At 37.7% G+C, this 72089-nt stretch overlaps 3 protein-coding genes and 1 pseudogene across 4 annotated transcripts; 3 read left to right on the top strand and 1 right to left on the bottom strand.

Annotated features, from left to right (window-relative positions):
- Positions 1-20333: 20333 nt before the first annotated feature.
- On the top strand, positions 20334-22776 carry gar1 (GAR1 homolog, ribonucleoprotein). 2 transcript variants are annotated; one of them, XM_051649255.1, is made up of 7 exons: positions 20334-20413; positions 20770-20983; positions 21150-21304; positions 21444-21503; positions 21723-21837; positions 22005-22142; positions 22282-22776. In XM_051649255.1, the coding sequence occupies exons 2-7, from the start codon at positions 20785-20787 to the stop codon at positions 22290-22292; spliced, it is 678 nt and encodes a 225-aa protein (XP_051505215.1). In that variant the 5' UTR covers positions 20334-20413; positions 20770-20784; the 3' UTR covers positions 22293-22776. The 2 variants fall into 2 exon arrangements, with proteins under 2 accessions (XP_051505215.1, XP_051505214.1); XM_051649254.1 differs by having other exon boundaries at positions 20343-20666.
- A 530-nt stretch (positions 22777-23306) lies between these two features.
- adh5 (alcohol dehydrogenase 5) lies at positions 23307-34761 on the top strand. Its single transcript, XM_051649253.1, has 9 exons — positions 23307-23377; positions 25580-25681; positions 26231-26372; positions 26488-26575; positions 27417-27636; positions 27778-28038; positions 28277-28412; positions 34302-34440; positions 34557-34761. Exons 1-9 carry the CDS (start codon positions 23360-23362, stop codon positions 34579-34581), a joined length of 1131 nt encoding a protein of 376 aa, XP_051505213.1. The 5' UTR covers positions 23307-23359; the 3' UTR covers positions 34582-34761.
- Positions 34762-36613: 1852 nt separating this feature from the next.
- LOC127412683 (eukaryotic translation initiation factor 4E-1A) lies at positions 36614-40274 on the top strand. The gene is made up of 8 exons (XM_051649256.1): positions 36614-36659; positions 37964-38067; positions 38178-38273; positions 38448-38511; positions 38700-38813; positions 38911-39050; positions 39311-39443; positions 39538-40274. Exons 1-7 carry the CDS (start codon positions 36642-36644, stop codon positions 39423-39425), a joined length of 651 nt encoding a protein of 216 aa, XP_051505216.1. The 5' UTR covers positions 36614-36641; the 3' UTR covers positions 39426-39443; positions 39538-40274.
- A 432-nt stretch (positions 40275-40706) lies between these two features.
- Positions 40707-49306, bottom strand: LOC127412680 (alpha-1A adrenergic receptor-like; annotated as a pseudogene).
- Between the last annotated feature and the right edge of the window lie 22783 nt (positions 49307-72089).

Here is a 72089-nt window from a genome sequence, read left to right as displayed (position 1 = left end):
CCATATGGCACTTAAACTCCTCAGGAGACAGGCTACATGCTAGCTGTTGGTCCAGCTTGGAGATATCGCAATTGAGTTTATGCAGCTTAGCAGTATTAAGCTTATATAACTGGGCAGAGTATGAAATAATTTGTCCCCATACAAACGCCTTAAGTGTTTCCCACAAAAAAGAGCAGGAAGTCTCGCTGTTCTGGTTAGTTGCCATAAACTCAGTAAAAGTATTATCCAATAATAACAGAGAGTTAAATCTCCAAGGCAGTGAATACCGGGGTCGAGCAGACAGCTGGATGTCCACACTAAGGGGGGCATGATCAGAGATAGCAATAGTATGATACTTAACTGATGAAACTTTAGGAATAAAACTATTATCTATTAAAAAAAATAGTCAGTACGTGAATATGACTGATGTGCTGAGGAAAAGAAAGATAAAGCCCTGGCCTGAGCATTATAAAACCTCCATGGATCTACACACCCATTGCAAGCCATGAAATCTGATTTTGCCCTGGACATAGAAGATGGAGTTAGAACACAAGGGTTTGACTGGTCCAAAGCAGGATCGATTACACAATTAAGATCAGAAGCAAAAATCAACTTATGAGTATTCAAGGAGGGGAGAGTTTCAAATAGCCTATTTATGAAATTGGGATCATCAAAATTAGGTGCATAGACCTTCACTAACAGCGCGGGGTTCAGCAATAGCATTCCTATTATAATCAAATATCTGCTGTTCTTATCCGCAATGACCTTGGTGAGGGAAAATTGAACTCTTTTATTAATTAACACAGCCACCCCTCTGGACATAGAATTAAAGTTAGAATGAAAAGCCTCACCTACCCATGAAGCCCAGAGCTTCAAGTGATCTTCATTTCTCAAATGGGTTTCCTGTAGAAAGACAATATCACTGTTAAGAAATTTCAGGTTGGAAAAAATCTTCGACCTCTTAACCGGATTGCCCATACCCTTAACATTCCAACTCAAAAAGCAAATGGAGGATCCCCTGGTACTATTACTAGAGCTACTAAGTGGAGCAGTCATATAAAAAATAAATAAAAAAAAACACCCACAAGGGACCCTCCCACCCCAGGGCACACATTACATAACACACTCAAACATCGCCCAAAAAAGCACACAAACATTGCCCACCCCCCTGCACATTTAAGGTCCACATCCCCGAACACTGTGAACCGCTGTGCAGACTCCAACAGGAGACAACTCGAATAAGCAATATTCATGATAAAGGAAATACCACCTATCAGTGGAGCCCCTGCAGACAGTAACAAGTAATATACATAGTATGTATCCTCAAATATAGTCTCCGATCCACCCAGCCACACTGTATCCCACAGTCATTACGGATCCTTATCTAATCTACTCACCAGTTAAAATAGATTATGACCAGTGTTTCCTGTCTATGGTGAGCCATATTCCAAAATCAACAGCAAAAGAAAAATAAAACAAGAAAGAAAAATGCCCAACATATTATCCCAGCTTGCCAACCGAGAGCTTGTGAGTTGCATAAGCCACCGACATATTCATGTTCATGAATTCAGTCCTTCAACACACGATAATAGAGACTTGACATATGCTTGTGCCTCATCCGGCTGACTGAACTGCTTCTCAACACCGTCGTACGTGACACGCAAACGAGCTGAGTGCCGAAATCCAAACTGGACACCCGGAATCCCTCGCAGCTGATGGCGCACTTCCAAAAATGCCGCTCGGGCACGAGCCACCTTAGAGGTAAGGTCCGGGAAAAAAGATATATTCGCATCCCCGAACTTGAATTGCCTCAAATTCCTTGCCCACAGCAGAATGTCCACACAATCCCAATGGTAGTGGAGCTTAGCAATAATGATGCGTGGATGATCGTGGGGTTTGGGTTTAGGCTGCAGCATACGGTGCGATCTGTCAACCAGGATATCTTTGTCAAGGTGCAGGGCATCCCTGAGTAACTTAGACACCGCAGAAGTAGAGGCAAGTGTATTATTACAGCGGGACCTCACTTCAAGATCTTCACATTTGATGCTTCACCTCCGCATTAAGAGAATCCACTCTTTCTTGTATGGCTACAACATCGTCAGTACAGGTCGATAATGACTGTTCAATGTCCTTAATCGTACTTTACATGGCCGACATGTCAGCCGGCACCGTAGCCATAGTATTGGTGAATTTGACTTTCACCGCCTGCGCTCACTCTTTATGGTAGATAAATCATCCCCCAGCATATCATGCAGCTCGGAACGAAATATCTCCACGATGTCCTTATGTATTGATGATAAAATTTCAGCTTTAGATGCCGCGTTGTCGGCCAGTTGCTCCGCCTGAATGTCGGGGTCACTCAACGTGAGCAAGGCACGTTCCCAACAATTAAGTAACACGTATAGACTGGGTGGATAACGTAAATAAATGAAATAATTAATGAAATCGACGAACTCTGCAGGAGTGACCAGAAACGCAACCTACTCCATAGCTCACCAAACCAGAAGTCCAGCAAACCAGTTTAGGCCAGTTTTAGCTGTTGTGTTTTTAAACTGGGAGCTTGGAATAGCATAGTAATTCATGTTGGTCTAAGATGGCCTTTTTAACAGGATGTTTGGCAGATAATTTCACTAGCAAATCTAAAAGGGAGGGTTTGATTCCCACAGAACACACATACTGATAAAATGTACACACTGAATGCACTGTATTTAATTTGACTTTGGGTAAAATCATCTACCGAATGTAAACGTTTCTGTAGGGTATGCTTCTTTTGTTTATTTAGTGTTGCTTAGGATTTTGTACATCGGAGTGACTGAAATTATGCATTGTCATCCTCTTTTTCCTCCAACCAAGCTTGCATTAAAGGAGGTATTATATTTCAAATGACATTTCAAGTGCCAGTCCGTTTGCTCTCTCTTCCTTTCCTCCTACCACACATTAGTGATCGCCCTAATGTGGTCATGAATCTTATATCCTAGGGCATTCATAGATTTGCTGAGTCTTTGTTTGGAACACAAATTTAAAATTAAGAAGCTGTCACTGGGACTGATGAATGACAAACCTATATATATGATTAACCAGACCATTAGGCATAATATAATGTTAATATGTCATTGGCATGTGTGGGGAGAACATTTGTCTGAGAGGCACAATGAACAGAAAAAAAAGTGTCTCAAGACTTTATGTGCAAGATCTGGCCCAAAATGTTAGTCTCCAGAATACAGAATGTGCAAACGTGGAAATAACAAAGAACAAGAATATTCTCAAACATGTTAACAGTAAAGTGACTTCTTCTCTTTTCTAAGAACCAACAGAGTTAAATTCTCTTTAAGATGTTCGCACATGGTAATTTCTCCTTTTTTTTCTGCTGACCATATCAATTAGAATACCAATGCTAATAATCACATCATAGAGCAAATGAGCTAGTCATCAGACACTTTTATCCGCATTGTCCCGGCCAAACGTAGGGTGACCATATTCTGGTTTTCCAAAAATAGGACACCTGTGGGGGGGGGGGGGGATAATAGGGTTCAAAACAATGCAAACTTTAATACAGTGAAAAAGACACTCTATTAGCATAACATAAATATATATAAATAAATAAAAATTTCCAACATTCTTTTGAATGTCCATGTACTAAAATAAAATATTTGATGCCATGAGTGTACCTTCATTTACTATTACTATTATTTTGAATGGCCATGGAAAATGAAGCAATGTGATAACAATTTTACCTGGTCGCAAAAAGTAGTCCGTTAAGTTATCTGATGAACTTTCACCTTTTGCTGACCCTTTATGCATCGCAGAGCTAATGTGTGCTTCTAAATCACTTGCAACTTTATTAGCAACTGACACATAAGTGCCAGCTTTACATGTCATACATTCTGCTTCCCACGGATCTCGACCTGGATGAAAGCACGGGAATGTTTTTTTCTGTAAATTTTCACTTTCGTTTGTGCATTGTTTCCACTCAGCTGTCATTTGTTGCTACTGTCAAGCAACTGTTTGATGCCGAACACAACAGCGCTTCAGTGTTCGCAGAGAGATTGACAGCCAGGAATTTGGCCAATAGTTGCTGCAAGCCTCTTATAATCGACCAGTTGGTGTGCGAGAAGGCGGGACTTACAAAAAGGGGTTAAAGCAATGCAAATATGCGCACACACACAATTAAATATTAGACCAGATGCACATCATAATGCAACTAAAGCCAAATCCCGGACATTTTCACAAATTTAGAAATCCCAGCCGGACGCTTTTTTAAGGTCCGAAAAGAGGACATGTCCAGGAAAAAGAGGACGTATGGGACCCTATTCAAACGCAAACACACCCCCGCATGAACACATACGCACACAAGCCAACTATCTCATGTTCATCTCAGCCCTTTCATCTCTCTCAACCACTACCCCTTCTTTTACAAGCACACATTATATACTGCTGGAGCTAACACGATAGAAAGCGCTGCTCCCCTTCCAAAAGCTAAAATCTTCCACGCTTCATGCTCGCAGGCAGTTCAAACGCTCTCCTAACTCATTAAAGCTGATTTGGGATTATTTACATGCCGCTGGGAAGCACAGTAAACACGATTAGGTTGGACAAATACCAGGGTCAATATTTCGCAGACGTTCCAATTAATTAAACATACCATGCTATTTGATGCTACCACTATCTGCAGACAGATAGGCAGGGCATAATTGGCAAGACAAAGAAACAAGGACCCCTACTGTTGTGTACTGACATGACTGTCACAGTAAAGACTACCCACTACACCAGTACGTGCTAGCTTGAATGAACTGAAATGTCCTACAAAACTGAAGGGGAAAGTGAAAGATAAGGAGAAAGTGTGTGAAAGAGGGAAAAAAATAAAGAAACATAATGAAAAAAGTGAGCAAAGATAAAAGCTAGATGCATGAAAGCAGGATACGTTAAATGATATTGAGGGAAAAACATTCCTAAGCCATGAACATACTCACGCATATCCACATGTACTAAAAGTCTGAGCAAGAAAAGATACTTTGCAGCTTTTCACCTTATTGCAGAGCCTCTTCTTGTCCATCGCTAAAATTAGCTGGTGTTGACGAGTGCCCTTTGCATGGTGATAAAACAGATGAATATGCAAAGGGACTGCACAGGGAAAAAACAAGATGCAAAGGAAGGAGGGGGAGATGTCGAAGTGCACTGCAGAAGTGAAGGAGAACATGTGTTTTTGAAGGCATATGTGTCTGACAGTTTAAATGTGTGTTTGCCGTGTGTCTGTTTGCATGTGACAGAGTTTTATTAGCGGCGCTTGCTATTGCTCAACGTATAGGGATTTGATAAATCCTTAATCATATGTATGTAAAATTCCAGTTGAGTAACTCATCCTGCACCTGTTTGTGCTGCGGACATGAATGATACCTCAAATTGTGTAGCTTGTTTAGGTAGGGTGACCGTATTCTGGTTTTCCAAAAAGAGGAATAAAATATTTGATGCCATGAGTGTACCTTCATTTACTATTACTATTATTTTGAATGGCCATGGAAAATGAAGCAATGTGATAACAATTTTACCTGGTCGCAAAAAGTAGTCCGTTAATTTACCTCATGAACTTTCACCTTTTTCTGACCCTTTATGCTTCACAGAGCTAATGTGTGCTTCTAAATCACTTGCACCTTTATTAGCAACTGACACATAAGTGGCAGCTTTACATGTCATACATTCTGCTTCCCACGGATCTCGACCTGGACGAAAGCATGGGAATTATTTGTGCAAATCTTCTGTAAATTTTCACTTTCGTTTGGGCATTGTTTCCACTCAGATGTCATTTGCTGCTACTGTCAAGCAACTGTTTGATGCCGAACACAACAGTGCTTTGCGCGTTCGTGGAGAGATTGACAGCCAGGAACTTGGCCAATAGTTGCTACAAGCCTCTTATAATCGACCAATTGGTGTGCGAGAAGGCAGGACTTACAAAATGCAAGGGGTTAAAGCAATGCAAATATGCGTGAAGTGAGCACACACAATGAAGTATTAGACCAGCTGCACATCATAATGCAACTAAAGCTGAATCCCGGACATTTTCGCAAATTTAGAAATCCAGGCTGGACGCTTTTTTAAGGTCCGAAATAGAGGACATGTCCGGGAAAAAGAGGACGTATGGTCACCCTAGTTTAGGAGAGGCGAGATTGCTTTTCTAAGCAATCAGACTTATGATTTTTGCATGGCAGACGATAAACCAGCAAACATAAATCAACAAATCCAATAGATTTACATTGAAAGAAGGACATGAGCCATATAGAGACAATAGTATAATTTAATCTTGAGGGTGGGCTCTTCTAAGTTGGGCAAGTAGACAACTGCCTAGAAAACACTCAGAACACCCTAGCAACCACCTACTGTAGCAACAGCATAGCAAAACACACACAAAAAAATAAAAATCCATAGCAACACCCTGGCAGCCACCTACAAGGTAACATCATGTGGGGAGTTTTGCATGGGTAAGTACCCACATTTTCTTCACATTATGTAAAAAAAAAAACATTTTCCCCCGTTATTATGAGGTCTCATAGAATCACGTTACTAAAGCTATATTTTTGTTAAATTATTTTACCTTCCTCATTGTACGTACTGCGGCAGTTTCCTGGTGAAATGAAGGAGTTAGAACAACAATGATTTTCATTCACTTTCATACTAAACACGAGTAAACGGCAGATTATCTTTTCATAAAACTTTACTTTTCACCCTGTTCCTCATACAATGCTATCTTATGACATGTAAAACACTTTTACTATAGCACATGACTTGTAAGGCGATACAATTTAACGTTTGCCTACATAACCAACTACATACTGTATACAAGCTTGTTCGGGCATGATGAAATTGCGGCATAGCTCAACTAATGCGAAGGGCACGAGTCCCGAAGAGCTTGTGAGTCGACACTTAAGCCGAAAATGTAATATAAGCACAAAAAAATGACGTGGTTACTTCAGCAATTGCATTTTTCTCACCTCACATTTGCCTTTATGATACTATCAGTTAGGTTTAAGGTTTAGGGTAGGGAGATATGTTTTGTTTATTTAAACATTGATAGAGCATTAACCTTAAAAATCTAATCTGTTTGCGAGAACATTTAACTCACTTTTAGCGCCACACAGTGAACATTTCACCTGGAACTGCCGAAATACATGTAATATCGTTTTACATATATGTCACCACAGTCACATAATTTTCATGAGACCAGGCTTTCAAAAGATCCCAGTAACATGTGTCCATCTTAAAGGAAGAAGAACGAACATTAGAGTGTCAAACATGACTAGAATGAGGTATAGGCAGCACAAGGGAGGAGACACTGCAATGAAAGATAACAACAGGCAGAATTCTGAAAAGGAGTAAGGGAGAGGAGAGGACAGAGAGAATAGGATGAGGGTGTTTAACATAGAACTAGATGAGGAGAGCTGCTGCGGTTTTAGTGTGGGTGGAAGTGTCGGTGCTTAAATGCCTCCCATCTTCTCCCTCACATCTCTTTCTCTCTCTCTCTCTCAGTTCAGTTCAATTCAGTTTTATTGGCATGACAATTGGAGTATAGTATTGCAAAAGCATTTTAAGGTTATGTAAATACAAACTGTTTTACATAAGATAATAATAAAATAATAAATACAACAATTAGTAGACTGAAAAAAGGAAAAATTAAACATTTAAATACTAAGAATGATTAAATAGAATAAAAAGATATATAGTATATGCAAAATAGGATAATATATACAATATTAATTAAATGTATACAGTGAATTAGTCATGTCTATCAGTGTGAATGCAGACACATATTTAGCAGCTAGTGCAGCTGTGCTGTCATCCTTTCCAAGTATATAAGGGATTCTCTCTGTATCACTGAGTACAAGGAATGATGGTTTCATTGTTTCAAATTTGGGGAAAAACATTTCTCTTACAGTGTGGTACTTGGGACAAATGAGAAGAAAGTGTTTCTCATCCTCTAATTGCTTTAGGTCGCAGTGTCTGCATATTCTCTGCTCTCTCTGTGTCCAGGCTTTCTTATGTCTTCCTTTCTCTATTTCTAGATCATGATCACTTAATCTGTATTTTGAGAGGAGTTTTCTCTCTTTAAATTGTTTAACTGATAAGTAGTTTGCCAATTTTCTGGTTCTATTTAAGGCCAGATAACATTGGAGTTTTTTTTTTCTTTTTTTTTTTTTGGAGGTCAAATTGAGTTTTCAGTGTTTTATCATGAGTATCTTTTAGATTTATCTCAATGTCTTAATAAAGATTTTAGAGTTGTACCTGGAGTCAGTCACAGGTTTAGTTTCATTAACTAGTTTAAGAGCCAGTGTATTTAGAGGATGAGGCACTGGTGGGACCTCATTGGTGAGGAGGGCTTTATATTTTATAGACTCTGGATCAGACTGATGAAAGTGATGCCAGAACTGAACAGATCTCTTCTGTATTTCAGTGTTTAGGGGATATAAGCCTAATTCAGTCCTGCAGCTGGTATTGGAAGTGCCTCTATGTACCCCAAAAATATTCTTTGCAAATTCCAACTGAATTCCAACTGTTTTATTCCAATTTTGAAAATTTAAGGCCGGTCCCCAAATTTCACTTCCATATAATAGATTTGCTTTTATGATTGAGTTTTATAATTTATTCCATGTTTTAATTGGTAATTACATATGGCCGAATCGTGATTTAATTGCATTACTCAATGCTTTTACAGCCAGACCGAAACCCTCAGATGCACTGATCTCAATGCCCAGATAACTTTAGCTGGTTATTTTTTAGTTTTGTTTCCCTGAGATCTGGCCTTCCTCTGGAATACCATGACTCTGGGTTTGTCCAGGTTGACTGTAAGGGCCCACTCCTGACAGTACTCCTCCAGCAGGGACAAGCTCTGCTGAAGACCCTCTGCTGTGGGACACAGCAGGATTAAATCATCTGCATACAGCAGACATTTGATCTCAGTGTCAAGTAGAGCGAGTGTCAAGACTGCTCCAGAGCTGCTGCAAAATCATTTATGATGTTAGATAGAGTTGGACTCAGACTGCATCCCTGTCTCACTCCACATCCCTGCTGGAAGAATACTGTTCTGTGATTTCTCATTTTGATTGCACATTTACTGTTTGCATACAGGGATTGTATAATATCAAATGTTTTTTTTCCACCAATGCCAATTTGAAAAAGTTTGTAAAATAAACCATCTTGCCAAATTGAGTCAAATGCTTTTTTTAAATCTTTAAAACATGCAAACATTTTTCTTTGTTTGTCATTGATGCTTTTGTTAATTAGAGTATGAAGAGTATAAATGTGGTCGGATGTGTGCTGTTTTGGTAAAAAGCCAATTTGTGATTTGTTTAGGATGCTGTGTTTTGAAATGAATGTGACTGTGGCTATTTATTATACTGCAGAATAACTTCCCTAGGGCACTGCCCACGCAAATGGCATGGTAAATATTTTGGGTCAAATGTATCTCCTTTTTTTAAATATAGGGGTGATCAGTCCTTCAGACCAGATCTCAGGGAAGTTACCAGACCAAAAAACCAGATTGAATATTTTGACTAAAGCTTTGATTATATTGGGGATGCTGAGTTTAAGCATTTCGTTGCTAATGTTGTCTTGTCCACATGCTTTCTTTAATTTAAGATTTTTTATATGTTCTATTATTTCTGACATTGTTATGAAGGTATCCAATGGATTTTGATCATTTGTAATTGTTTTCTTTAAATCTTCTAGTTTTTGCTTTATTTTTCTTGAAGGCTAGTTGAGGTCAGTGGGTTAATTTTTTTGATAAAGATTTTTGAAATAAGATTTCCAAATTGAGCCGCTCTTAAATGACATTTCTGATTTGGGGATTTCAAATTTCTTATAGAGAAAAAAAGTGTTTTGGTGTATTGATTCATTAATTTAATCAATATTGGATTTAAAATATGTTTCTCTTTTGTTGCATATAAGTCTTTTGTAATTCTTCAGACAGTTTGAGTAAGAATCCCTTATTGTCTTATTGTCTGGTTCATTATATTTTTTTGTTAGTTATTAGTTCTTTCTGAAACATTTACATTCATTATCAAACCACACATCTTTTTTATTCATTTATTTTCATTTTTTATATGTTTCATATTTGTTTTGTTTTTAATGTTAGACAAATAAGCCAATGTTTCAAATATATGATTAAGGTTGTTTGTTGCTAAATGTATTCCATTAATGTATGGGGTGAAATCAGTGGACATAAAATCATCCAGCATTTTTAATATAATAGAATTGTTCATGTTTTCTTTGAATTGTTCAAAGTTGAATTGGTTCCATTTGAGTTTGGGTTTCAAAGTTAACAGATACAAGGAGAGGATTGTTGGTCTTTTCACATGGTTGTTTCAAGTAAAGCATTGTTTGACAGTGATCAGAAAGGGGGAGTTGTGGTCTGACTGCAAAAGCACTAATAAAGTTTGGATCAATATCTGTTATTGAATAATTGACCACACCGGCTCCTGATCTGGAGCAATACCTGAATCTACCAAGAGAATCACCCCTGGTTCTGCCATTAATGATGTTCTACCCCAAACCTTTACAGAGATTTAACATTTGCTTTCCATTTGTGTTCACTAAACTATCATAACTGTTTCTTGGTGTGATAATTGATGGGGATTGAAACATGGTGTCACCGAGTATGTGACCGTTATTGACAATATTTACATAATCAATTTCCCTCCTAGTTCTTGCATTTAAATAGTTTCCTCTGGACTGGAAGTGTAAGATATCAGTCTGTAACTTTAGAAAGCATTCCTCTAAGTAATAGGGAGAATCATGAGGTGGAATATAAACAGCACAGAGGTCAAGTTTACTCTGTGGTAGGACTACATTTATTTCAAGCCAAAAAAAAAAAAAATAAAAATAAATAAATTTCAGTTTTGTCTGTTTTAATCAAGTGGTTTAGATAGTCTTTATGCCACATAATTATTCCACCTGGATCATCGCCGCATTTTATTTGAGATTTTTTTAATGAGGGAACAATAATTTCTCTGTATCCTTTTGGACAATGTAAAGTCTCATTACTGCGACACCATGTCTCATGAAAGATAGAGATGTCAATGTCTGTTAAACTACTTAGTACATGGTCTACAGTCTTTTTACCAAAAGTAGAAGAGTGCAGACCCTGTATATTCCAACAACTGATTTTAAATGATTTCATGGATATGTTTGTCTATAATGTGTGTGTGTGTGTGTATATATATATACACACACACACACACATGTGTATAAGTTATGCAGATTAATTCATTACTTTTGAGCAGATGATGTTCAGTAGATGTCTTATCTGGTTGAGTTCAGGAGCTGCAGGGTTTTGTGGTTGTTGAACTTCTGCTGCAGAGTTCTTGTGTTGAGATGAAGGTCCTGTGGCCGGTCTGGACTGTGGTGGAGGGTGGAGGGTTCTTGATGGCTGAGAGCTTCTGTTGTCAGTTGAATTTCTGCTGTTGCTTCGTGCATTCCCAGGGGCTGTGCTTTTTAGCACTTCTGGCAAAAACTTTTGCTCCTTGTTTGTTTAGGTGGACGTGGTCATACAAGATGAGGCCGTATATCTTCATGATGGGCGAGATGGACGTTTGGAAGAAGTGCACAGTTTCTGGAGAGTTCCACATTATTTCCATATTATTTCTCTCTCCCTCTCTCTCTCTCTCTCTCTCTTACTCACACACACACACCTGAAGTATACATATTTATAATGAACAGTTTACTATACATAAAGTGGTTTATATGCACAGTTATGTACCTCATTGCACAAACTACATCAAATAAACTATAAACCCAAAATGATGAATGTTCCAATTTGGTGTTAGTTGATGTATTCAGATCAAATGTAGCTTCAGCATTTTAATATTTATGAGTGTCTGGGTTTACTTGAAAATTACACCCAGGTGTTTCAGAGCAGGGATGAAACAAAACTCAGGAAGGTGGACCTCTGCTGTAGACTCAAATCTAGCAAGCAACTCTGGAACTTAACTGTCTTCCTAAATGTTAGTCATTTCAGTGCAAACCTATCATGCTAGTTACTTGACATTTAGCAGATGACTCTATCCAAAGTGGCTTACACTACACTAATTACAAGTAAAGTGCCTTGCTTAAGGGCTTTGCAATGATAGAGCAAGTCTATGATCTCAGCATCTCTCCAGTTCACGGGTCACATGTATCTGATTAATACCTCAACCTTTGTGTTATCAGCCCAGATTAGCATTAGTCTACCACCACCCACTATGAAGTGTTTCAAAGTTCCTTGGTCCAGTTCATCCAACGATACCACCTGAGAACACTCTGACCAGTCTGATACCTGGAAACAAATGCATAGGGGAGCAAGCACTCACCCACCACTTATTAAAGAGAATATGAACCTTAATAATACACATTACCTTCTCTGATTTTGTAAAAAGGATTGTGTGGATGAACAGTAAGGGCAGAGATAGCATGGAAAAGCCTCTCTGCTCTAATGACAGTGCTATTTGTATGTATAGGTGCTTTCAGGGTGTAATCTTGGTCATCACTGTAGCACTGAATGGAATTGAGAAAGCAAAGCGAGATAGAATGTGTAAAACTGTACTATGTATATCAAAGGGAACCAATTACAATACATTACTTGATTTACTAACATCAAAGTACAAGAAAAATAGATTTCTCTGCTTATAGCCAGGGCTTGAGTTGAGGGGGGATGCAAGGGGATGCCCACCCCCCTTGTTGCAAGAAATACCAAAAAGCATCCCCCTTGTAAAACCACAATCTCCTATTACCATCCCCTTTAGATCAGTTGTGTCATGTATTGCTTAGAACTAATCATGCAAGTAAAATATTTAATATTTAATTTTAATACGTTTGATAAATAACAGACTTTAAATAAGGGTGATTAGCTGGTCAGAATTAGATTTCGACATGTGTGAGGTTGCCAGATTTCTATAGGTGAAATCCCCCAATCAGATCTCGACACTGGATATATGATGCCAGGGTGACACTATATTCCCGCAATCTGGCAACCTTGGACGCACAAGCTCTCTCTCAACTGCAAAAAAGACGCTGGTTTTCTGAAAACACTGTAAAACAAGTATGTCGGAGTTTGCGATGGGTTGACTTCCTAGTGTTCACATGAAACTTACACCACAAGTTTTCAAATGTATCACGCACTTTGAAGCATGGTCAAGTAGTAGATTGGAGTAGAAAAAATGCGTGTTTGCAGTGGGCGAGCGATCTAGAAAAAACCTTTTTAATGATTATAACATGGATTCTTTTCACAAAATTAACCAGAAAATAAAATTATAGAGGGTAACAGGTGCATATTATGGCCATGTGTCCTAAGAGTCAATGAAGTGATGCTCATTTTTTTCCTGATCTATTAAATTAAAAATACATAAAAAATGTAATTCACACAAACCATTTACTTGAATACACCTCTTCTATAATTTTTCTACATTTTTCAATTGCTAAGTTTAAAGTCATATTTATATTTTTTCTAGGGCTTACAGTAAAAAATGTGATGTGGTGTCCAGAGACAGTCAAAACAAATAAAATAAATAAATAAATAAAGTCAGTCTCATTAAAATCTGAAATTCCTGAAAAAGAAATGTTGGCATGACTAGTGCAGAACAATCTTTAATTGTTATTTCTTTTAAAAATAAACAGTGAAACACTTGTTTTGAAATATGATTCATATTTTAAAACGCTTTTGTCAACCAAATCAAAATCTTTGGGTGTAACCAACATATAGGTAGCCATTTTGTTGTTTATGTTGACCATAAAAACTATAAAACACAGTAAAATAGTGTTTTGTCAGTATTTAATTTGCTGAGATAAACATTGGTACTGAGACTATTTAGTATAGACGGGCCACTTCTATTAAAATGAATGGGAGAAATTGGAACGCCCAGCAGTCAACGGATGTAGAAAGGAAGATGTTTAAAAAACATCTGATATTTATTTTGAAATGTTTATGAAAAGGCACATTTTGTTCATGTGGTGTAACGCTGAGTAAAATTCTTGATATTTTTGACTCAAAAAAATATTTAAATATATTATGCACATAACATGCACATATGCACCCGATCTGTAAAATTAATTTACATTTATATACAGTACATATGCAAAATGTGAATGATTTCTTTTTCGTTTTCTTTTTTATTTTATTTTTTTCATAAGAAATAAAATGCCTGTTGTAATTAAAGTCCCACATAAACTTACAAAATGTATATCAGGGTAAGTTTCTTGCTGGTATGGTGTACAGTACACTAAGAACAATGTTATGGTAACTTGATGTTAAATATGTACTTCAATTAATAGTTGACATTAATTTTCCTTTTATTAGGCTACTATGAAAATTGTTAATACTTTATTATTACTCTAATAAACTAATTCATAATACACAATAAACTGTTAAGCATTGTAGCTAATATGAGTGTAGTAATGTTCACATTAACGCATTATCTTGTATTACCATATACTGTATAGCCTTCATAAAAATTAATGGTTATTTGTTTTATTTGTGTACTATTATGTGCTTTTCTGTGGATAGTGAAATTGTTTTCCTACTTAAAAATGTCAGTTTAAATGATTTCATATCATGAGAAAAAGGCACCACCAACAGCAGTAAAAGGCAAAAAAAAAAAAAAAAAAAAAAAAAAAAAAAAAAAGAACATCAGAAACTAGCACGGCTGCAATAACATGCTGTCACAGTCTGTCTCCATCTTCTTCAGGGACTCTTATTTTGAAGTTTTCCCCTGGACTTCATTGCCCATAGTGCACTGCCCTAATCACTTACATCTGTTTCTTATTATCCTCACCTGTATTCCATTCACTCATTAGTTCCTCTTGTATAAATATCCTCTAGTTTTACCCAGTCCTTGTTAGGTTGAGTTAGTGAAGTGTTATGTTAAGATTTATTGTTAGTTCATTCCTGCGTTTGTTCCATTCCAGTGATTACTACTGCTGAGATTTTAGTTTGTTTCCACTCCAGTGATTGTTATTAAAGGATTTAAAGAATCTGCTCCTGCATCTCCTCTCTTCCACTCCTGGACCCCAACGTTACGCATGCAGTATTTTCACAAAATTTGTATCAGATGCTGGAAATGTCCCACCCCTTAATGAAACTGAAAATATTACTGGTTAGCAAATATCCAATCGCATCTGAAATGAATGTTCTGAGTGGTGGATCAGCTTAGACAGACTGTCTGTCTTGCCAGTGCCATCAGTTGCACTTCAGCAGCTCCGTGCGTGTTTGGAGAGAATCTCTGTGCAATTTAAAAAACATATATATATATATATATATATATATATATACTGTGTATACACAATTCACATTAGTAGATTGAAAAAGTTCAAAAAGACTACTCGTTGTTCTGGTGGCCATACGTATCATCACTTAATTCAGGTGGACATACCCAAAATCCTAAGAAAGAAAGGTGGGCATACGGCGTATGCCCTAGACTACACTACTGAATATATATATATATATATATATACAGTATATAGACTTGTTTTTCAAAGAACAACATTGATGGATGTATAAAAGGGTGGCAACTCTGCAATCCAGTGTGTTTATATTGACTGATCACCAGTGAGTGAAGAAATTAGGTGTATTCGACTTCATGCAGCACTGCGCAGACCGATCGGCGGCAGACTTGAAGCAGTTGGCGCAGCCGGCACAGTTTCTCCTGAGCAGCTGCACAAGCTCTGAATGATGACACAGCTTATTCGTGATTGGCCAGACTCACAACGTGACAACAGTGGCATGTGTTTCATGGGCTGCATTCACAATAACATACTAAACATACCATTGTTACTACTTCTGCAATGCCAGTCTATGGCTGAAATAAGAGTAGTATTGTAGTACGCCATTACCAAGGTGTTTAATCTGACAAATTCTGTTCCACTAACCTCTCACAAATCTATGTTTTTATAACAGTACGTCATGTTTATATCATATTATATTATGTTTATCATAGTAATATCATGTTTACCCTTACCAAAAATCAAAATTAACCGTAAACTTGCCGCAAATTTGCCACTAGTTATTTTCACATGCAAATTTGCAAATTTTTGTCAGAAGTTCACAGCTCTTCGTTGGTAGTGGTGAACATATGGCAAACCTTTGGCAACAATGGACAATTTGCCATAAGTTTGCCGCAAAGCTCATTTGCATGTGAAAATTTAAGTGGTGAATTTGTGGCAATTTTGCATCAAATTTGCCATGAACTCGACTTTCGTAGGGGTATTCATAAATTATAATTTTTGTATAAATGACTAAAAATACTGTGTGATGAGGAGGAGGAGGGTGGGGCTGTGACTACATAAGCTTGGCCACCAATCAGGCTAATCAGCCGAGGAGAGGGATAAGTGCAGCAGAATGCAGCAATTCAGGAGAGAGAGAGCCACATGCAGCTGCCATGTGTGCATTTATGTTTCTGTGACTATTTTTTATTTTTTTTTTCCCTTTTTCTCCCAATTTGAAATGCCCAATTCCCAATGCATTCCCAATGCCCAATTCCTCGTGGTGATTCACCTCAGTCTGGGTGGCAGAGGATGAATCCCAGTTGCCTCCACGTCTGAGACCGTCAACCCACACATCTTATCACATGGCTTGTTGGGCGCATTGCCACGGAGACATAGCGCGTGTGGAGGCTTCATGCCATCCACTGCAGCAACTACCCTCAACTCACCACACGCCCCACCGAGAACAAACCACATTATAGCGACCACGAGGAGATTACACCATGTGATTCTACCCTCCCAAGCAACTGGGCCAGTTTGGTTGCTTAGGAGACCTGGTTGGAGTCACTCAGCACACCCTGGGATTCGAACTAGCGAACTAGCAAACTCCAGGGGTGGTAGCCAGCGTATTTTACCACTGAGCTACCCAGGCCCTTTGTGTCTTTTTATGTTCCTATTAAAATATTACTTTGATTGTTCAGCTGGTTCCCGCCTCCTTCCCCATTTTAACCTTGTTACATATTGACTCCTTTTTGTTTTTAAAGCCTTTATTGGACTTTCTTCTTGTACACACAGCAGGCATTGTATTAAGCAGCACATAACCCTTTCAAATGAACAATGTTTCAGATTATTTTGTGTAAAATTCAAGAATCTGTCTATCTGAATTAAACTTCGTCAGCAAACATCATGCAGTCTTCCATGTCTGATGCAGGTTCAGCACACGATGGGAAGCGCAAAGTGTCCGGTTTGATGGCTCTCTTTTCAACTCCTCCCCCAACTACAACCACAAATCTTGCCGATCGGTAAATCGAGATGCAGTTCAAGTCGAACACTTATTAACTGGAAAAAGATGTTGGTGTCAGAGTAGGTGGAGCACCGGATCACACCTTCCTATTGACTATTGGCAGTTAGAAGAGCAGGTACAAAATTTTCCTGAAAGTTTGCACTGGCAAGCTGTTTCGAACCGCCGCAACAAATTCAAAAACACTCTTTTTGACCAGATTTAGTTTAAAATGACTTCACATATTCTTTCTTAAATTTCGCTAGAAGTATATTAGTAATGTCAGTCCCCAACATCTCCTTTTGTGTTCCACAGAGGAAACAAAGTAATACAGTTTGGAACAACATGTGGGTGAGTAAAGAATGACCAGGTTTTCATTTTTGGGTCAGCTATCCTTTAAGAAAATTGATACTAGTTTTCTTTTTTGTTTGTTTTTAAACAGTAAAGTACAGTATGATTGGCTGCTAACAAAATAAATAAAATAATTAAATAACTGGGATCTTAGCAGATATGACCTTTATCACTGCTGTTCTTCCCACCCTTGGTCTAAACACTTTAAATCGGACCCAGTCTATCAAAGAATTAAAGGAAACCAAACAAAAACCAACTCTTATCACCATCACTTATCTGAAGAGGTGAAATACCATCTCAGAATGCATCACAGCCCGGTTCTAAGAATCAGATGACCTGTCTTCAGATGTCCCTGAATGCTCAGTCCACCTTATTTTCCTCATCCACTCAGAATGCACTGACTCAACCTGATCAGAGAGCGAGCACCATTCAGACAGTCTGAGAGAACAGTGTGCCATTTGAAATGGACACACACATACACACCACTTGCGCTTCTTTGAGTGAAACCTCTAATCCATTATACTTCATTTCAAAGAACAGCCTGTCTTTGGAGGCCCAGTGGAAAATCAATGGGAAGAATAATGATGCAGGCTTGGTTTGGCTTGAATCTATGCTTTGCATTCAGTGTCATCCTGAACAAAGACTGGATGCAAGCCCTTTTGCAAGGCCATGGCCCATACAAGTGATTTAATTCAGTTATTTTCATTCGTTCTCTCTCTGTCTCTTTCCATTTTTCCATCCATTTATATCCACAGGTAACGATGGTAGTAGGCTAATTGTGCACAACAGCCTAGCCAAGGAAGGGAAAGATACAGTGACACTGAGACAATGGACAATAAGTGTAAGAGACATCTCTAAATCATAGCAAACATACAGATGAAAATCAAACACAGAAATTCCAGAATAAACAACTTTTTGGATCCAATGAGGTGCTTAGTGGTCCATGGACTTGCCTCAGTGTGTAATTACGCCAGAGAGAAAATGTACTTAAACTAAGGGGAGGTAAAGGGATTTGTAAAGCTATGTAAGTACAGAAAAAGAGTGGCATAAGCAATCAATAATTAATTTACTTTCATCAGTCGGAGGCAATTAACAGCCTTTTCCCCTCATTACCCCCCAAATGGCCGCATTGCCTTCTTTACCCTGTAATCTGAATGACCATTGTGACAATCACGGATTACCAAACCACGAAATCGATACAACAGGATACGAACCACTCCATGTTAGTCCAATTAAATTGCATGGTTCATGTCCTAAAAGTTGCAACTGGAATTTGCAACAGTGGCCACAAATAGTTTGAATTTACTGTGAGTTTACAGAGATAAAGAGTGGTCCTATTTTTTTAAAGACAAGAGTAACAACGAGGACCTTGAAATGCTTAGCATATTGTAGACACTTCAGGAGGCAACTGTCATTGATGGAACTTAATATTTTGTTTTCATCTTAAAATAAAATATTATTCAAAAGGTTTCATCCAGTGCACTCTTGCTGCAGTTGAATGTTAATAACACTCTGAACTAAACTGAATACATGATGAATGATGAACAAAATATGGAAGAAATTATATTTTTTTAGTTCTGTTTTGAAAATGTGTCACGCAATCAGATGCATGCATGCATCCTCAGTGACTGATCTGCACAAACAAAACATTGCCTGGGTATGACTCTCATCTCTAGTGTTATGATAAGCACCACAGCTTCTGAACTAACAAGTTCAAAAATTCCAGTCACTGTGGGTTTAGAGGACTTGCAGGTATAAAGATAGGATTTAGTTTTTAAAAGGTTTAAGGGAAAGTGTAAAGGTATTTGTGATACAAGATGTACAACACAAGGTTATAATAAGCTCCACATAAAGTGCAGCACTCCTATTGATGTAGGGTCCTCTCTCTCTCTGAGTGTGTGGCTGTCTATCGCTCTCTCCCTCTTTTTCGACACACTACTCAGGTTCTCATGCTGGATGCTGACAGTTGCCTGCGGCATTTCAAAAAGAAAAAAAAGAAAAAAAAAAGGAAGAAAAAAATGAGGTAGAGAGTTTCGGGGGAAACAGACTTCTATTTACAGAAATAGCCTTCTCCTGTGTGGACCCTGGAGAGCCAGCAAACCTTGATCAGAATTCAAATGTTTTGGTCCCTCACAACCATCTCAACCCCTCCAGAGGTACTGTCGTCTAACACTCAGATTATTGTGTCAACAGTGACCTCTGCTGTTGCTCAGCTATTAAAATCATAATACAAATAATTGTTACACTTTTATGTTTATTACATACTCTGTTTTGTATTACTGTAATATATTGTAATATTAATACTTTATCATTGCTACTATGTTACTAATATACATTATGCCAAAATAAATATTGAAATTACAACAACGTAATAATAATAATAATAATAAATTTTCATTAATTTTCATTTCTATAAAGTTTAGTACTAAAATATTGATATATTATAATATTAATACTTTACAATTATTAATATTGTATATTTTGTAATAATGAATATTTAAATTACATTATTATAAATAGTATTGTTGTTTTCATTATTATTATTAATAATAATATTATTATTATTATTTCTGATATATTTCTTTTAGCCCTGTGGGTAGGTCGGTTATATATATGGCAAAACAGGACAGTGTGTTGTCAGAAATCAACTTTAATACTTATTTCAGTGGCACTGTTTTATGCGAGCTCTTATTCATCGCTTGCTTTTCTTTGACACGTGCGCCCCTTGCGACCAAAAATGGTCACGACTTCCGTGTTTACGACAGTCTGTGAGCCGGTAATCATTTACGGCAGATAACGTAGTCACATGTGTTTCCAGAGTCAACAGCGTGCTTATTGATAGAAGTCCAAAACAGACAGTTTTTAAAGGTAAATTGTCCTTTTCACATGGCGGTGTACATTCTAGAATAACATATGCTGTGTCAAAATGTATATAAAAGATGAACTGTTAATATTATTTGTCTAATTTCTGCACTCGGATGTGGTACAGATACTTAACTGGTTAACCATGCTTGATTGTATTCTTGTATTTCTTTCTTGAGATTTAATGATCATTATATGGAATATTTTAAATAAAGTCCTCTCTTGGGTCCTGGAGATACAATCGATTACTCCAGTTAATGTGAGGATCACGATGAATAAACGTTTGTTTGATTCATTCATTATAGTTCAACATTGCATAAACCAGGGATTATGTGAACGTGTTTCTTACATGTGTTCTGCAGTTTTGTAATATCATTATGTCATTCCGCGGTGGTGGTGGTCGTGGAGGGGGCCGTGGCGGCGGATTCAACAGAGGTGGGGGACGGGGTGGCGGATTTGGTGGTGGTCGAGGCGGCGGATTTGGTGGTGGTCGAGGCGGCGGATTTGGTGGTGGTCGAGGTGGCGGCAGAGGTGGATTCAGACAGCAAGACTTTGGCCCACCGGAATATGTTGTCGGTAAGGTTTTTTCTTTTTTCCTGTACTTTAATTTCAAAGATTTTTTTTTTTTTTGGTGGGGGGGGGTGATTGTCTGCTTGTGATAGGCGTTCCAAAACTGCCTGTCAGGTCATAATTGTCATCATAATCGTGTTCCATTTTTTTTTTTTTTTTTTTTTTTTTTTAGCTCTAGGAGAGTTTATGCACCCCTGTGAAGATGATATTGTCTGCAGATGTGTGACAGAGGAAAACAAAGTTCCTTACTTCAATGCTCCTGTATACCTTGAAAACAAAGAACAGATTGGAAAAGTCGACGAGATCTTTGGGCAGCTTCGCGACTTTGTATCCTTAAATGTTACTGCAAGTAATCATGGGGCTGTCAACCTTTAAAATGACTTAAAGTAAAGGGTTCCTGTATAATTATTTTGCGAAGCTAATTTTATTTCCATTAATATGTGTAAGTCCTTAAGAAATTCCTCAGTATTTTTCAGTCAAACTTTCTGAAAATATGAAGGCATCCTCCTTCAAGAAATTACAGAAGGTAAGCTCAAATAGTTTTTTCTGGCTCTGTTTTGAACAATTGTTTCACCTCAGTATACAAATGCTTTACAGCATTGTTTACTTCCAATATGACGCAAAACACACTGTGTTCCTGATATTCTCAGCAAATTTATAAAGCTCTTGTAGTATATCCAGTGGACTTTTACGAGGATGTGTCTAACAATGCATAACATTTTTAATCACTTTTCTCCTGAATCAGTTCTACATTGATCCAATGAAGCTGCTGCCCCTCCAAAGATTCCTCCCCAGGCCTCCAGGTGAGAAGGGGCCTCCTCGAGGAGGTAGAGGAGGAAGAGGTGGAGGTGGGAGAGGAGGTAAGGCCATACTTGCTTTGGGATTTTCTTGTTTTCAAAACAAGAAAACAGTATACAGTGTTCATTGATTTGAGTTTCATCATTATCTCTGGTAATATGTGGTTAGTTAACTAATATTTAAGTATATCTGTTGAGGGAATATGCTAAAGAGAGCAATTGGTTTGCAGGTGGATTCCGTGGTGGACGTGGAGGAGGAGGATTTGGTGGACGTGGAGGAGGAGGATTCGGTGGACGTGGAGGTGGCAGAGGAGGTGGTGGTGGGTTCAGGGGAGGTAGAGGTGGAGGTAGTGGACGTGGATTCAGAGGTGAGTTGGCAATTCTGATCATCAGAAATCAATAATGAAATCAGAAAATTACTGGAATTAAAAAAGCGAATGAGGCTGTCTTCGCTGCAAATTCATTTGAAAATAAACAACACAAAATATGCACTCTGCTTGTTTGCAGGTGGAAGATGATGAAGGCCTTAAAGGAATGGGACATATTGTTTTATCTTCAGAGGAGGCTTCCAAGGAGAAGCCAGAAGCAGCATTTGGGGTCTTACACAGTCTTTGGACTCTGTTCATTGATGCCTCTCTTGTACAGCTGAACATTTTACTCTGTTTTGTACCATATTTGTATTTTTTCAGCAGTTCAATTTTATTTGATGTACTAATAGGGCTATTTTTAAGTTGACATATGTCTGTGTACAAGATGGCATGTGTCTCCCACAAAAACTTGACTCGTTGGTTTGTTTCCACTTGTGTTTCCACATTGCTGGAAGATGACCAGTACCAATATAACCATGTTGTAGTGTGGAAAAAATAAATAAATGGTGAAGCCAACTCTACCGTGATTAAATAATATAAAAGTTACATTGCTGTATTGTAATTGACATCTGAATTTCTGTCAGCTTTGGAATGACCATGTATTTGCTCATTAAAATCTATGGTATATTTACAACTCTGTCTCTGTTTAAAATTTAACTAGGTAAACTTATTTGGTATGTGATAGATGTGTTATGGGACATTCTGCCATTTCCAGTGTATATTTTGCCATTTCAAATTAGGTAAGAAATTGGTTATGCAAACCTTTTAGATAAAGAAATATGCATTTTTATCAGCAGCTGGACAAAGTGTTTAGGCAGAGGTTTTTCTAGGCCCTCCTTCACTGCAGAGCCAAATAAAATAAAATAAAAAGGCTGTACTTGTAAAACAATACTATGAAACTGACTACTGCTAAACCTAACTTGAAAAATTGTGATAGATGATGGTGATAATATAATTTGACTGTCGTTTATCCTACAGGCATCAGAAAATGCATTGACAGGCTTCTAGTTTGACTGAAAACTGCTCTTAGAATGATTAAGTATTTGTACAGCAACGCAATCGTTGACAGACCAATGACAGAAAAAAGCGATGACATGCGCTGTTAAAAACAACGTACTTTGCTAAAGCGTGGCCTTAACCTTTTCTCTGATTGGCTGGAGAAAGAGTTGTTCAGTTTGCCACACCCCTCCTTCCTTTTCTCTCGGTGGAAGAAAAGCATGGACACAACAGGGAAAGTAAGTTTCCAGGCGAAATACGCCTTCATCCTTCACTTTTTGAAGAACACAAAACATAATTTTTCGAGTTTTGTGTACGTTTAAGAGACGCATTTGTGCACAATTGCAAACCCTCGAGAGACGAAATTCAATGCAAAAATGGTTACAAATATATAGCACCACTTGTGCATGATAGGAGAGCAAATCTAGGTACAAAGATTAATTGTGCGGCTTTGACCTGTTTTCCTTGGCCTTGTTTGATGAATTCCGTTATGTGACAATGCATGTATGATCAGAAACACGTTAGACTGATTTTTGAGTCCATGGTGATAAGAGCATTTCACCTACTTTTAGCACCGATTTCACAAAGCATGCAAATAGAAGTGGATATTCAGAATATGTTTTGCAGATTTAATGTACATGGATTTTATTGCATGTCATCTACATAGTAGTCTATATATGATGTTTTGTGTCTAACTGCATCTCGATCTGGCCTAAATAATGCTACTGCATACTTACAGCTGAAGTCAGAAGTTTACATACACCTTAGCCAAATACGTTTAAACTCAGTTTTTCACAATTCCTGACATTTAATCGTAGAAAACATTCCCTGTCTTAGGTCAGTTAGGATCACTATTTTATTTTAAGAATGTGAAATGTTAGAATAATAGTAGAGAGAATGATTTATTTCAGCTTTTATTTCTTTCATCACATTCCCAGTGGGTCAGAAGTTTACATACACTTTGTTAGTATTTGCTAGCATTGCCTTTAAATTGTTTAACTTGGGTCAAACGTTTTGGGTAGCCTTCCACAAGCTTCTCACTATAAGTTGCTGGAATTTTGGCCCATTCCTGCAGACAGAACTGGTGTAACCGAGTCAGGTTTGTAGGCCTCCGTACTCGCACACACTTTTTCAGTTCTGCCCACAAATTGTCTATCAGATTGAGGTGAGGGCTTTGTGATGGCCACTCCAATACCTTGACTTTGTTGTCCTTAAGCCATTTTGCCACAACTTTGGAGGTATGCTTGGGGTCATTGTCCATTTGGAAGATCAATTTGCGACCGAGCTTTAACTTCAATATATTCACATAATTTTCTTTCCTCATGATGCCATCCATTTTGTGAAGTGCACCAGTCCCTCCTGCACCAAAGCACCCCCACAACATGATGCTGCCACCCCCATGCTTCACAGTTGAAATGGTGTTCTTCGGCTTGAAAGCCTCACTCTTTTTCCTCCAAACAGAACGATGGTCATTATGGCCAATTTTTGTTTCATCAGACCAGAGGACATTTCTCCAAAATGTAAGATCTTTGTCCCCATGCACACTTGCAAACTGTAGTCTGGCTTATTTTATGGCGGTTTTGGAGCATTGGCTTCTTCCTTGCTGAGCAGCCTTTCAGGTTATGTCAATATAGGACTCGTTTTACTGTGGATATAGATACTTGTCTACCTGTTTCCACCAGCATCTTCACAAGGTCCTTTGCTGTTGTTCTGGGATTGATTTGCACTTTTCGCACCAAACTACATTCATCTCTAGGAGACAGAATGTGTCTCCTTCCTGAGCGGTATGATGGCTGCGTGGTCCCATGGTGTTTATACTTGTGTACTATTGTTTGTACAGATGAACGTGGTACCATCAGGTGTTTGGAAATTTCTCCCAAGGATGAACCAGACTTGTGGAGGTCCACAATTTTTTATCTGAGGTCTTGGCTGATTTCTTCTTATTTTCCTATGATGTCAAGCAAAGAGGCACTGAGTTTGAAGCTAGGCCTTAAATACATCCACAGGTACACCTCCAATTTAGTACACCTCCTATCAGAAGATAATTGTCTAAAGGCATGAAAACATTTTCAGGAATTTTCCAAGCTGCTTAAAGGCACAGTTAACTTAGTGTATATAAACTTGAATGTAAACTTCTGACCCATTGGAATTGTGATATGGTTAATTAATGTCTGTAAACAATTGTTGGAAAAATTACTCGTGTCATGCACAAGGTAGATGTACTAAACGACTTGCCCAAACTATAGTTTGCTAATATTAAACCTGTGGAGTGGTTAAAATTAGTTTTAATGACTTCAACCTAAGTGTATGTAAACTTCTGACTTCAACTGTACTTGCAGAGCAGTAACTTATATAACCTTCATTATAGGTGAAAAGGAGATTCCACAGCATCTCATATAACAGTATATTTATGTACTAATTTCTTCTAAATGTATCCACAGGTGATCAAATGCAAGGCAGCAGTGGCCTGGGAGGCTAGTAAGCCTCTCTCCATTGAGGAGGTGGAGGTAGCTCCACCCCAAGCCCATGAAGTCAGAGTTAAGGTAAACCATTAATCTGAACATTGTACCTCTTGACTAAAACAAAAGGTTATTTGGTGTGCAAAGACACTTGATGAGTCAAACTTCGAAGAATCCAATTGTATTAGTATTCGCATCAAGAAAAATAACATGAGGATTTCGCCATCAAGCTGAAATTAGTTTGTTAATAAGATATGTTGTCCATTTGAAACCTTTGTTTTTAAAGATTTAAATTGACATCAGATGGTTATGATCTTTTTGTGACTAATTTGTTGAGCTGCCTTTATCTCAGTGGGAGCCTCTTGTTCAGCATAATTTATAGTCAAGATTTGACACTTTAATTGCTTGAGCTCTGTTAAAAGCACAAACAAACTGGGTTGCAGCTGCACCCTGTCAACGCTCGATGTTTTGGTGCACGGAAGTTCAGTTTTGACCCTGTTGTCTTGTCTCAAGCATATTTATGCAGGAGACAGTAGTGAAAATTGGTGTGTTATTTATTATAAAGTAATTATGCAAAGTCATAGAGAAAAATATAATTGCTATTCAAAATACAACTATGGTTGTATGTTTCAGATTCATGCTACGGGCGTATGTCACACTGACGCATACACCCTGAGTGGAAGTGACCCTGAGGGCTTGTTTCCTGTCATCATGGGTCACGAGGGAGCAGGCACTGTTGAGAGTATTGGGGAAGGGGTCACCAAATTCAAACCAGGCATGTCAAAATGTGTTTAGGTCTATATAGCCTCTCGTGAATGAAATTAATGTTTTCAAAATGTAAGCAGTATTGTGAGTTCAGAAGCAATCAAAGTGTCTAATTTCTTTACAAGGTGATACTGTCATTCCACTATATGTACCCCAGTGTGGAGAGTGCAAGTTTTGTAAAAACCCCAAAACCAACTTGTGTCAGAAGATCAGGTAATTATGAATAGGATTTACTTAAAGGAATAATTCTCCCAAAAATGAAGATACTCACATTATCCACTTACACTGATTCCATCCCAGATGTGTATGACTGTCTTTCTTCAGCAGAACACAAATTAAGGTTTTTAGAAGATAGAGCTCTGTTCAGGTCCTTGTAATGGCATTTCACGGGTGCCAGACGGTCATAAAAGTAATCCATGCGACTCCAGTCGATCAATGAATGTCTTCTGAAGCGAATCGATAGGTTTATGTAAGAAACAAGTCGATAATTAAAAAGTTTTTAACTTTAAATCGGCGCTTCCATCCAGGGCTCTGCTGTTTGAAATGGCCAAACTCTCGTGTGACGTTCGTTCTTCTGTTGTAAATAAGTGCTGCTTCAGAATTCTCACGTGAACTTGCCGACGCGCTTACATCACGCTTCACATCATCTGCTAGCAGGAAGCAATTTTTAAAAGTTAACATTTTAATTATTGATTTATTTTGTACACAAACATATTGATTTGCTTCAGAAGACATTCATTGATCGACTGGAGTTTTGTGGATTACTTTTATGCTGCCTAAATATGACTTTTGGAGTGTCAACGTGCTGGCACCCGTGTATATCCATTATAAGGACCTGACAGAGCTCTATCTTCTAAAAATCTTTATTTGCGTTCTGCTAAAGATAAACAGCCATAAACATCTGGGATGGCATCAGGCTGAGTGAATAATGACAGAATTTACATTTTTGGGTAAACTATTCCTTTAATGAGAGATCTCTTCAGTATGTGTGCTAACTTGCACAATTACAAGCAATGTCGGTTTGCAGTGACTCAGTTCTCATTTAATTATTTAGGGTGACCCAGGGTCAGGGTCTGATGCCCGATAAGACCTCCAGATTCACCTGTAAAGGCAAGCAACTCTTCCACTTCATGGGTACCAGCACCTTCTCTGAGTACACCGTTGTGGCTGAAATCTCTCTGGCAATAGTGGATGAACATGCTCCACTGGACAAAGTATGTTTGCTGGGCTGTGGCATCTCCACTGGATATGGAGCTGCTCTCAACACTGCCAAGGTCTTCATGCTGAATCTGCTCTCTGATCCAGCTTCTCATTTATTTTATTTAGGAGAAATTAATGTATATTTGTTTATATTTGCGTATTTGATGCTGCCTCCAAAAATCCCACAGTCAAGAGACTCATGTTCACCCTGGTAGGTTGAAGCTGGCTCTACATGTGCTGTGTTCGGTTTGGGAGCTGTTGGGCTTGCTGTCATAATGGGCTGCAAATCACAGGGTGCCACCAGGATCATTGGCATTGACATCAATCCAGACAAGTTTGAAACTGCCAAGAAGTTTGGAGCCACTGAGTTTGTGAACCCCAAGGACCACAGCAAGCCCATTCAGGAGGTGCTGGTGGAGCTGACAGATGGAGGAGTGGACTATTCCTTTGAATGCATCGGCAATGTCGCCATTATGGTAAGCTACATAAACAATAAGCATTTAGTTGAGGATGAACAAAAGCTGCCTGATACAGCCACCCAAATGTCTACTGTAATACTGTTGATCTCTGTTCAGTTGCGGTTATCATTTCCCCCAAAATATTTCCTGCCATGGTGATTCATAATAATGTGTACTTGATGTGAAGTGCAGACCTACTATTTGTACGACTTGTGTTTAGGATGACCATCACTGTCACTTTTCTTTTGAATTTCAGAGAGCTGCTCTTGAGGCATGTCACAAAGGCTGGGGAACCAGTGTCATCATTGGCGTGGCAGGGGCTGGTCAAGAAATCTCCACCCGCCCTTTCCAGCTGGTAACAGGGCGTACATGGAAAGGCACAGCCTTTGGTGGTGGGTGTATTTTTTTAAAGGAATGGTTAAGCACTAATGTCGTTCCAAACCCCTATGACTTTCTTTTTTCCTTGGAAAAAAAAAGGCGAATTTGAAGAATATACTGGCTGCACCTTTCCATACAATAAAAGTAAATGGGAATGGGTGCTGTCAAGCTTCAAAATGACAAAAAAAGCACCATAAAAGTATTATAAAGGTGGTTCTTGGATTGTCTTCTGAAGCCATACAATAGCTTTTCATGACAAACTAGCAGAAATTTAAGTTATTCACTGAAAATATTTTAGTCGCTGTTGGTCTTCAATCAAATCAGACACTTTTAGATGCATTGTGTTAGGTTTGACATTTGAGAACCGATTACGTTTGATGTTACTGATGTAAAAGCATTACTTGATGCATCTAAATGGGTACAGCACGTAACACGCACGCATTACACACACTGTCGGATAAATGGAGGAAGGCGGAGTGACTGCTCATTCCTCAGTTTCATTTGAATGAGAAGATGAGAGGAAATTATGAAAAAAAAGTTTGTCCTCTGTTGTGTGGAATTGGTTTGGCTTTAGAAAACGCGATACTGAGCAGAAAACAGTGATTAGCAAGGTTTGTACATTGTGTATGTCAGTATATCCATGAGCGCGTATATATCAGTGGTCAGGGCTTCACGTGAGACTGAGATAGAAATAATGAGACGCAGTTTTTCACTGACAGCTGCAGGCGTCATTAGATGAAAAGCTTGTCTAGAACGCGAGAAAAAAAATGACACTGAATCCGCTGCTGTGGCATTAAATTTTTCGCTTGAGCCACCGTCAAAGCAAATCCAATGACATTCTTCCCATGCTCCAAACATGCCTCCAATCCAAATACGCACAGCTGTGTTTTGTGCGAGTGTTGCGCACGCAGTCTGAAACATGCAAGTGCGCGTGAGTATTGAAGTCATCCAATTCCCTTAATATGTCAAAAAGCGCAGATCACACCCGATACTCATTCTGGTTTCTCTCGATGTCAAGTAGGTTTTTAAAATACACATCAAAACCCTTTCTAAAATTCAGTTTGAATGATATTTGATATCAGGAAACAAACCAGCCATATTTTCTTTCAGATATTTTATATTTTCTTTATAAAGTTTACTAAAAACACAAAGAGCCTAATTAAGTGTTTTGTTTATGGATATTTTATTTTATTTTTTTACTTTTTTGCATTGCTTTGAGAAGATGTTAAATTTCTTGAGTAAAATTATAACAATAATCATAACAACAACAACAACAATAATAATATAAGAAGAAGAAAAAGAAGAAAATTGGTGCACATCATCAGACTGAAATGTGGCTTTTTTACTATGCTTTTCAAGTTCAAAATAAAGAGAAAATTATAAGATGAAGTAGTTTTCATTTATAAAGTATTCAATTCACTGACTGGATTACTCAAAATTACACATTGCAACATGTAATAATATATAATAAAAATGTATTGATTTTACAGAAAAATGTAACTATATTGTGATATATATCGTTATCGTGATATAAAATTACTCATATCATGATATAGGATTTTGGTCATATTGCCCACCCCTATACATATAGTAATAACATAGTTTGGAATAAAAGGTGGCAAGAGTCTGTTTTCCACCTGTAAAAATGGGGAGTTCCCCTATAATCTGCATTGTCTCCTCCATGTTAGCGGCCCCGACCCCCCCCCCCCCATCAAAAGTGAAAGTGGTCTGGTTCATCAGCCAGTGCGTGGTCATGATGTACATTGCTTCAGTCCGTTAATGTATCTACAGAAATTAATCTAAAATCGGACATTTCAAAAGAAAAAGGAGCAGAGAAAGAGCAGGAGGTAGCAGACAATTTGTAATTTTTTTATTTTTTTTTTTTTACAGAAGAAAAGTGAGTCATACCTCTCAACATAGCTACTTTGTGAATATTAGTTTGATATCCATGTAAACATTGTCCAAAATTAACACATTTTGAACGTGTCACATGCGAGAACATATTGCTTTTGGCAAGAAAATATAAGGGAAATATTCACCAGATGGTAGGTAACATTATTAGCAACTGCATCATTACATGTTTTTTATTAAATGTTGAACAACAATCAGATGCTTGCTTAAAGTGACATGCACAATTCAAATCAAACTGTCAACATCTGCCGCTATTCACGCATCTATTGTAAAAATATACAGTATTTTACTTTAGTGCAAAATTTACCATCAGATGTTCATCTGTGATGCCTAAATGTTATTTTTCTTCAGAACTACATGGGACAAATGTGAAATTTTCCTCACATTAAGCCACTAAAAGAAAATGTGAGGTACAAAATCAACTGTAGTTGCACTCGGATGCCGTTGTCTATTTAAAGAGATGATACCGATTTAGCATGTGTTCTGAGTATCAATGTACAGTGCATCCGGAAAGTATTCACAGCGCTTCACTTTTTCCACATTTTGTTATGTTATAGCCTTATTCCAAAATTGATTAAATTCATTATTTTCCTCAAAATTCTACAAACAATACCCCATAATGACAACATGAAAGAAGTTTGTTTGAAATCTTTGCAAATGCATTAAAAATAAAAAATGAAAAAAAATCACATGTACATAAGTATTCACAGCCTTTGCCATGACACTCAAAATTGAGCTCAGGTGCATCCTGTTTCCACTGATCATCCATGAGATGTTTCTACAACTTGATTGGAGTCCACCTGTGGTAAATTCAGTTGATTGGACATGATTTGGAAAGGCACACACCTGTCTATATAAGGTCCCACAGTTAACAGTACATGTCGGAGCACAAACCGAGCCATGAAGTCCAAGGAATTGTCTGTAGACCTCAGAGACAGGATTGTATCGAGGCACAGATCTGGGGAAGGGTACAGAAAAATGTCTGCAGCATTGAAGGTCCCAATGAGCACAGTGTCCTCCATCATCAGTAAATGGAAGAAGTTTGGAACCACCAGGACTCTTCGGGGGAGAAGGGCCTTAGTCAGGGAGGTGACCAAGAACCCGATGGTCACTCTGACAGAGCTCCAGCATTTCTCTGTGGAGAGAGGAGAACCTTCCAGAAGAACAACCATCTCTGCAGCACTCCACCAATCAGGCCTGTATGGTAGAGTGGCCAGACGGAAGCCACTCCTCAGTAAAAGGCACATGACAGCCCGCCTGGAGTTTGCCAAAAGGCACCTGAAGTTTCTCATGGTCTGAGAGTCCAAAGATTGAACTCTTTGGCCTGAATGGCAAGGGTCATGTCTGGAGGAAACCAGGCACCGCTCATCACCTGGCCAATACCATCCCTACAGTGATGCATGGTGGTGGCAGCATCATGCTGTGGGGATGTTTTTCAGCAGCAGGAACTGGGAGACTAGTCAGGATCGAGGGAAAGATGAATGCAGCAATGTACAGAGACATCCTTGATGAAAACCTGCTCCAGAGCTCTGGACCTCAGACTGGGGTGAAGGTTCATCTTCCAACAGGACAACGACCCTAAGCACACAGCCAAGATAACAAAGGAGTGGCTCCTGGACAACTCTGTGAATGTCCTTGAGTGGCCCAGCCAGAGCCCAGACTTGAACCCGATTGAACATCTCTGGAGTGATCTGAAAATGGCTGTGCACCGACGCTCCCCATCCAACCTGATGGAGCTTGAGAGGTCCTGCAAAGAAGAATGGGAGAAACTGCCCAAAAATAGGTGTGCCAAGCTTGTAGCATCATACTCAAAAAGACACGAGGCTGTAATTGATGCCAAAGGTGCTTCAACAAAGTATTGAGTAAAGGCTGTGAATACTTGTGATTTATTTTTTTAAATAAATTTGCAAAGATTTTAAACAAACTTCTTTCACATTGTCATTATGGGGTATTGTTTGTAGAATGTTGAGGAAAATATTGAATTTAATCCATTTTGGAATAAGGCTGTAACATAACAAAATGTGGAAAAAGTGAAGCACTGTGAATACTTTCCAGATGCACTGTAAATCATTGTAAATAGAACAATCTATGTATGTTAACAATAAACATGTAACAAATATATATGCAAAATAATAAATGCAGTTTCAAGATGTTTATTGATGGAATATGAGTTTGACCATTTTTCAAAAGCTAAAATGTGACCAATATGATGAAAAAATATCAAATTGAATCTGGAAATCTATAACAATACCCAGCCCTAATTTTAAGTTAATTTTAGACCCAGATCAGATGGCAAGTTCTAAAACTACCTGAGAGCAGAAATGTCACAGGATAGACTGAACAAACTGGCACTCTTCTAATTTCAGAAGTGTTATGGTGAATTTGCCAACAAGAAAACTCATAAATTTACAGTACTGTGCAAAAAGGCTTCACAAAAACATTTGTCTTAAGATGGTTACTTATATCTTCAGCTTTAGTGTGTCAATAGGAAATATACATTTTAGACTCCCAAACATTTCTTTTGCAAATAGAAATGATTAGAATAGAAGAACAGGGATCCCTGCAACAGATGGCATGGTCCCCACAGAGCCCCCACTGAATATTGAGTCAGTCTGAGATTACATGAAAAGACAGAAGCTATTGAGACAGCCAGAATAGATAGAAGAACTGTGGCAAGAAGCTTGGAACATCCTATCTGCCAACAACCAAGAAAAACTGTATCCAGGTGTACCTAGGAGAATTGGTGCTGTTTTGAAGGCAAAGGTGGTCACACCAAATATTGATTTAGCTTTTTTTATGTTTACTGGACTTTGTATGATCTTAATTGATAAATGAAAACTATTTATGGCATTATTTTTGAAGACATCCTCACTATGCAAAATTTTTCCCAAGTGCCTAAAACTTTTGCACAGTACTGTATACATGTATAATTTATTTTGTTAGTTTTATTTATTTATTTTATAATGTATTGCTTTATTCAAATAATGTTTGCATTTGAAAATAAAAAGTTGTGAATTACTTATGAATTAGCACTTTTAAGTATCCATCTAAAATGTTTACCCCCACCACAAACCCAAATTGTTAAGTGAGCCCTAAAGCAGTTCTGTACCCGGGGCCCAAAATTTGGTGCTACGCCCCTGGATGCATCAATGTATCAGCCACCAATATTTATCAGCCAATTATTGACAATTAAAACCACTGGCAAATCAATAATAAACATAAACACTGATATGAAAACAAACAAAACAATGGTTCATTCATATACTTACTACATACATTTATTGTGTCATATAAAGTTTATAATATTTTTTTTTTCTGTGTAACATAAATAAATGCCTACAGAAATAAAAACCACAAAATGTCAACCATTTCGAATATGCATAATATTAATTTGTAATGTTCTATCATAATATGTACTGTAAAATGTGAGTTTTGTGGTTTATAACTGCAAAAAACAAGTGCAAAAAATGTTTTAGAAATGTTAAGTGATCTATTTTCACAATTTCACACCATGCTATATACTGTGTGTGTGTGTGTGTATGTGTGATATATATATATATATAATAAAAAAATATATATATATATATATATATATATATATATATATATATATATATATATATATATATATATATATCTTACATTTATCTTTTATCTTAGAAATTTGTCCTGTTATTTGTTCATCAGTTTCAGTCCATGTTCAATGGAAATTATTTATTGTTAGAACAATAGCTTTTGAACCTCTTTGTACATTTTTAAAGCATAATTCCCAGGCAAAAAATTGAAGTGATGATAAAATAAAGTGAGTACTCTAAGTGGCAAAATATCTTTATCCATATCAGCCTATAGTTTTTTTGTTACATTTTCATATCAGTGGATCCTTAATTTGAAATGTAGATTTTGCCCTTCAGTGCAAGTGCTTTATATGTTTTATTAAATATGTGATATTATGCAATCTACTCTAAGATAATGCTTTTCCTTTTGCTTTTCAGGCTGGAAGAGTGTGGAGAGTGTTCCTAAACTGGTGAATGACTACATGAGCAAGAAGCTGATGGTGGATGAGTTTGTCACTCACACATTGCCCTTCGACCAGATCAATGAGGCCTTTGATTTGATGCATGCTGGAAAAAGGTACTTGCATCAGAACCTGCCTTGCTGTCTTGTGCTACTTGTTAATATCATGTTTATGCAATATGACAAAACAAAATTACATTTAAATGCAAACATTCCTCCTTTGTCTCCCACAGTATCCGAACCGTCCTGAAGTTCTGAAGTGTAAAGGATTCACAAACAAGAGCTCAAATGCCTTATCCTGTCATGAAACAGACACTGATCATTAACACCCTGTCTCAGTAGTTGTTGACAACAATGTTGACTGTTGTGTTGGAGGTTGTTCTGATGGCGTGTGTAGAGTTCCAGTTACACACTGAATAAATGTGATACAACATAAAACTTGCTGTGCTTCCTTTTGTTTATGAAATTTCAAATTTATAGTCAAAATATTGTAATAGTAATGGCTATTAATGGCTTGGGCATTGAGTCAAACTCAGCAGTAGTTATGGGGAAACTGCTATTCTATTTAAAATTCTGCTATTCTGTTATAAATCCTGCTTGTTTGTACATATTATTCTTGGTTCAAATCCCTATAAATTATAGGACTAATATTAATCAACATAAAAGCTTAACAGCTTGACAACTAAATTTAGTTTAAATCATTTCTTGTCAGATAACACGAGTTATAATTTAAAAGTGCATTTCCCGAAGTCAGCTACTGACACTAATTAAATACATGTATACTTATAAATACATTTAAATAATATTGTATAATATGTAAATAAATGGTTTTTCTCAAGGATTGGAATCTGGAACATTTAACGATAACACTGTATAACACTTTTTTATTTATTTTTTATTTTATTTTATTTTTTCCTGGTTAGTAAATGTTATTTCCTAATTGCTTATTGCTTAAGTATAGAAAATTGCTATTATTCCCCACAAACTTTGCTTTTGTGACCAGGACAGTAATATTTTGAAATTTACCTATTTTCCTGAACATTTCAGATAGATTCAGTGCTGAGTAAACTTGGAGTAACTTCTAGAACTTTACAGTAATATAAACAGCAGTATAAATACAGGGGCCTTAAGCCCACCAGTTCAGTTTAGTTCCAGCTGCCTAAGTGGATACATATCAAGACCTTGCTGGACACCTTTAAGTATGATGAGTACGGCTAGGAGGTCATAGGAGACCACAAAATGGTGGCATTCCAGATGGGTCTCCAAGGCGGTTTTACCAAGTTTCCCTGCTATCTGCCTTTGGGACAGCAGGGACACAAAGGTGCACTAACACAGCAGACCGAGTTCTCTGTGGCGAGGAAGCCACTGTTGGACCCCCGGAAGGTGCTAATGCCACCATTGCACATCAAATTGGGCCTTATGAAACAATTTGTCAGAGCTCTAGATAAGGAGTCGGCAGCTTTCAAGTACCTTCAAGACTTCTTCCCTAAGCTGTCTGAGGCAAAGGTCAAAGCCTGTGTCTTTGTCAGAATTCCCCAAGAAGCTCACTAGTGAGGAGAAAGCGGCTTGGAACAGCTTTGTCGCAGTGGTTCGGGGCTTCCTGGGCAATCACAAGGCCGAAAACTATGTGGAGCTGGTTGAGACTCTGGTGAAGAGTTACGGCACAATGTACTGTAGGATGTCCCTCAGAGTTCATATCCTTGATGCTCATCTTGATAAATTCAAGGAGAACATGGGAGCATACTCAGAGGAGCAAGGTGAGCACTTCCACCAGGATATACTGGACTTTGAACGCCACTACCAAGGACAGTATAACGAGAACATGATGGGAGACTACATTTGGGGGCTGATTCGTGAAAGTGATTTACAGTATAATCGTAAATCTCGAAAAACTACTCACTTCTAAATCTTTTGTAGTCATTTTTGTATTACTTTAGTATAAATACATGTTAATTTGGATTCATATGTTGTTTTTTTCTGACTTTATGTGAACGAAAAGTCACAAATTTGCCCGTTTTCTCATTGGAAATTGGTAAATTTCAAAATATCACGGTCCTGGTCACAAAAGCAAAGTTTGTGGGGAATAATAGCCATTTTCTATACTTTTGAGGCATAAGCAATTAGGAAATAACACTTACTACCCAGGAACAAAAATTGTGTTACATAGTGTAATATATGGCGGGAGTCCAGCTCTCTCTGTACTCGCTAGTGGTCGCTGTCCCGGTGTGGGTTGCTCATTCACTCGCATGTGTTCGGCTGGCTTCGGCCAATCAAATGGTGTTTACACACACGGGAAAGACCCTTCACATTTTTGGAAGATGGCGACTGCTGAACCGGTGAGCCAATATAAGTGCTCTTACAAGCATAATTTAGAGCATTTTCACTGATATCAGTGGTAGTTAATATTGGTGCATATGTGCTTTATTTTAGTCATGGCTGGCATACGGGCTAATATTAATAAATATGTTGATAAGGAGTGATATCGCTCACTGCAGACAGTCAAACGAGCTGATGTGTCTTTATCATAGACTGTCGCACTTACGCGTTTGAACGATAGTGTATGAACATGTTAAATATGTAATAGTTTTTGCTTGGAAATAAGGAGTGTGTGCATATTTTAGGTTTTGTCTGATAATTGAACATTGTTGTTAAGCGATCTGTCTGTTTATCTTGACTCATGGTTTGCTGATGTGTCACTGAAAATATGCAGAATGTTGTTTGTTTATAGTCTATGTATGAACACCACGCTTAATGCATCCAACTAATAGTGCAATGTCTCACAAATGGCACATCTATTGACTAGACTTTAATACAAAACTGATTTAGGGGAATTAGATTGTTAGAAGTTCGTTAAATCTTCAAAAATGAAAATTCTCTCCTCATCTCACCCTCATGCCATCCTCAGAACTTTCTTCTGCTGAACACAAATGAAGATTTTTAGAAGAATATTTCAGCTCTCTTGGTGCATCCAATGCAAGTGAATGGTGGCTAGAACTTTAAAGATCCAAAAAGCAAACAAAGGCAGCATAAAAGTAGTCCTTATGACGCTTCTGAAGCGATATTATAGGTATGGGTGAGAAACCACTGGAGTCATATGGATTACTTTTATGCTGCACTTATGTGCTTTTTGGACCTTCAAAGTTCTGGCCACCATTCACTTGAATTGTATGGACCTACAGAGCTGAGATATATGAGATACTCTAAAAAATCTTCGTTTGTATACAGCAGAAGAAAAAAGTCACATCTGGGATGGCAAGAGGGTAAGAGAATTTTCATTTTTGGGTGAACTATCCCTCTAATAAACCATCACTCATCCCAAGGAGGTTAGTGATAAGACATGCACTGTGTCAGATTTCACACAAAATTTAGTTACAAGACCACCTGTCTAATTGTTTTGCTTTTTAAACGTAAAGACATAAATATATGAACAAATTGAATATTTTTGTCATTTTTGGGTGCACCTTACTAATTTATGACAGATTCTGGAACAAATTAACACAGTTATTCTTTTACAATAGGCATTTTATCTGTAATGTATCACCGTTAAATTTATTAAGCTTGTATACCACTAAGCATCTTGTAAATCTTGTTTGGTTGAAAATATGCAAATGTAATTTACTGTTCTATCCTTTGCCTGCAGGAAACTTCAACAAACCCAGTGAGTTCAGAAGAAGAAAAAAATGATGAAAATAGGCAAGAGATTGTAAATCTTGAAGATTATATTAAACATCCTCTGCAGAACAGGTAAAGTCACCCAGTCCACATGCATAGGCCTTAATGGCTAATTGCATTTTAATGGGAACCTCTTATAGCGACGTTTATGGTAGAGTGATTTGAGTTTTGTTGTTTTGTAGATGGGCTCTTTGGTTCTTTAAAAATGACAAAAGCAAAACATGGCAAGCTAATCTCCGTCTCATCTCAAAGTTTGACACAGTGGAAGACTTCTGGGCGTAAGTATTTACTAGAGAAAATTTGAATCACACACACAAGGCTGCATCTCACCGCACACATAGCATGTCCGTAAATCACAAACCCCTTTGATTAAATAAACTGATTGTCAGTTGTTTACAGACACGTGTGCAACACTAAGGCACTGAAACTAAGTTTTGATCTTCTGTTCCCAGGCTTTACAATCACATTCAATTATCAAGTAACTTAATGTCAGGATGTGACTACTCCCTCTTTAAGGTAAGGCAGAATACAATTTTAATTGATTAAACACCTTAGTTCATACGCTTCAATCTGGATTCTGCTGTGATTTATTTTTTTAAATACTTAAATAGCCTACTTCATGTAAGCAGAGTGTGTTTCAGGACACATGTGATTAGGGGGGTGTTCGTCATGTTGCGCTGATCTGTTTGCTGCTTTTGGAGCAGGACGGCATTGAGCCCATGTGGGAGGATGAGAGAAATAAGCAGGGTGGCCGCTGGCTAATCACCCTTTCCAAACAGCAACGCAGAGCCGACCTGGACCGCTTCTGGTTGGAGACAGTGGGTCCACACTCTCCAGTCTGTTTGAATTGATACTGTGTGTTTGTGGATCCTAAAGGCTTTAACGTTCTTCCTCATTTCCGGATTTGTTTATCAGCTTTTGTGCCTTGTTGGAGAAGCATTCGATGACCATAGCGATGATGTGTGTGGTGCTGTCGTCAATGTTCGAACAAAGGGAGACAAAATAGCAATATGGACGACAGACTATGAGAACAAAGATGCTATTGTACACATCGGGTAAAATATATCTTTTTGAGAAGTGATACCAATATAAACAACATAAAAACATCTAGGTCTTAATCCTTAATCTTTGCATAGTTTTTTATTTTTATTTTATTTTATATATTTAATTTTTATGTATTTAATAAAATATCTCAATTAAATCCCCTATGCTGAACAAATTGTCAAAACCTTTTTTCTTTATAAATGGCCTAAGCTATTCATCATTGGAAAATGACCATGTTCTTTTCTTCTTTTTTTCATCCTGTTATTTGCAGGCGTGTGTACAAGGAAAGATTAGGTGTGCCATCAAAGGTCATAATTGGATACCAGTCACATGCGGACACAGCCACTAAAAGTGGTTCCACCACAAAGAATAAGTTTGTTGTTTAAGGAGCCTTCTTAAGCACAGTGGGTCTCTTTTTCCTTTTAAAATTTTCATATATATTTTTTTTCTTTTAAATAATGTTAGATTGTTAATGTGATTAATATTATTTTGTTGCAGATACTGCAACGTCTTAATCTTTGAAACTGTCCTGTGATCCAAACTTTTCACATGACACCACGAGGGAAAAAATAAGGAAATAAAAAGCCTTCCCATGTGATGGAGTAAAGCACAATCAGAGGATTTTTGTATTTACGAAACTGTACAGTGTATAAATACAGAGTCATGTTCTTTTTTTTTTTTTAATGTCATTGTACTATTAAGGGATCTTTTGCCCGTAGGGATGGGGGAAAGAGGAATTTTTCCAATTCATTGTATGATTGTTTTTGTTTTGTATTTTGTTTGCCTTTTTATTTTCAGTTATAGTTATGAAATCTTAAGTGTAATTTATTTATTTTTTATGCAATCTATTCTCTTCTGCTTTGGATCTAGTTTTTGAGCGATTTGGACTTTGCCGTAAATTGATCATGAAATTTGTAGTTACACAATTGAACAATTCTTGTATTGTTGTTTGAGAATGTTAAGTTGATTCTTTACTGTTCAAGGACTGTTATATAAATGTGTATTTTTGCAGTCTTGTTCTGCATTGCTTGTGTGAAGTGTTCAAGGCAGTATTGAGAGAATTGATCTCCGGTCCTCACCTCTCATAATAAGGGGTTTTATTGAGTAGTCTGACTTTTGTTAAAAAAAAAAAAAAAAAAAAAGAAACCCCACTCTGGACCATGGGTGCTTATCAAAATGTATGTATAACTGACTGTAAATAAATTGTACAGTGCATTGTCTATACCCACTGAAAAGCCTCTGAATGTGCATCTGTTGATGAGATAAGGTTCTCTGAGATTCTTGAGATGTGCCCAACAGCTTTCTAATTTTTTAGAAGTCTACTACCTTTTATGCTAAACCTCTCAGCATCTCTAGACTAATGAATGTGGTTTTCTCTCTGTAAAGCAGTCTGAATCACTTTGTTTTTTGTGAAGCAAAGCCTGATACATTCTGCAGTAAAGTTATGAAATTTACTGTGTGCTTCACCTTTCACCTTGTACAAACTGAAAATCAGTAATGGGCCATTTATTGGGGGTAGTTAATGAAAAAGATTAAGCAAAATTGTTTAATGTTGCTTGCCTTGAAGAAAACTAGAGTATTCACACTGCTTTACATAAGTGGCAGGCATATCAGATTGACCTTAAAGAGATTTTAATTAAATGCATGATTAATTTAATGAGTTTTCAAAGTAGAAAGGGTCAGAAATTAACTTATTAACAAGCAATATTTACCCTTTGGAATTAAGTTTCAAGGGCATTTTTTACCATTATAACAGCATATTATTTTCAAACCATATAAAACATAATGCTGTCCGTTTATATTAAAGGTGCACTCAGTATTTTTTTTTTCTCTTAAAAAGTTTTAATTTTGAATCAGTTACTAGTAATTTTGAAACATATGTCTAAAATCATGACCACTCGTGAGATGAAGAGTTCAGTCATATCAGTAATCTTATAAAAGCTTGTTTCTACATGGATCAGGGGTGCCATGTTAGTATCACATGACCAGCTGAATACTACTTGCTTAATCTCAGTAACTGCCCTGTTATAGGACACTTTAATTAATTTAATTCATTAATTATGCTACCTTTATGTGCTATCGGAATTATCCTACTTCCCACTTCTGAAGTGGTAATTACAAATGTCACATTCAAGTGCTTTGTTAGAGAGGAAACAAACAAAAAAAAAAAACAGGAAACATGGACCACACCAGGTTTATTCATACATATTTCTTAAGGAACTTTTATTTTGACACCATAATACATACTCAGTTAGCTTGCTGACAATAATGGTATGTTGGTCAAATGCAAGCTATATTCACAGTGTAAAATGTACAACATGCATCAAATGGTTGCTGATATACATAAATGAATATGATCAAAATGGCAAGTGTTAACAATTAGCTGCTAAACTAATTAACTAAACTAAAGAATCTGTAGTCTCCTCCAACATGTTGAAAGTGTACAACTCATCCCATCTCGGAAACTCGGGTATCAAAATTACCTCAGAGTTTCCCAGTCGTAATTACGACTTGAGGGGTCATTCATGTGTAACTCCCGAGTGGGAAACTCGTATTTATGATAATTCCGATAGCATGTGGAGGCATCATTAATCCTGGCTTACTGTGTATAGTGAATTTCTACAATGGCATCGGTAACTGAAAACTACTGTGTTGGAATGATGCAGAATCCAGGCCACTAGGTGTCAGTGTAAGTCATATTTTGACACACTTCAAAAAATTACTAAGTGCACCTTTAAATAGCGCAAATTAATCAAACAATGAAAAAACAGGAAAAACGGGTGTTTGTTTCCCCCTAATTTTAAATATCTGAGAAATTTTTGTTACTTTCAGTGACATTTTTGACATGAGCCCTGGTTTATCTCTGACTACTTGGACCGTTTATTGAAACGTAATTATTAATTCTGAATAAAAATATTTTCTGATTATCACATTTATTCGTAATTTATAGTCAGTAACTTCATTTTCAGAAAAAAGGCAACAGTCTTCGTGACATACCACAGTGTAAGGGCATATATCACATATTTCCCTCAGGTTCCACATCTTTACTTTATTGCTCTTGAGGGAAGTCTTTGAGAAAAGGCTGACCTGGATTTTCAGTAGACTGGGTAGGAACTTCCTCCACAGGTTCAAGATGATGATCCAAAATACTCTCCGATAAAATGGAAGGTGTCCTGCTCCGGCCATGTCTAGGTCCGTCTTCCTGGAAATATGACAGGACTTTGATGTGGTAACTGGGGCTGGGGTTGGCAGAAGACAGGGTTCTCTGGCTGCCATTTAGATAACTGCCATAGTTCATGGAGTCTTTTGAATCCTGGCATGAGTAGAAGGAGTTGATGTGTGAGCCATGGTAGTTGTACGCTCTCCAACCTGGACGTCTCCTGTGGTGACATCTGCATCTCAGGATGCGGCTGAAAGCTTGCTTGAACTCCCGGCTGTAGCAGGGATAGATGATGGGGTTCAGGCAGCTGTTGAAGTAACCAAGCCAGAAGATGATTTTGAAGATTGTGTCAGGGGGCCGCAGGCTGACATCGAAGGAGACTGCGAAGAGACAGTACAGCACCAGTGAGATTCAATGTCAGACAGTACCTTATTATCATGAAATGAAGGAATATGACCTGAATCTTTAAAGTGTCAATTTATTACAGTTACTCTGATTATTGAAAAGACATGTTTGTGTATGATTTATATTGTATTCTTCCACTAAAATCTGGTTATCTCAGAATTTGAATATCAGACAGAAAGGCAATAAAAATCTCCGAAACTAAAAGTATTGTTGTGAGAAAAAACTTTTCTGTGAATTTCTGAGTTCCGGCCTCAGTTTCATGTCATTTAAAAGTGATTGTGCCCCCTGCTGGCAGGCACAACTGTTGCAAACAACGGTCTGTTATTTCCTTCAGCATCCAGCAGATGGCAACAATGCAAGCTTGGGAAATGTTTTGCAGTAATTTAATGACTAATCCTGACTTTTGGAAAAATCTAAACAATAACACTGTTTAATGATATAAAACCGTTCATGTACTTTAATTCACACTTACCACAATGAACTTTGGAAATAGTGCAATCATATATTGCAGGTTTGTGTTTACCATTTGACTGGAATTTGCAAAGGCATGTGATTGCATTAGGCACTGGTTCTAAACAACAATTGTTGTTTAGAACAATATTAAGTTCAAGCATAATGCACAATTTTTTTTGTCATAATAATACCTACAATAAAGTATAGGGAACACCATTGTCATTGTAAAGAAGAGATTTTGGTTAGTTCAGCATGAGTTTAGTAATTATCTATCTAAATCAGCAGACTAAGCAAAAGGGAGGCCTTCTGTCCAGTTGAAATATAGTGTAAAAGCATTAACTAGAATGTAATTTCCATTCTGTTCTAGGCTGGTTTATGCTGGCTAGTGCTGGTTTGGTAATGGTCTTGCTGGTGGACCAGCTTAGACATGGTTTTCACCAGCAAAACCTAGATGGTGATGTTTGTTGACCAGCATGGTCTTTCTTTCTGTTAAAAAACTAAACTTTTGACCAGCAATGCTAGTCTTTTCAGTAGTGATATTAAATCAGTTAAATGCTTCAATAGCATTAAAATGCTTATTTTATTTCTCACAAGACAAAAATTGGGCAGGATGTAAAGAAAAGTGCTTTGTATGCCATTTACCCCTTTCATTCATTAAATCTCTATGATAGAGCTCTGGATCTGTGCCTGTTGGTTGGTTTAGACCAGGATCCCTGTTGTGTAAACCGGGGGCACCTTTATGCAGCAGCCCTATGGCATTGACTCACCACGTTCAAAAGTACCATGGGAACCAACAGACTTGGCCCAGGAACTAAATAAGTGACAAAGGTCTTTTCGAAGGCTACAACATTCTAAAAGCAGACATGAATGGGCTCTAAATGGGCCTTAATTCATGCAAAACCTAGGCAGCTCACTTGTGCAAACAGTAAACAACAGAGTGACTGCATTATGTTCTCTTTTGCAGACTCTGGTTCCTTTTTTTCTGATTAGTTCACTTATCATCTAGAATTGAACTCTTCTAGAACATTAGTATTTCAAGAGGAAGCACACAAGGTTTAGATATACTGTACTGTCCACATCCTTGCATCCTGTTATTCCCACTGGTGTGTGCAGGACAAAGTGACTCAGTGGGTTTTCCTCCATTGTTTAGTCTGACATGCTTTAAAACCTATCAAAGATTTATGTATCAAGATGCATATTTATTGTTAGCTTATACTGTATGTCTCATGTGTCTATTTTCCTCCAACAATTCAGGCCTCGTTGCAATGTGTAAAACTATAATTTCGCAGAATTATCTCAGTGTGTCAACTTGTCCATCTTAATATTTTGGAGTACTGGAGCGGTATTCTTATTGATAATTATAGCAAATTTTAGTGAAACTTGACACTCAACCTTTAATCCATTTCTATAATATTTCTCACAGACCCAATACATGCTTAAAGGAATATTCCGGGTTCAAAACAAGTTAAGTTCAACTGACAGCATTTGTTGCATAATATTGATTACTACAAAAAATAATTTAGACTTGTCTGTCCTTTTCTTAAAAAAAAAAGTACAAATTGAGGAAACAGTTAGCCCTTTTCCACCGAAATTGCGATGGTTCTCGTGCCGAGCATGTGCTCCGCTGGTTCACGGCCAGGGCAATCTGGAGCCTATTGTAAACCGGTCACACTTTTCCACTGACCTGAGAGCTGAACAGTGACGTAACAGGTTACTGTCTACGTGGTAGTTTCAGTGACTACCTCAAACATAAAAAAAAATTGTATACAACTTTTACTCTTGTTTTTGAGGACCTATTTAAACATACAGATTAATGCAATCCATCTTTATTACATTGCTCAACAAGATTGTCAGAGAGGACATCTACACTAAAAACGATGGGTAATGTAATGACATTATATTGTATGAACTATGGCTTAACTTGCTAAGTTCTGTAAACTGTTACAGTGGAATCATTATTAACATTGGTGCAGCAGATGATTGTATTTGGATTTTTGCCATAGCATATAATATTATTGATTAAGATTCCCACCGTTTTCCTTAACAGATAGCCACGATCTTCCAAACTTAGTGAGTAGCTGGTCAAAAATCCCCATACAGAACAAAACAATGCACAAAATAAGATGACAACAGTGTAAGAAAAGCAAACAAAGTTTATTGTGACCATACGTCCTCTTTTTCCCGGACATGTCCTCTTTTTCGGACCTTAAAAAAGCATCCGGCCGGGATTTCTACATTTGCGAAAATGTCCGGGATTCGGCTTCAGTTGCAATATGATGTGCATCTGGTCTAATACTTCATTGTGTGTGTGCGCTGCACGCATATTTGCATTGCTTTAACCCCTCTTTGTAAGTCCCACCTTCTCGCACACCAGTTGGTCGATTATAAGAGGCTTGCAGCAACTATTGGTCAAATTCCTGCGAACGCACGGAGCGCTGTTGTGTTCGGCATCAAACAGTTGCTTGACAGTAGCAGCAAATGACAGCTGAGTGGAAACAATGCCCAAACGAAAGTGAAAATTTACAGAAGATTTGCACAAATAATTCCCATGCTTTCGTCCAGGTCGAGATCCGTGGGAAGCAGAATGTATGACATGTAAAGCTTGCACTTATGTGTCAGTTGCTAATAAAGGTGCAAGTGATTTAGAAGCACACATTAGCTCTGCGAAGCATAAAGGGTCAGAAAAAGGTGAAAGTTCATGAGGTAAATTAACGGACTACTTTTTGCGACCAGGTAAAATTGTTATTGCTTCATTTTCCATGGCCATTCAAAATAATAGTAATAGTAAATGAAGGTACACTCATGGCATCAAATATTTTATTTTAGTACATGGACATTCAAAAGAATGTTGGAAATTGTTATTTATTTATATATATTTATGTTATGCTAATAGAGTGTCTTTTTCACTGTATTAAAGTTCGCATTCATAGTAACACTATTTTGAACCCTATTATACTCCCTTAAGTGTTTTTCAGTTAGTTTATGATTTGGTCAATTGTCCGATTGAAGGCGGCGTGCATCATTTCGTGCCTGATCTTCATTCTTGTAGATAATTTTGTCTCACTGTAACCCAGATTTGTGCCTTTTTAAGGAAAAGGAGGGGCAAATCAAAACTGATTTTTGTTGTTATCAATATTATTATTAACTTGTACTGAACCCGGAATATTCCTTCAAAGGGATAGTTGACACAAAAATGAAAATTATGTCATCATTTACTCACCATCATGATGTCCCATATGACTTTCTTTCTTTGGTGGAACACAAGATGAGACCCACAACATGAGGGTGAGTAAATGGCAACAGCATTTTTATTTTTTGGTGAACTGAATATTTGCTGTACTGGTGTGTGCAGCAAATATTCAGCTGTACTTTCATCAAATGTATTTATTCAAAGTCATTAGTTCTGTACTCTAATTATTACCATGACAACAAACTTGTCCTCTTTTCACTGAACTTAGCACACTCATTACTGTTCTTTCCACACACACTATATCAAGCACCTTGTCTTCCTGTTATTACAGTGTTGTGACTCAACTTCTTTGAGTTTTCATGTAAACATACAATTGCATTGTCTAAATAAACTTGTTAATTGGAACTTAAACATTGTGTCATAGGAAATGCATGTGACTTTGCTGCTTCCAGCACTGTCAGTAAACATGCCACTGTTTCCAGAGAAGTTTCTGTTTTATTTTATTCACAGAAATTCACAGTTGCCTAATTAAGATCCAGGCCGGCTAAACTTCCAAGCACCATGCCCTGCTGAGATAACCCTGTCTGGGATAGGAATGACTATTATGTTAATTCATTAATAATAACCTGCCTTTGAGTCTTAGTGGCTTTGGTCCAGGTCCTAGTTCTCATACTCCCGGTTGTGGCAGCCAAGCTACGGATGCAGTGGACGCCACACTGGGGGGGGTGGGGGGGTGGGGGGGGGGGGCTTGAGAGGAAGGAGGACATAAAGTGAAAAAAGATTTATTCGGTCTTAACCCCTACTCTGTGGTCTTCCCACTGGCCATGCACTTCCACCAGCAAAAACCACTTGGGACAAATCACTTGCAAATGGTTTCTCCCATAGCCTATCATAAAAGCCAGTGACATTTTGAACAACTAAAGGATGTTCATAACACAAAAGTCACTAAGTCTAAACATGGAATCATTAGAGGATAGTAAACTATAATGATTAATTAAATTAAACAATAATAATTACTGTTCCATTTGAGGATTGTTTTGTCTTAATTTCTGTGTGCTAACATTTCACAGTTTATAAGTAATTGAATTAATACAAATATTGATATAAGCAATGTATAAGTTGTCAGGCCAAACAGGATGCAGGGCAGGATGACTTTAAGAATTAACAATTTAATATAGAATGTGAAAGAATGTTAATAATGTTACTACTATTAAACAATGTATTATTATCACTGCAACTACTTGATTGTTGATATACCATGTGGGTCATTGACTAATAAAGTTGTAAGATGTGATACAAATTAGAAATCTTTTAAAAATCTTCTTTAAAAGTACCTGTCAAATTTATAAAATTTTATCTTTGTGTCCATGTTGGTTTTGAGAAAACATGCATAGCATTTTCGGCAAACAAAAAAAAAAAATAAATAAATAAAATAAATAAATAAAAATAAAAAAATAAATCTTTAAAAATGTCAAGTGATACTTTGCTTGCACCTTGAATCCATGTGTGTACACAACATACTAATGAATTTAAAATTAATAAAAAAAAATTTAACAAACACATTTTAAAATTAAAAAATATATTGTACAATTATTTTGCATTTTTTAGTCACGAATATCAGGATATTTTCTTAGGGTTGCTCCATTCGACCAAGAAAAATGTGCCTTTTCATAAAAATGAAAGCTTATGTTATTTTATTTTTTTTAAACTTAATACTTAAAACTTATTTTATGCAATATTAATAATATGAATAATTTCATTTTATTTTGAATTTGTCCAGACGGCTACATCACTTTGACTTTTGTTTTTTTTTTTTTTTTTTTTTTTTTGGACTTTAAGCTCAGGAAAAAAAATGACTTTTACCTCAGAAATTGAAGCATATTAATCATACTAGAGGTGCATTTAATGTATTTTTGAATAACTTAATAGATCCGAACAAAAATTAGCGTCGTGTCACGTCACTGATCTGTGTACAGTTGTATTTATGGCATGCCATTAAGATGAAGAGAAACCTACCTATTGGTAAAGTGAGGAAGAATGGTAGCCAGCACAGCGTAAACATGCCAACCACAACTCCCAAAGTCTTAGCTGCTTTCTTTTCCCGCGAAAACTTAAGAAGTTTGACTCTCAGAGAATTCCTCGCCTGATGAACGCGACCTTTGGCGGCGCAACCAGTGTCCTCGTGCACCTGCGAACCCCTGTGAATCCTTAACGTTATTTCACCTGAATTAATCGAATCCGTCTTCACACCGGCTTCCAAATTCCTCGTTGTCCGTTTGGCCACTACATAAACACGAAAGTACATGACTAGAATGACAACTAAAGGAATATAGAAGGAACAAAGTGATGAGAACAGTGCGTAAAAGGGCTCCTCGTTTATTAAGCACACCGTATGGTCCGGTGACGGAGGCTGCTTCCATCCCAGCAGGGGTCCGATGGAGATGACCAGAGACAGGACCCAAACCCCAAGCATGGCCAGCAGAGCTCTGCGCCCCGTCACGATGCTGGGGTATTGCAAAGGATGGCTCACTCCGATATAGCGGTCAATGGAGATTACACACAAACTCATGATGGATGCGGTGCAACATAACACATCAACAGCTGCCCAAACATCACAGAAAATCCTCCCGAAAACCCAGTAACCCAATATCTCCAAGGTGGCCGAAACAGGTAACACGGTTGTGCCCAGGAGAAGGTCGGCGATGGCGAGATTAACGATGAAGTAATTCGTTGGAGTTCTCAGGTGCCTGTTGCATCCCACTGACAGTATCACCAAGATGTTTCCAGCCACCGCAAAGATGATGAAAGTTCCCAAAACCAAGCCGAGTGGGACAGCATGGTACAGGTGTAGTGGATCGTATCTTGTGCCATTCAACCCGGACGAGTTTGAAAACACCGGCGACCCCCCCGCTTCCCCAGGAGTTTGTGACTTCATTTTGTTGTTTCATTTTTGCGGGAAATGTTCTCCATTGCTGACAGGTTGGTAATGAGTAATGTAATATTTTGTTACCAGAATTTTGTTATTAATGCAGCAGCACGTTTGTTATTGTTTAGTGTATTTTTATGTTCCTCTCTGAAATACTCTGGCACACATGTAATGTGAAAATAAGAGTCTCTTGTCTCAGGGGTAAGTCGTTGTTACCGCCCATATCCCCTTAAATTCAAATTCTGAGTGTAAGCTACATTTAATTTTTGAGACAGAGAGAAAGAGTGCTGAAAATATATAAATAAATAATAGAAACAAAATTACAAAAACATACCACTGGTACAAAGTTTTAAACTGTAATCAATATAAATAACCTAAATTGACTACTAAGGGGGTGATCTTTTGAACGCACATTAATTTACATGCACACTATACTGTAAGTTAAATCTGTCCCACAAATCAACATCAAACAGGCTCATTTGGACCCAGTGATTCATTTAGGTATTCAGAGTGATCAGTCAGATTCTTGATATGTATCTGCACAGAAACTTTCTGGACCTGTTAAAATGAACAATACATTATTTTAAAATAATTCCTAGTTGATGTTCCTAGTTCCTAATCTTCCAAGGTGATGATTGCTCACTGCAGCCAAGAGATGAATCTGTTTAAGTAACATATTGAACTATACATTTTTTCAGCATAACCAGATACTATTTAATGTCATCAGGAAAAAATAAATAAATACAAAATCAAGCGTGGGGTTTATTTAGTTAAGCTAGCATGATGTTACAGACCTTTTCGGCCTCATATGGAAGCTTTACACATTTGTACCCTACAACACCCCTTAACCATGCCAGCTGTGCTGCACAAATTTGTTTCATGCATAGACTTCTTTAGCATATCTCCTGTGAAGTCTGGAGATGAGCTCATTGGAGACATGAGGTTTCTATCTCAAGGTGTGCCAGGAACTGGAGAGTTTTTAAGGTCACCATCTTGACATCACCTTCCAACAAGAAGGCACCTTCAGAGCCATCCTATTTACATTTATGCATTTGGCAGATGCTTTTATCCAAAGCGACTTACATTGCACTTATTACAGAGACAATCCCCCCAGATCAAACCATGTGATGTGGGGATCAAACCAGTAACCTTCTGATTACAAGTTAAGTGCTTTAGCCCACTACGCCACCACCACTCTATTCACCATTCACCACATCCTATTAATCTTAAAGGGATAGTTCATCCCAAAATGACAATTTTCTCATTATTTACTAATCCTCATGCCTTAAAACAATTTTTTTTTGAGGTGGTTTTGTCCAAATAATGTAAGTCAACGGGGTCTAAATGTTTCAGGATTTCTAATAAGGACTTAAGTTTTGGTCTGTTTCTAAATTTACCCACACGAGTCGCATGGATTACTTTTATGTTGCCTTAATGTCCTTTTTGGAGCTTGAGCGTTTTGGACCCCATTGACTTACATTGTATGGACAAGTGAGTAAGTGATGAGAGATTATTATTGGGTGAACTACAGTTACTCTTTAATGCTGTTAAATTAGCAAATATTTGATATTGTATCCAATATTGTGATTTTCCTACACTAATATTGCAGTAACATGCCACTTAAGTATGTCATTGATCTTGTTTTTTAGGTCACACATTCAAGACTGATGTAGTCATCTTTTAGGTTTGAACCTCCAACACTAAAAAATGGTTTTTGGTTTTGCCATTTTACGATGTACTATTTTAAGGTAAGTGGTTGCACAAAATTGATTTATCTACATTTCAGACATTTTGTTGTTTTGTTTTGTTGTTGTTGTTTTTTTTTTTACATCTACACGTTTATTCCACGAAACTCATACCCAAGGCTTATTATGTTTACTTAAATGCATTTCACAAGTGGATGCAAACGTTTTAACAATATCTGATACAATATTAGCAATTCTTGACCATTCTAGCAAATTAACTTGCTGTTAAACAAGGTTCACATTACATTTAGAAGAAACACTGGTGATTTCAAATAAAACACCATATTTCCATATAACTGTAAGTAAGGGATAATGCAGTCAGCTGGTTGTTATCGCAAAATAAACCCAGACAGGATGATCAGGACTCCGATGCGGAGGGGTCTTGTATCACCCTGAAGGGGTTTATTTTGCGATAACAACCGGCTGACTGTAATTATCCCACTTATTACACAACTACTAACCAAATACATAAATTAATGGACATAAAATATTGATTTGCATTGAAATTATGTAATTATGTGAGAAGAACGAAATCACTGAACAGCTACAGTACACCTCCGGTTTACATTAGAGTTCTGTTGGTTTTTATTTTGTGAAAACGACCATCTGACTCCTCATTCTCACCTCAGCCTATTATGAGACTATTTGCCAAATAAACAAATAAATGGACATAAAATATTGATTTGCGTTGAAATTGTGTCATTATGTGAGAAGAAATCAATCACTGAACAGCTGAAATCCACCTCCAGTTTGCATTAGAGTTCTGCTGGTGTTTATAAATCCTGTATTTTGGTAGGTAGAAAGTTGGCAATCCTAGCATGTACACAACCTTTAATCCCAGACATGTTAGATGTTTTCAATTCACACCATAGTTTCAGTTCTCATAGTTTCAGTTCTCACACAATAAAATGGTAATCACACCATATCAATCAGTTAAATACTTAATAAAACGTGACACACAGCAACCAAAACCACCCCCACAGCACACTTGTACACTTTGTTGTCTCTTTAGTGTGAAATATTGCATATTGCCCAATTAATATCCTAGCAAATAAATAAATAAAACACAAAGAATATTATATATATATATATATATATATATATATATATATATATATATATATATAGAGAGAGAGAGAGAGAGAGAGAGAGAGAGAGAGAGAGAAAAATTACATTAAATGGTCAAAATGCCCCTTCCCCCTTCTAGCAGCACACCTGCAGGGCGCTAGACTGGATACGCCACAAACAAACACAAATGGTGGTAAGGCACAAGCAGTTAAAACCTTCAAAACCAAATAACATACACCAACATCACAATTAATAAGAAAAACAGAGGCTGTATGAGCTCTCCCTATGAAATGATAAGAAGAAACTGTAAGGTCAGGCTTAATTAAACAAAAACTTCTCAGGGGTATTCATACCTGAACTGCAGATGATGCCTGAATGAAGTAGTTAAGGATCACTGTCCATCTGTCCAACATCACTTTACTGGCATACAGAGGCAGTGGGTGATCAAACATAACAGAAGAAAACAAAACAAAACCAATATACACAGTCATTTAAACATAACACTACACATAATATTAACCTGCAACTATGCAACTGTAAGTTATAGCACTGGTTTCAAACACCAACCGCTCTATGAGCAATGGTTCAAATTAGAAAACAGATAAAATGTCTAAAAGTATAGAAATGCAAATGACTATCAATTAACTAAAAATAGCTTCCAAAAGCTTTTCAAAAGCAACACAATATCTGCATTTTCATTCCAATAGTTGCCTTGCTGTCATGTTGGAAAGGTGGGAAGGATTGGAATGTTAGCCTGCGTTTAGCCTAGCAGTCCTTCATGTCACTATGCCTAGGCTAGCAGTCCTTCATATCACCAAGTTGGCTTGTCGCTCAGTCAATTATGTTACACTTTATAAGCTGCAAAACTAAAGTCATGTCCAAAGGCGCCATCTAATGTGTCTTCATGCCCTACCTACTACAGTAGTAAATGTAGTGAATTGACATACGTATTTTCAAAACATAAATATTACATATCAGAATTCTCAATTTAGTAAATAAAATCAATCAATCAATCAATAAATAAATAATAGTAATAATCAAAAGGTCAAAACTTGATAATATAAAAATCTGTTCAGGGAACAGTACTGTTTAGTAATATTTATTCAACTTTAGTACTGAATAAAGTTGAATAAATATTCTCACTGCTTTGACAGGTGAGAATCTTCCTATTTCTAGACTATTTTCCAAAATTATAGAGCTGTGGAATGAGATATGTGAGACATAAATAAAACAGGGCTGTTTCTTTAACACAGATTAATCATAGTTTAAGGTGTTTCAATGCAGAATCTTCTTTGACAGTGTAATTAAGTCCATGCTGAGAGTTCTTTTTCCAGGAAACTTGCCCATACATATTCATTAAGCTCCCGTTGTTAATCATGTCAGGGTACTTGTATTATGATTAGGGGTTTCATTGTGCATGGAGCATCTGTGTCCTGATTAGAGCTGTGTTTGAGAGAAGCTGCAGAGTAAGGTACAACCTCTCAGCACTACTGAAAATGTAGTTCATTAGCAGTGATGGCATTTCCAGTTCAGCTAGTCTACAGTGTGTAATAAACTTGACAGTTTGTGCAATTACACTATATTAACATTATTGGAGAAACTTCATAAACAACATATTTTTCTAGACATGTATAACCATGGATTTCCTCTTAAAACAACTCAACTATTTTGTCATAATATCATGACGTTTGGTCATGAGACAAACAAAGAACCAATACGTTTGTGATGTGTCACCATATTTGATTTGTGCACATTTTGTCCTTGGTTTATTAAATTGTTTTGTCTTGTTTTCGCATGATCATGATTTAATTTTCTCGTGATTTCAAGATAAGAAATGTTTTCGCATGATCATGACTTAATTTTCTCTTTTGTTCTCGTGATTTCAACTTAAAGTTCCTCCAAGGAAACACCTTTTGGCGCCTGGAGCAGCTCATACCGTCACAGGCACAGCATCTTCATCTTCATTATCGCAGTAGGGCTCCTCTAGATCAAGGAGATGGATTTTATCTAAGTTTTATCTAGTGAATCGCAAGCCTGCTGACCTGCATCTCTCAGTCATAATCCACAGGGCCAGCCCTGGCATTTTGGGCGCCCTGTGCAGATTTTAAAACATCAATAGCTAAGCAAGCTTAAAACAATTTATTTTTAAAGTCTAAAGCTGAAAAATGCTAAACTACCAACTGTTGTTTATTAGCACAGGTATAACATCTTTAAGTAAAAAAATAAAAAACAAATTTAATGAAAGAATATAATTTTTTTAACTAACCAAACACAACAATGCATAAATTAACAATTTATGGCAGCGGGACGAAACGCACCTGATTTGTCATGTGAGAGAGATAGGCCATTCTCTTCCCCATCCGCACATCATGACCCTCTCTCCGCCGGCCAGTCAGATGCTGAGCCACTGAAGAAAGTTGCCATCCACGCACCTAAACCTTCTCTGTGCTGCCCAGCGTTTAGTGAGCCCATCGATCTCTGCGAGGACATCATGTTTACATTCATTTATATCACAATCCCCTTAGACATTTTACTTACACATTTTGTGTTCATTTTTATATATAATAGAAAACTCTCCGATGGTGTACAGCCACTGTCAGGGCCATAACCAGTGTTTGAAAATGAATGAGGTCCGGGTAACCCTTTTACACTTCTTGTGGGAATTAAAGGAATAGCTCACCCAAAAATGAAAATTCTCTCATGATTTACTTACCTTTAAGCCATCCCATATGTGTATGTCTTTCCTTCTTCAGCAGAACCGAAGTGAAGATTTTTATAAGCACATTTCAGCACTATTTGTCCATACAATGCAAGATAATGGGTGCCACTAGCCTGCTTGCTGTTTGACGGTCCAAAAGGCACATGACTCCAGTTGATCAATTAATGTCTTCTGAAGCAAATCAATAGGATTGTGTAAAAAATAAATAAATAATGAAAACTTTATTAACTTTTAAAAAAACGCTTCATGCTCAGTCGACCCATCACGGAGCTGTCGCGCGACGTAAGCATGATGGCACAGAGGTGCGAACATCACGCGAGAGATAGGTCATTTAAAACAGAAAAACAGCGCTGGCAGGAAGTGACGATTTATAGTTAAAAATGTTTTAATTATCGATTTGTTTCTTACACAAACCTACTGAGTTGCTTCAGAAGACATATATTGATTGACCGGAGTCGTGTAGACTACTTTTATGCTGCCTAAATATGCCTTTTGGACCATCAAGCCAGCATGCCATATCACCCTGTAGCTCAAGACTGGTTGCCTACTGAAACTAAGCAGGGCTGAGCCTGGTCAGTACCTGGATGGGAGACCTCCTGGGAAAGCTATGGTTGCTGCTGGAAGAGATATTAGGGAGTCCAGCACAGGGTGCTCACCCTGCAGTCTGTGTAGGTCCTAATGCCCCAGTATAGTGATGGGGACACTATACTGTAAAAAAAGCACTGTCCTTCAGATGAGACATTAAACTGAGGTCCTGACTCTCTGTGATCATTAAAAATCCCAGGACACTTCTTGAAAAGAGTAGGGGTGTAACATAAAACGTAACATTCATTCATTCATCAAACAGCCTCACGGCACCCATTCAGTTTCATTGTATGGACATACAGAGCTGAAATGTGCTTATAAAGATCTTCATTTTGATTCTGCTGAAGAAGGAAAGACATACACATCTGGGATGGCTTAAAGCTGAGTAAATCATGAGAGAATTATTATTTTTGGGTGAACTAATCCTTTAACCTATGAATGGCTTACTTGTAGTTGTCTCTGCATATTAAAGGTGCTGTAAGTGATATTAGCCGTTCTTCTCCAGCTGTTTGACCTTTGTCTTCTCAATGGCCAGTAGAGCAAGACTACTATTCTATTTTGTCCCATTGTGTTGCGAGTGTACGACTTTAGTCTTTTTAAGCACGAGAAGCTTCTCTCTGCACCTGCTGATGTAGCTCAAATTGTTGCAACTAAACACAATAAATTGTATAATTGATGCATTGCCTCATTCAGTCCCATTTCTTAAAAAAAAAAAAAAGACTAAGAAGTTACAAAGCCTTCCCCTGTTACCTTGCAAGTCATGATCAGAGTACAGAACTTGAAGTTCAGATCTCAGTTTGTCTGCATCAAAGAAATGGCCATAACTATTTATCAAATTTTGTAATGCATCATAAGGAAACACCAGATATTTTTTTTTTTTAAGATTAACATTTTTATTTGAGTCATAGAATAACAAAGAAAAACAAAACATATATACAATGAATTAACATTTAACTCCCACTACTACCCCTCCCCAATCAACAACCCCACCCGACCCCCTACGAACATCCTCCTGGTCTCACATAAGTACACACACACAGAAATTTTTTTAGAAAATAAAATAAAAAATATATAATAATCATACACATCTCAAACTATGCCTCTCTCTCCACAGTCCCTCCCTGAGAGTCCCCCAAAAATGTCAAATAACTGCCCCATTTCCAATCAAATGAATCCCAGATCCCCAGCCTTCTATACAACACCTCCTCGAAAGCTGCCACCCTGCCCATCTCCTCGCACCACTCATGAAACGAGGGGGCTCCAGCTGACTTCCATCCTCTAAGGATAACCTGTCTGCCCACCATAACAGCGGCCAGGATCCAATTCTTCATGTACTTACTGTATCTCCTACATCAATGACCGCCCCGTCACCCAAAATACAGAGCCTGGGGCAAAAGAAGATCCGATTACCCAATACGTCGGCCATAAAAATCTGGACCCTCAACCAGAACTCCTGTATCTTACGACACCCCCAAAAAACATGGGTGGTGTCTCCATCTTCTAAATGGCATCGCCAGCAGGTGGGTGTGTCCTTAAGACCAAGCCTATACAATTTAGAAGGGGTCCAATAAAATCTATGTAGAATCTTAAATTGCATAAGGCGCACCCTTGCATCTCTAGATGCAGACATGACGTTTTTAAGAATCCTAGCCCACACTCCCTCCTCCAAATTTTTTTTTTTAAATCTTCCTCCCATAATCTTTTGAAGGAATTTAAAGCTCCATCTCCCAGACTCTGAATTAGCAGGGAGTAATACACTGATGCCTCATTACCTTTTCCAAAAGCAGTAATCACCACTCCTAGCGTATCTGCCGCTCTAGGGGGGTGCGTGCAACTCCCAAAAACAGTGCAGAGTAAGTGGTGCAATCACTCCTGTAAAATCATCCTCCTTTCTTATCGCGGCTGCTAATGGTTCCAGGGCAAGACAGAACAATAATGGGGAAAGAGGGCAACCCTGCTGAGTGCCAGTAAAATAATCTGAAATTAATCCATTTGTTTGTACCGCTGCTACAGGGTGTTTATAAAGTAACTTAATCCAACCAATAAATGTACTCCCGAACCCATACATTTCCAAAATCTTAAAAAGATAATCCCATTCTACCATATCAAATGCCTTTTCAGCGTCAAGTGAGATGACAGCGACCAGAGACTGATCATTCGCTACTGACCACATGATATTGATGAGATGCCTAATGTTATCAGAAGAGCTGCAGCCCCGAATAAACCCCACCTGATCTAGATGTATAAGAGATATCATAACTTTACTTAATCGGTTGGCCAAAATTTTTGACAAAATGTTTACATCTAGTTGGATCAGGGAGATTGGATGTTAACTTTTACACTCGCTTGGATCTTTGTCCTTTTTAAGAATCAGACTGATCCGGGCTTGTGTCATGGTTGGGGGAAGCTTTCCATTCTTTAATGAATCAGTATAAACTTCTAACAAAAGTGGAGCCAGTTCTGTTGCATAGGATCTAAAAAATTATGCTGCAAAACCATCTGGCCCCGGAGCCTTGCCAGTAGGTAGGGACTTAATTACCTCGTCAAGCTCCTTCAAGGTTATCTCAGAATCAAGAGTGTTTTTTTACTCAGTCTTCAGTTTAGGAAGATCTAATGGTTCCACAAAGTTTCTAATGTCTTCATCAGTAGACGAAGATGTGGAACTATAAAGATCAAGATAGAATTCTTTAAAGGCATTATTAATATCAATGGCGGAGGTTTGGTGAATGAGGCATACTGTATGATCTGGCCTCTAAGAACCGCCTTAAGTGCCTCCCAAGCCACACCCACAGAGGATAACGAGGACCAGTTGGTCTCCATATAAACACTGATTTCAGTCTTTAACATTTGCTGGAAATCAGGATTTTGCAAAAGGGACACATTAAGGCGCCAGCTATATGATTTATTTTTCTCCGTATGTGGCAACTCCTCTAAACTCACCAGGGCGTGATCTGAGACTAAAATGTTTCCAATTGAGCAATGAACAACAGATGAAATGAGGGATTTGGATATAAAAAAAAATCTATTCTAGAATAAATCTTATGCACTGATGAAAAAAATGTATAGTCTCTACCAGATGGGTTCAGAAGTCTCCAAATATCTGTGAGACCGATATTTTTACACATCCTGTAAAGCATCAATGTTGCTCTAGGGGGCTTACACACTTTTGCTTCACTATGATCAAGGACTGAGTCAATCAAAAGATTAAAGTCTCCTCCCAAAATTATATCATGAGGGGTGCCAGCGGCTTGCAACATCCCTTCAAGATCTATAAAAAAGCCCTGATCATCAGCATTAGGTGCATAAATATTAGCCAAAATCAGACTTTGCCCCTGAATTTCTGCTAAAACAATAATGACTCTTCCTAATTTATCATTAAACTGTTTGAGAAATTTGAATTGTAAATGTTTATTTACCAATATAATGACTCCCTTGTTCTTACTTGAGCCAACACTAAAGAAAATATGTCCACCCCATATATTCCCAAATCTTTCAGCTTCCTGTGGGGAAAGATGTGTTTCTTGAAGAAACACTATATCATATTTCTTATGTTTAAGAAAAGAAATAACCTTCCTTCTTTTTATGGGGTGCCCCAACCCATTCACATTCCATGTGGAGAGAGATAGTACATTCATATTAACATTTGACATTTTGATATAATAGAAAAAATAAATTGTGTGCCAAAAACAAAATTACAACACCAATTTCAACATCAATGCAACAATAAAACCCCAAACATCCCCCCGAACAAAACAAACAGAAAAAAGAAAAATGTGCGCATTAACCCCACGCACGGAAGCGCCAACCGGCGTCAATCCCTTTAAACACAAAGAGTCCATGTACGTCAACGAGAGCCCCTGTGACAACTTTGCCATCGGATTGCTCAATTTTGCCTCACAAATTTGTAAGGCAAAATTACATAACATCAAATATTTTGTAAACCAAACCCCAGCCAATAGGCAGAATAAACACAAAGAACGTGTAGACTCATTCACAGAACTGTCTCAAAGGTGTGTTCCTTCACAAAACAAATTCCAGCCGATACAAAGCCGTTCAGTTTCCTCGGACAGACAAACGAATCTTCAGTGAGTCAGCTGATGAGTGCAGCAGATGACATAATAATTAAATGTCCCACGAAAATACTCCACAAATCATACTCCAGCCAACAGGAGGCATAAGCACAAGGAAATGACAGATTCATCCATAGCTGTCCCGAAGTAATGTTCCCGAAGTAAAACAAAACAAGTTCCAACCGCTAGGCGGAACCAGCACAAAGGAAACGAAACACGCATCCCGGTTCCTCGGATGGTCAGTTCACTCGTAGGCCGCATAAAAGTATATCCCATAATTTACACAGTCCTCCAACTTTATAAAAGACATCCTTTGTGTGGGCATGTAAATATTTTGCAGTCATCCGTTCATTGTAAAAGTGATCTTCTGTCAATGCAAAAGTTTCTTTGAGGAAAAGTGTTAATCCACAAAACAAAACAAACTCCAGCCGCTCGGCGGAGCCAACGCAAAAGGAAATAAATGGTGCCCAGCTTCCTCCGAAATCCAGAGTATGTACAGTGAGTCAATCCACTCACAAGAAAAACACCCAATGGTTACTCACTCACTGTTTCAATAAAAGACATTGCCTGATTGGGACATGTAAAAACTTTGCTGCTGTCCTTGGTGTTTATTCTCAGTCTGGCTGGAAACACCAGAGCAAAAGTGATCTTCCGCTGATGTAAGAGTTTCTTGCATTCCTTAAACCGACCACGTTTCTCTCTTGTCAAGTTCACAAAGTCCAGGAACAAGAAAATATTGTAATTCTTCCAAGAAAGCTTTCCTTTGCTCCTCACCTGGCGCAACACGAGATCTTTATCAGATGATTTCAGAAATTTGGCCAGAATTGATCGGGGCCTTCCTCCCTCAGCAGATCTGTGAGCTGGGACTCTGTGAGCTCAGTCGATTTCCAGCTTGTGGCCTGTTATGTCGAGCAGACACGGGAAAAGCTCATCTAGGAATTTCACTATATCTCTGCCCTCCTCATACTCAGGAATTCCAACAATTCGAATGTTATTCCTCTGGCTTCTATTCTCAAGATCTTCAAGCTTTTCAAGAACACGTTCCAAATCAACTTTGGTCGTTGCGGATTAGTGGCTAATTCCCTCTCTGATAACTCCAAATAATCGATTCGTTTTTCAACATCTGTCACTCTTGTGACTAGCACACTTAGTAAGTGTCTCCAGAGCCTGAGGATTTTGACTTCTTTGCCATGTTTACCTCAAAGAGTAAGTATGTAACTGGGTGTATTGAATTTCACCGGATTATATCATGAAAATAATGAAGAAAATTAGCAAAGTGCGCAGAGCTGTCTTTCACACGTCTGCCTTTCGCTGCGTCACCCGACTCTCACACCAGATTAATTTAATCAAATTTGCTTTGGTCAGGAGTTCAAGAAAAAGTGTACTTTCTAAATTTGAAAAGCGGAGAGAAATCTGCTCAGTTAGGTTGTCTAAAATGGCCATGTATAGATGTCGGTAATGCTGCTGGGGATTCTTTAGATGGCAACGTTTTCTCCTAGGCATATTTTCAGGTTCCACTGTGAGGCTTGCTGCCTTTGCATACATAGCTTTGAAAGCCTCCTCATACCTTTTCTCCTTTGCAAAAGACAGAAGGCTCTCAACCCTGCGTTTGCAAAAAATGAACATCCATAGCCCTCTGCTGCAAAATGTCAAAGACAACATCAGTTTCTGAGAAGATTCGCTCATATGTGTGTAACATAAAAACAAACTCAAAATCTTCCAAAGTCTGAAGGAATCTTGTGGCAATATTGATGGTGCCCTCCTCTGTAATGCCCTCATCCTCTAGAATCCTTTCAAAAGTCTCCACTAACCTCTCCCAGTTATTAGCTACAGTGCTTACAACCCAGGATGTGAAATTCCATCGAGAGGGGGCATTTCTAGGCAGCCTTGAGCATCCTGTGGACTCAAGAAAGCTTAGTCTTTTTGTTGATTTGGCAAAGAATGTGGCAAACACAGAGAGTGTTGCAATAAACACCGTTTATTCATTTTGCTCCTTGAGATAACACAAAATTCAGTCTGTGAGCATAGCAGTGCACAAACAATGCATTTGGAACAACCTCCTTTACTTTTGCCTGTTCATTTAGTGAGGATGCCATAACAGCAGCCCCATCATATGTTTGACCCACAAGCTTTTGACTGTAATCATAGCTCAGCATCTCTTTGTTCAAGACATCAAACACAGACTGGGCATCTTGCCCTCCTGAAACATAAAAAACGCATCATATCTTTCCTGTTTTAAGGCAGCAGTATCTACATATCGAAGTATGATGGACAGCTGTGCATGACATGAAATGACAGTTGTCTCATCTACTTGCCATGCAAAGAATGGAGCAGCTTTGACTTCATCTTTCGCAGCTCCAATTGACAAAATTAAATAATTTAGTATGGAATGGGACATGCCAGAAAATACAGATGATAGCTGAAAGTGAGCGGCTAATACATCATCATACTTTGCTAGCAGCTTAGTGAATTCCCTGTAGTTTCCCTTGTTGGCAGAATCACTTACATCATCATGCCCTCTGAAAGCCAGCTCCTGATGATTAAGCAAAGATGTTACATCAATTAAGCGACTTAGGATTGCCCTGTTCTTTTTAACAATTTAATTGTGCTTTGCCACTTGAATGCGTGTGCCCTCATCAATGGCATTCTCAACACCCACCACATGAACTTAAATGCTCATTCACATCTCATGTCTTTTATATGCCCTGTCCAAATTTGCCAGATCTGCAAAACCCACCCATGACCAAACAACATATCCTTTAGAAGTATTCATCAAGAGACATGGCCAGCAATACATTCGTTGGGTCACAGCACTTCCAGTCAGCCATTCAATTTTACCATACCAGGAAAGCTGAAAGGACCTGTTTTTGCTACCTGATTTCTGAAACAGCTCCTTATAGAGGATCAAATGATTTATCCAAAATTAAATCCACAACATTAGCAGTGTCCCCCAAAAGTGGCTATGTTGCCAACTCCCAAAACTCTCTAAACAAAATTAACTAGTGAACTTAATGAATGAAAATAAAGTATAAAAAATTCAGAACATTTATTTACAATTTTATTTACAATTTCATTTACAATATACTGTATATGTGAAGATTTAATCACTAAATTAATTGTGTTGAATAAACCGCAACCAACTTTGACTGTCCCGCCGATCACTCTGCACCTACTGAATGACAGCGTTTGTGTTTTAATTTGAAATGCTGTCATTCACGTACATCACCGTTTAATGATTGGCCATTTGTTACACGGTTCGGCCCATTTGAGAGCTCAAACAATCATCATATAGAGAAGCCAGGCTTCCAGCTGGCATACAAATACATTAATTGAAATACACTCAGATAATTTCCCTTATTTAAATAGTGTTCATGAAGCTCTCGTAGACCCCCAGAGATGGACGGCATCTGGGGGGACCCACAATGACACGTTTAGAGCCTCTTGTCCAATGAACATCGATCTTTTGCGCTACTGAACACAATAGGACACACCTCTGCCATAGACTCTTGTGGAAGGACAATAATTATCTAAATTATAGAGAGATTATCTGCAGTTTGATAAACATGTCATTGCACAATTTTAATGAAATTTTAAGGGAAGCCCTGCTTCCCATGTAGTCTTAAAGAAATCGCCACTGGGTGAGATATCTCAGGACACTCTTTTAAGTGATATCTTTAAGGGAGATATCACTTAAACAAATATATCATTTGAAACAAAGCCAATTTCAAATCAATCGCACCGAAATACTTCAAACACATAAATTTCAACACACGAGAGGACCGGGTTTTGGACCATTGCTACTCTCCCTTCCAGGATGGCTACAAATCCCTCCCCCGCCCACCATTTGGAAAATCGGACCACTCTTCCGATTACAGGCAGAAACTGAAACAGGAAGTACCCACTCTCAGAACGATCCAGTGTGGGTCGGACCAATCAGATTCTGTGATACAAGACTGTTTTGATCACGTGGACTGGGAGGTGTTCCGGTCTGCCTCTGATGACGACATCGAGGTATACGCTGATAGCGTAACATGTTTCATCAGTAAGTGCATAGAGGACGTTATACTGACCAAAACTATACAGAGCTACCCTAACCAGAGACCATGGATTAATAGAAATGTTTGTGCGGCACTTAATGCACGGACCTCCGCTTTTAATTCTCTCCCTCAACTTCACGTGGACTTGTGGTGAACTTCAGGAGAAAAGACAGATACACAGCCCCATCACCATCAATGGAGCACCAGTGGAGAGAGTCAGCAGCTTCAAGTTCCTCGGTGTCCACATCACAGAGGAACTCACATGGTCCGTCCACACTGAGGCCATTGTGAAGAAGGCTCACCAGCGCCTCTTCTTCCTGAGACGGCTGAGGAAGTTTGGAATGAACCACCACATCCTCACACGGTTCTACACCAACAATGTAGAGAGCATCCTGACTGGCTCCATCACTGCCTGGAACGGCAACAGCACCGCCCTCAACCGCAAAGCCCTGCAAAGGTTGGTGCGAACTGCCAGACACATCATCGGATGCGAGTTTCCTCCCTCCAGGACATATATACCAGGTTGCGTGTGAAAAAAGCTCGTAGGATCATCAGAGACTCCAGCTACCCGAGCCATGAGCTGCTCTCACTGCTACCATCAGGCAGGCGGTATCGCAGCATCAGGACCCACACCAGCCGACTTCATGACAGCTTCGTCCCCCAAGCAATCAGACTTTTGAACTCTTGATCTCTCACGATTAATATACATCAGCACTGCACTTTATTAATTTTATAATCTTATATCTCACACTGGACTGTTATAAATATATTCTCTCCTAACAACACACTGGCAACTGACTATCAACCGACAGCCTGAATGTCAATACAGTACAATACAACATACTGTGTATTTTATATATACTATTTTTATTGTATACTGTGTATTCTATATTGTGTGTATGTGTATTCTATATTGTGTGTATTGTATACTGTACATTATATATTATTATTTGTATAATGTGTTGTGTAATTATGTGTATATTAGATATGTACATTGTACATTGTGTAGTTGGCAACATAGCCACTTTTGGGGGAAAATGGCAGACACTGCTAATGTTGTGGATTTAATTTTGGAGAAATCATTTGATACTCTATAAGGAGCAACTCAAAATTGATGTTTATTGTAAATTGGTATATGTCTCAACACTGTCATGACTGCTACAGTATGTTGCTCGGAACTGCACCCAAGACTTTCACCCACTTGTGTATATGGTTGTGTGACAATAAAGTGATTTGATTTGACATGTTCTGCATACCATTCCATTAAAAACAATTGCTTACAGCTCCTTTAAGCTGGGATAGGAGAAGGTATTTCAACACTGAAAATTACACACTTCACCTTTAACCCTCAGGGGTCGACCGACACGCCAGCGCGTCCTGCTGGAATTTTTCCTCATAACAGCAGAAACAACTTAAAATACTCCATCATTTTTGGGCATACAGATAAGTGTAAGACATCATTATAGACTATAAAGGGTCTACTTTTATTTGTGTACACTCACAAAAACAACAAAACCTTGTGCTTCTGGAAATTAAAGAAAATAAACAGGGTGCGCTTTCAGCCGTCTCTCTCTCCACGAGCATCTTTCTGAAACACGTCACACAAATGAACTGAAACTCAGCGAATACTTATCACACAAACATGAAACCTATGTCTATAGAAAGCTTAAAATGTCTACTTTTAAATAAAACAATTCAAATTTAAAACAAATATTCTCCTGCAATGTAATCTGTATGAAACTAAAGAGATGTACAGTTTCTCCTGGCTCAGCTAATTATCACTAATGTGATCCCACCCATGCGCAGAAGGCACTATTCATACGGTAATGTGCTGAGACAATCAATGCAAATGGTAAACGCCCCCAACAATGCCTTAAAAAGCATCATGTTCATTCACTTTCCTGCGCGTTTGGAAGATGGCACACTACACAGGTGAGGAAGCTCCTGGATAGTGATGAAGAGTTCACATTTTCCTCAGAAGAAGAGCGGGACTCCGACGATGAACATTTGCATTTTGAAGAGCGACTTGATCCATCCTAAGATACAATTTCGGATGAGTAAGTCTTTACTTACATTAGTTGACATGCTATTTTATATAAACGTACATATTTTACTAGATGGACTATTTCCAGACTTGCCAGCCAGTATTCAGAGTACTGAAATTTGAAATATGTCATAATAGGCAAGTTATAGTTACATTTAAATGTTGTTTCGGCTAAAAGCAGGTATTTAAATTGTATGCCGTATTATATTTTAACTAGTGTTTATGCTGCCTCATTATCATCAATGAAGCTTGTGCTTGCAAATATCTGTTCGGGTGTAAATGTGTAAAATGTGCTGTAAATATGCCCATAGTAGAAAATCAGCATATTAGAATGATTTCTGAAGGATCATGTGACACTGAAGACTGCAGTAATGATGCTGAAAATTCAGCTTTGATCACTGGAAAAATTGCATTTTACAATATATTCAAATAGAAAACAGTTATTTTAAATTGTAAAAATATTTCACAATATCACTGTTTTTGCTGTATTTTGGATCAAATAAATGCAGCCTTGGTGAGCCGAAGAGACTTCTTTTAAAAACATTTAAAAAATCGTACTTATCTAAAACTTTTAAACGGTAGTGTAGGTCTAAAGTTTTTAAGTAAAGTCTTTATGTAAAGAAAATGTATAGTCAGATTACTTCTTTTAACTTCAACTTGATTTTATGAATAAGCTACAAACAATACATTCAATCATTAAGTCTCCTCACATTCATTTTCTCTCAGTCACATTCCTCATTGATAGGCCCAGGGGAGGGGTCTTTGTCTCCTCAGGTGTGAATCACATCAATATTCATGATCATCCACGCCTCCTCGCATATGGCCTTTCTAACACTAAAAGTGTCTTACAAAAGTTAAATGACTATGTTGTTTTGTATGAATGAGTGATCAGGATGGGTTTCACATCATTTTGTAGCAAAAACTCTAGGCTACAAGATCCAGTTCTCAAGTCTTGTGAACAAATGTTTAGTATGTGTTATATGGCCTTATTTCAGTAACTTAAATTATTTTTTTCAAAAACCACGCATAAACCTTATTTTCTCAAAAATACAAACATGTACATACATGTTGCTCACATATTATTGTAGCCCAGTTTGTGCTGAATACAGTGTTATCAGACTTTAGCCATTAATATGTTGTTAAGCAACTGAAAAAAGCACAAATGTCAAGGTATGTCAAAACTTCTCCAGGGCCCAAAACACCCTCAGACCCCAGAGGGTTAAATTTGTAATAATTTTGCATTGTCAAAATTATAAATTGTTAGACCCCAGGTCTATCATCAGTTGAGCTAGATAAAATACATATGTGATAACTTGTTTTTTAACAACTCAGCTATATTTGACTTCAGTAAACTATGAGCTCTTTTAGACAAATTTTCAAAACATCTACATGGAATATGGGAATTAAGCAAGGATGAGAAGTGAGTTTTCATTGCCACTAGGGACTTTTTGTTACCCATGTTACCAGACTGTGGGAACTAAGACCTCTATCACCTTCTCCATGGCAAGGGGAAAGTACCGGAGCTGAGAAAGAGGACGTGCCCATACCTCTGGACCACCCGACACCACGAAAAAAGCCTAACTGCCTTATCAGCATGGGCACTTGAAGTTTCCCATGATGTTAAGTTTACTGTAAAGGTTATATTTAAACTTATTTTCTTGACCTACCTGGTCTTGATTGCAAGATTATTGAATGATTTAGGACTGGATGACCTTTGTAGAGATAATGGCAGGGTTTGTAACCTTGTAGAGGTGCCAACATTTATTACCTAACTATTACAGAATTTAATTAAAGAAATAATGATGGCTTTAGTAAGACAGAGTTTCAAATGTATTGATACTCAATCATATAAATTAATGAAAGTGACACAGGAAATGCATGTAACGTGAATGTACACGATATGAATCATAAGCAACTCTCATGTAGCCTAAAGTTTAAGGCAGGATTAAAATGACAGGCATCAGTACTGAACTACTTATAGACCTCAAGGTACTGTGTACTTGTAGTCTAACTGCCATTATGCATCATGCAATTTGTTACTGCCTTGTAAAAAGACTATAGGCAAGCTGATTTTGAACCAGCCATTGGAGGAAGAAAGAGGAGGAGGAGGATGAAGAGAGAGAGAGAGGAAATCTCTCATTGCACACTCTTGCTCTAATCTCCTCTGTTAACCATATTTTAATTATTTACTAAGGCATATTAATTTAAGTTTTAAACTGCGTGGTCACATTACTCACAAATGTCTTCTTAAATAATCTGTTTAATAAGAACATATCGTCTTTTGATTGCCATGACAATTGTGCTTATCAATGAAGGCCAATATAACGTTATACTGTATTACATGTCTTGTAAATTTACATTAGTTAATGTTAGTTAATACACTATATTGTTCATTGTTAGTTCATGATACCTAATGCATTAACTAATGTTAATGAATGGAACCTTATTGTAAAGTGTTACCTACGATTTTTCCCAAGTTATCTACTAACCCAAACCTAAAACTAACCATGCTTTTAATAGGAAAATGGTAGAGACCTTTATGCATATTGTAAACCCTATTTACAATATGATAAAATAAAGACAAATTTCTAAAAGTGTTTTCAGAGTATCACAATACCACTTCTATTACTTGGCCTCTGACAACTAAGCAATGCTGTGATGAGCTATCAATGATAAAATGTTGCTAGAAATATTCATATTAAATAATAATAACAATAATAATAATAGAGCATCATAAAATGTCGAAAATGTGCTCCATTTGACTGTATTTTGTTGTGGTTTAAACTAATGATGAACTTGAGAGCTCCAGGAATAGGCATGCTGTAATTGCAGTTATGACTCTCTGATCCACCGTAACCGTTTTTATACATTGAAATTTATTAAATTGCATTTGATTTATTTTAGTGAAACTATTGGAAGCTAAAGTGCAGTAAACATAAATTAACCTACACTTCCAGAAATAAAGTCCCAGTGCCTTTAACATTATGCAAATTTTACACAAAGACTGCACATAACTCTATCCAATATTAAGCATGTCATTTTAATATTCCTGTTGTGCAAAAATAAAATGGCTAGGGGCATGTAATAAAAACTAGTCTGTGGCATTTCGCTTCACAAAGTGTACCTGTGTTGAATTATGTGTCTTGCTGAAATGTAGTTCTTTCAAATGCCTTAATAGAAGTACAGCCAGCCTTGTGTCTCTTTAAAAACTCTCTTTAGCACCCTGTTTTGACACGTTTGTCTTAAGGCCACCTTGTTTACACTGTTCTTATTGCACCTTTCCAAAACCCCAGCACCTTTGGAGACCTTTCAATGTAACTTTATTACAGACCTTCCATCTCAGGCCAAACAGCCACTGAGAGAGTTTTGTTACAGACACGATCTTGATCTCAAGAGACACAAATCTCATTTACACTTCAAGGAGGAATTCTCAGGCAGCTTAAATCGAACATGCCCTCCTGCTCTTAGTGTCAGCTATGCTTGTCTGAATTACAGTCTGAACTGAAGGCTGTAACAGGAAAAGAGAGAGAAATAGCTTGCCTGAAATGTGTGTCTGTGCACTTTAGTGTTTGGAACGGTGGGCCTTTTGGATGCAGTTGAAATCTGTGCATTGCTCTCACTGGGAAAATTGCGTGACATGGACCAACAAATCTGAGGAAAATACCACATGGTTATCTTGTCTATGTGACACACAGCCTCTAAAAGAACACAAGGCCTTCAAGGGCAGCAGAGAGGTCAAAATAAAGCATTCATCTCCCTAAGAGCTCTTTCACTGGGAGTGATGTTAAACACATGGTTACATTTTGAACACTCAACATGTAACATGTGGTGTCTTTATCTGTTGTCGCGGAGGTAGGAATCCAGTCTTTAAAATAAGCTTTCATCCTGGTGGGGAGGCTCTAATGCCAGAGACTTTATTTAACCAATACTTTTTCAAGTTTTTCAGGAAAATCAAAACATCTTAAATGCTGAGATTCCCTCTTAAAAAGTGCCTTTGCCCAGTTGTTTACATTTCATTTGTTAAATTTTTTAAGCTTTTGATCAATTTGATTTTTGATAATAGATAAAACAGTGCTTTTCCATGCATGTAGACTTTTGTCCAGTTTTTAATTATGTTATTGTACATCTAAAAGGCACTTTTTATTACTAGACATTTAGAAAAATGTAACTGTTCGAACAATGTTTTTAAGTTGAAACAATGCTGGGATAAATATCAGATCATGGCCTTGATCAACTTTCAAAGGGGTTTTGGTATAATGTGTGATAGTGTGGATTTCTGAAATTGTGTGTAATGGTTGGATGAGCAATGAAATTGCTAAAATATGTAAGCTAGCTGTCGATTAACTTTTTTTAAGATTGATTAAAAACAATTTGACTTTCTGAATTTAAAGTTTTTTTCTGTTTCTGAAATATATATATTAAAGTGATATCACACAAGCAAGAGTGCTGTATGGCCCCATATCAGCATGGCTGTGATTTGGCCACAGGCACGAGACCCAAGCTGAATGCCGCAGGTAATCACAGCTGTGCTGATTTAGGGCCATACAGCACGATTGTGAGTGTGGTATTGCTTTTATTCAACAGTTCAACTAACAAGTAAAATAAAAATGAGGAAAAACTAAGGACTCTCACAAAAAACGCATTTGTGCATGGAAGTACTTCCTTACACCACAGATCAGGATCTGCCTTAGTTCAAAAGATGCGCCCAAGCCTCTGTTACTAATTCAAAAATGTCACTTTAGAATTAGTAATGATGGCTTCGGCTGTTTCTAACAATTTACTGGAGAAACAAATGTGTGTGTGTGTGTGTATGTGCGTGTGTGTGAGAGTGAGAGAGAGAGAGAGAGAGATTCATTAACCGTGTCTGTTGTGACTCCCAAGCAGAGATGAACAGTAAAGCTATAGCTAAAAAGAAGCTGGTGAATAAGAAGCTGGATTCAGTCTCGTGTTAGTGAGCTTGCTGAAGATAATGGAATTTTTTTTCAAATACATCCTATTTTCTCTATGTAAAATCAGTCCTCCAAGCGGGGTCCTCCCTGAGTTTTTCCCGGTAGAGGCTTCATTTCTCTCCATGTTGAATGCTTACATTTGATCCCAACGCGGAAACTCCGGTTGGTAAGCAACTTCAGTAAGTGTGATTACTTTGTCTGTTGTGTCTCTCAGCTGCGATAAGCCTTAAGGCTGAAGCTGTTAGTTTAACTCTATTTCATAGCTGTAGTGTAGTTGTAATCCAAGCGATTATGGAGCCAGAGACAATGCAAATGACTTCAAAGAAACCGCTGGCTGACCAACAGCACCGACTCAAATGAACATCAACTCAACTGGCTTACAACACATAAAAATTGACTTTTGTCACCACCTGCTGACTAAACTCTTTAATGTCACTGGGAAAAATGAATAGACACATATTGCTGCTTTGTAACACAGCTGCACTGCTCTTAAACTTTAGTTTAGAACACCAGGCACACAAGCAGATTGATACAAACAGTAAAGCGTCTGAGTGCTGCTGTTCTGAGACATCAGCACTCTTGGAACGCCTCTCGTCCAATCAGATTCAAGGACCGGAACAGACTGTCATATATATATATATATATATATATATACTGTATTATAATTTAATCTTTAAACCTAGAATGTTTATTTTTAAAGCACCTTTTCTTTAAAATCATTCTAGGGGACAGAAAGTTCCTCTAATTGAAGAATCACCCATATATGCATTAGTGATTGTGAGTGCCAATAACTGTCCGTTCTCATCTGTTCTTTCATATTCTGTACAGTGAGGACACTAATTGCTGAGAGCGCAGAGGGGCATTCGACTCTTGCCGAATAACTTGATTTAACAACATACTCCAATTCTTCAGGGAACAGTAGTGCAAACAAGGTCGTTTGGGACTTCCTGTGTGTGTGAGCCTTCAAAATAGAGGATATTTTTTCTCTCAAGTTGTCATAAGTGATTTGTAAGTATTCTGCACTGCCTGAGAGTTTCCTGCATGATTGAAAGAGTAATGTATCGAAGGCTAAATATGTTTACCATTGTTTGACAAGCATGTGTTAATATGAGTAAAGCCTTATTTAATTCCAAATAAATTGTAAGTTTAGGTTATTATCAGTTTATTTATCACTCTGAGAGAAATAAGATATTGGAAGAGGATTACTATGGTAAAGCTGCCTTGTTACAGAACATACTTGATCTGTGTACAACATGCTTATGGGAGCAGAGTGACATCCACTGCAATTGATCTTTAGATATTCTGGGAGCAAACTAGTGACAGTGGCTGAATGGACTTTTAAGGGAATTTATAAACATACCCAGAAAAAAAGATGTGTGGATGGCTCTCTTGATATCTCTGTATGCCAAGAATTAAATCCAAAGGGAGAAGAAAATATATTTTCATCTTGAGAATTTTTAAGTGTCTTGAGATCCCTCAGTCTGGAAGATATAGGAACTACATTTTTCTTACTACATGCTTTTTGCACAATGTTTTTATTTTTATTTTCAAGACACTGTGTTAATTGTTATATTTAAATAAATAAAAAAAAAAAAGGAAAAAAAATACAGTGCTTAACATACACACATAGCTGTGCAATGGTAGCTGCGATTATTTTATTAGAGCAAGATAAAACTGATTAAACAGAGATCATACAAGG

This window comes from Myxocyprinus asiaticus, chromosome 22 (assembly GCF_019703515.2).
Source record: "Myxocyprinus asiaticus isolate MX2 ecotype Aquarium Trade chromosome 22, UBuf_Myxa_2, whole genome shotgun sequence".
NCBI lineage: Eukaryota > Metazoa > Chordata > Actinopteri > Cypriniformes > Catostomidae > Myxocyprinus > Myxocyprinus asiaticus.
This window is presented reverse-complemented; position numbering and strand designations above follow the sequence as displayed.

What these genes read in the sequence shown, in the direction of transcription:
- LOC127412683 (XM_051649256.1), top strand. An exon ending in AAACATCCTCTGCAGAACAG is followed by an intron (nt 38,068 to 38,177) that starts GTAAAGTCACCC and finishes GTTGTTTTGTAG; the next exon opens with ATGGGCTCTTTGGTTCTTTA. An exon ending in ACCGCTTCTGGTTGGAGACA is followed by an intron (nt 38,814 to 38,910) that starts GTGGGTCCACAC and finishes TTTGTTTATCAG; the next exon opens with CTTTTGTGCCTTGTTGGAGA.
- gar1 (XM_051649254.1), top strand. Translation starts at nt 20,592, where the DNA reads ATGATCATTATATGGAATATTTTAAATAAAGTCCTCTCTTGGGTCCTG. An exon ending in CCTTCAAGAAATTACAGAAG is followed by an intron (nt 21,504 to 21,722) that starts GTAAGCTCAAAT and finishes CTCCTGAATCAG; the next exon opens with TTCTACATTGATCCAATGAA. An exon ending in AGGTGGAGGTGGGAGAGGAG is followed by an intron (nt 21,838 to 22,004) that starts GTAAGGCCATAC and finishes ATTGGTTTGCAG; the next exon opens with GTGGATTCCGTGGTGGACGT.
- adh5 (XM_051649253.1), top strand. An exon ending in GGTCACCAAATTCAAACCAG is followed by an intron (nt 26,373 to 26,487) that starts GCATGTCAAAAT and finishes TTTCTTTACAAG; the next exon opens with GTGATACTGTCATTCCACTA. An exon ending in CTGCTCTCAACACTGCCAAG is followed by an intron (nt 27,637 to 27,777) that starts GTCTTCATGCTG and finishes TCACCCTGGTAG; the next exon opens with GTTGAAGCTGGCTCTACATG.